Below are 72089 nucleotides of genomic sequence, written 5' to 3'. Positions count from 1 at the left end.
TGTCTTTAAGAGACCATCCAAAGGAATTGAATCGAGTGCAACTGGACTTGGTATGCACTCGATTGCACTCAATTCAATTCCTTTGGATAACCATGACCTGGATGAATGAGAACATTCACAGACATCTTTAAGAGACCGTGTTGTCTTTAACACATGATGTCTTTAAGACATCATGTAGTCTTTAAGAGACCATGCTGTCTTTAGGAGACCATATTGTCTTTAAGACATCACGTTGCCTTTAAGAGACTATGCTGTCTTTAAGAGACCATGTTGTCTTTAAGAGATATTTCTTCATGTTAAGGGAACCAACTAAAATCCCGAGGGTTGACTCACCTCAGCTTTCCTCTTTTTCCGGACCTTCTCAATCTTCTCATCCAGTGTGGTGGGGGCTCTCTGCAGGACAAAAGGCTTTAGTTTAGGTCAGTCTACTTTTCTCTAGATTGAGCTTCCAGAATCATGGATAGAAGAAAACCATCCACCTGAGCCCTTCTGTTCTGTACTGCAGTAAAATGTAGGTTCTGTAAATCAGTTTACCTTCTTCTTCAGCTGGGCCATCACGTCTGCCATGGGCCAGTCGCCGTCCTCAAGAGCATCTCTCTCTCCAAATTCAAAGCCTGCATTAAAGTCTCCTGATCCATGACCTAACTTCTTCTTCCTGTTCAAGACGATGGGTTCTTCCTTCAAAAAACACAAGGGTTTAAATACAACTAGACAAGCAACAAGCAAAGCACTGGTTCCCTCACCCCTAACCCTAATAACCGAACCCTAAGCAGGGTTGAATTTTAACTCATTCTGATTTGTCGGCTCAGTGCTTTAGTCTACTGGAACATATATGAATGTGCCGAATAATCCTTCTCAGCTCAGCTCCACTTTATTTGACCCATTGACTGGTCTTGGCCCTCTGTAAAACAGAAGAAACACCTGTCAATCCAAATCAACACAATGCTGAGCACGGGTCATCATCCTCCGGTTTAGCACTGTGTCCTAGGCCGGGGCAGTAGCCTTTACTCCAGGAAAAGTTGAAACATCAGGAAGAAGGTGAACCCATGACGCCTCCCTGGCCAAGGAGCCCTCACTCAGATTTTCTGACTTTTGGGCCAATTTGGAAATGGTTCTCCTTGAGATCTAAATGCAGACATTCCCCCGACTTCCCTCCCCATCACCATCAGCACTTCCTGTCATATGGCAGAACCTGGAACCAGCCAACCCACATCACACAGCCATCCTCTTTACCCACCGGGTAAGACCCAGGGTAAACCCCCTCTACACCAGACACACTGGTGGTGGCTGCTCACCTTCTGCACTCGAGTTCTTCTTGGTTTAACTATTTAAACTACGAAGCAATATCTAAATTCAATATCTCATAATTTCCTGCTTTCCTGAAGTATTTAATGTGCATAAATCAACACATTTTTGCTCTCATTGATAAATACCCAACCGTCCAGTGTGTTACTGTTCATACTGGCTGCAGTGATGACAAGATGAGGCAACACATAAAACTGTAGTGTGTTGTTGTTCATACTGGCTACAGTGATGACAAGATGAGGCAACACATAAAACTGTACAGTGTGTTGTTGTTCATACTGGCTACAGTGATGACAAGATGAGGCAACACATAAAACTGTCCAGTGTGTTGTTGTTCATACTGGCTACAGTGATGACAAGATGAGGCAACACATAAAACTGTCCAGTGTGTTGTTGTTCATACTGGCTACAGTGATGACAAGATGAGGCAACACATAAAACTGTAGTGTGTTGTTGTTCATACTGGCTGCAGTGATGACAAGATGAGGTGTGTTGTTGTTCATACTGGCTACAGAGATGACAAGATGAGGCAACACATAAAACTGTAGTGTGTTGTTGTTCATACTGGCTACAGTGATGACAAGATGAGGTAACACATAAAACTGTAGTGTGTTGTTGTTCACACTGGCTACAGTGATGACAAGATGAGGTGTGTTGTTGTTCATACTAGCTACAGAGATGACAAGATGAGGTGTGTTGTTGTTCACACTGGCTACAGTGATGACAAGATGAGGCAACACATAAAACTGTAGTGTGTTGTTGTTCATACTGGCTACAGAGATGACAAGATGAGGCAACACATAAAACTGTACTGTGTTGTTGTTCACACTGGCTACAGTGATGACAAGATGAGGTAACACATAAAACTGTAGTGTGTTGTTGTTCACACTGGCTACAGTGATGACAAGATGAGGCAACACATAAAACTGTAGTGTGTTGTTGTTCACACTGGCTACAGAGATGACAAGATGAGGCAACACATAAAACTGTAGTGTGTTGTTGTTCATACTGGCTGCAGTGATGACAAGATGAGGTGTGTTGTTGTTCATACTGGCTACAGTGATGACAAGATGAGGCAACACATAAAACTGTAGTGTGTTGTTGTTCATACTGGCTACAGTGATGACAAGATGAGGTAACACATAAAACTGTAGTGTGTTGTTGTTCACACTGGCTACAGTGATGACAAGATGAGGTGTGTTGTTGTTCATACTAGCTACAGAGATGACAAGATGAGGTGTGTTGTTGTTCACACTGGCTACAGTGATGACAAGATGAGGCAACACATAAAACTGTAGTGTGTTGTTGTTCATACTGGCTACAGAGATAAGATGAGGTGTGTTGTTGTTCATACTGGCTACAGAGATGATAAGATGAGGTGTGTTGTTGTTCATACTGGCTACAGTGATGACAAGATGAGGCAACACATAAAACTGTCCAGTGTGTTGTTGTTCATACTGGCTACAGTGATGACAAGATGAGGCAACACATAAAACTGTACAGTGTGTTGTTGTTCATACTGGCTACAGTGATGACAAGATGAGGCAACACATAAAACTGTAGTGTGTTGTTGTTCATACTGGCTACAGTGATGACAAGATGAGGTGTGTTGTTGTTCATACTGGCTACAGTGATGACAAGATGAGGTGTGTTGTTGTTCATACTGGCTACAGTGATGACAAGATGAGGCAACACATAAAACTGTCCAGTGTGTTGTTGTTCATACTGGGTACAGTGGTAACAAGATGAGGCAACGCATAAAACTGTAGTGTGTTGTTGTTCATACTGGCTACAGTGATGACAAGATGAGGTGTGTTGTTGTTCATACTGGCTACAGTGATGACAAGATGAGGTGTGTTGTTGTTCATACTGGCTACAGTGATGACAAGATGAGGTGTGTTGTTGTTCATACTGGCTACAGTGATGACAAGATGAGGTGTGTTGTTGTTCATACTGGCTACAGTGATGACAAGATGAGGTGTGTTGTTGTTCATACTGGCTACAGTGATGACAAGATGAGGCAACACATAAAACTGCAGTGTGTTGTTGTTCATACTGGCTACAGTGATGACAAGATGAGGCAACACATAAAACTGTACAGTGTGTTGTTGTTCATACTGGCTACAGTGATGACAAGATGAGGCAACACATAAAACTGTAGTGTGTTGTTGTTCATACTGGCTACAGTGATGACAAGATGAGGTGTGTTGTTGTTCATACTGGCTACAGTGGTGACAAGATGAGGCAACACATAAAACTGTACAGTGAACTACACCGTACAGGAACTACACAGCACCGAGAACTATACTATACAGTGAACTACACCGTACAGGAACTACACGGCCCCGAGAACTATACTATACAGTGAACTACACCGTACAGGAACTACACGGCCCCGAGAACTATACTATACAGTGAACTACACCGTACAGGAACTACACGGCACCGAGAACTATACTATACAGTGAACTACACCGTACAGGAACTACACAGCCCCGAGAACTATACTATACAGGGAACTACACCGTACAGGAACTACACAGCCCCGAGAACTATACTATACAGGGAACTACACCGTACAGGAACTACACAGCCCCGAGAACTATACTATACAGGGAACTACACCGTACAGGAACTACACAGCCCCGAGAACTATACTATACAGGGAACTACACCGTACAGGAACTACACAGCCCCGAGAACTATACTATACAGGGAACTACACCGTACAGGAACTACACAGCACCGAGAACTATACTATACAGGGAACTACACCGTACAGGAACTACACAGCACCGAGAACTATACTATACAGGGAACTACACCGTACAGGAACTACACAGCCCCGAGAACTATACTATACAGGGAACTACACCGTACAGGAACTACACAGCCCCGAGAACTATACTATACAGGGAACTACACCGTACAGGAACTACACAGCACTGAGAACTATACTATACAGGGAACTACACCGTACAGGAACTACACAGCCCCGAGAACTATACTATACAGGGAACTACACCGTACAGGAACTACACAGCACCGAGAACTATACTATACAGGGAACTACACCGTACAGGAACTACACAGCCCCGAGAACTATACTATACAGGGAACTACACCGTACAGGAACTACACAGCCCCGAGAACTATACTATACAGGGAACTACACCGTACAGGAACTACACAGCCCCGAGAACTATACTATACAGGGAACTACACCGTACAGGAACTACACAGCACCGAGAACTATACTATACAGGGAACTACACCGTACAGTGGGAAGTGAGTGTGTAATGTCTAGCAGCTGAATCAACTTAAGAGTAGGAGAGAAGGGGCAGGAGAAAACAAGTGTACACTTCCTGCTGCTGCTGGTGGTGCTGGTGGTGTTGCTGCTGGTGGTGTTGCAGCGTGTAACTAGTCGTGTGATGCAGATGAGACGTGTTGCCGAGTCTGCCGTGTGGGTTTGCTGATCACTTCGCGTTATGGTCATGGATTGTGTGTATGTGGTGTCCTGCCTACTCCCGTCCCACAGCATCATGGCCGGCCGGCTGGAGAGTGCCGGGGCAGCTTCGTCAGTGCTGTACCGGCGGTAGCTTTAACTCCGTCAGTACCCGCGGTACTTGTAGTACCCGCGGTACTTTTAACTCACGGACGGAACCGAGTCTTGATCAGCTGAACCATTCGTGTCTAAAAAGAACAAACGAGAACTTAACACGACAGATTTGATTTGCTTAACTTTCCCAACACTCACTTCTTCTTCCTCAGACTCGGACGCCTCCAGCGGAACGTCGTCTTCGTCCTGGATGGTCCCGATCAGGCCCAGTTGACTCAGCATGCTCACAGCGGTCCAGTCTGCTGATACTGGTTCGGTACTGGTTAAACTGGCTCGGTAGTAGGGAGGGTATGACACTGTCTGGTCGCTTCTCGTGCATCTAAACGGGACACGTGTGTTGACGGAAGTAGGAAGTCCAACCCGCGTGAGCGGCACTGCCATCTAGCGTCCGGAGGACAGACATACATGTAAAACCAACCAGTCTCACCAGATTGGTTAAAACTCTTTCGACCCAAACCGAAACACCGACTATAACCAAGACCAACCGTTTCCAACCTCTTCAAGACGTCTGTTAAATGATTTCATCTGTATTATCTGTATAGTTACACGAGAAGCGACGGTTTAAAATGTGTTGTCCCGCCCCCCTTTTTTTTCTCTCCCCATTGTATCCGGCCAATGACACCGGCCTTCCAGGCCGCCGTCCCTCTCCCATTGGCTGCTGCGCTGCTCGGGCGTCTTCCTGGCTTGGACACACGCCCAGCCAGCATAACCACACCAGTGGCGTAACCAGGAATATTTTTCTAGGTGGGCCTGAGTGAAAATGGGTGGGTGGGCCAAAATTTTCCAGCAATAATCCTTCAAACAAGACGCAAATTCAAACACATTACAGCAGTAAACACATAACGCAGGTTTTTAGTAAGTGACCAAGAAACAAACTGAAACTTTAATAAAAACCCACTTAAACAAATACCACCCCAGTCATTCTCGCCAGGCTCTGCACAACCATTTAAACATCACTGAGGAAAACAGTCTAAAAGGTCATGATACAACATGTAAGCTATAGGCCTATAGTACACGTTTTACAGCACAATGTGTAGACGCCGAGGGCGAGCGTTGAAGATCGAGATTATTTCATCATAGTCCAAAGAGTCAGTAAGTTCCCTTTCAAAGGACAACAGGGACAGATTGTTGAGGCGTGCAGGTAGCATGGAAGATCTTAGACATGTGTTGATACGGCCTGTAGTGGAGAAGAGTCTTTCAACAGTACATGAAGTCAGGGGAATGGTGATCATTGCCCTTAACAGTCTGTTAATGTTTGGGAAAACGTCAGAGTTGCAGCTGTCCAGCACTTCAATGAGGGATGGGTAACACTGACCCCTCTCCACTTTACGACGCAGTGCCTGAATGAAAACGGTCCATTCCGCGTCCTCAATAGATATCCGGTAATGATCACACGAATGCTGCAACGCTTCTTTCTGGGCAAACGTAACCGATCCTGGTAAACAAGCAGCGGCTGCTCGCATGGTGCCATACTGATCTTGCTGAAAGCGACTGTCCAGCTCAGTAATCTGCCTGTCCAGAATGTTAATCCATAGCTGCTTCAGGTCAGCGTTGTTCCTCACGTTTGTAGCTTTACCCAAACTAGTGGTAACCACCGACTCATTGAATCTGGCGGGCAGCTTTCTCTCCCGAGCGCCGGTGACATCCCAGCTGGAGACGTCATTCTTTTCCATCAGTTCCTCTGTTAGTTTTAACACTTGGTTGAAATCACCTTGTGAATTATCTCTAAACTGTGCAAAACTGTCTTTGAGGCCTTGAATTAGACCTGTGCAGTCAGTGACAGTCAATGAGCCACTCTGTAAACCCGTTGTTGCAAAACCGCTGCTCTCGAGTAATTTCCCGAATGTAAGCAGCAAAAACAAACGTTTCTTCGTCTGAATTTGTTGCAAAAGTGATTCGGCTTCAACTTTAGTGTGACCACTACTAGTTTCGGAAAACGGTGCTAGCGTTTCCAAGATAACGTCAAGTAACACCAAAACCTTGCTCACTGATCCTGACCCCGAGCGCCCCCTGGTGTCTGCTGAGCGCTCCAACTCCAGGCATCGCCTGTTAGGATGAAGCTCTTTCTGGATGTCGAGGAGTTCAGCGTGTCTGTGCGCACCTGTCAGGAAACTGTAGAGAGAGTTCAGTGGCTCGGAAACATGAAACTGTAGAGAGAGTTCAGTGGCTCGGAAACATGAAACTGTAGAGAGAGTTCAGTGGCTCGGAAACATGAAAATGTAGAGAGAATTCAGTGGCTCGGAAACATGAAACTGTATAGAGAGTTCAGTGGCTCGGAAACAGGAAACTGTAGAGAGAGTTCAGTGGCTCGGAAACATGAAACTGTAGAGAGAGTTCAGTGTCTCGGAAACATGAAACTGTAGAGAGTTCAGTGGCTCGGAAACATGAAACTGTAGAGAGAATTCAGTGGCTCGGAAACATGAAACTGTAGAGAGAGTTCAGTGGCTCGGAAACATGAAACTGTAGAGAGACTTCAGTGGCTCGGAAACATGAAACTGTAGAGAGAGTTCAGTGGCTCGGAAACATGAAACTGTACAGAGAGTTCAGTGTCTCGAAAACAGGAAACTGTAGAGAGAGTTCAGTGGCTCGGAAACATGAAACTGTAGAGAGAGTTCAGTGGCTCGGAAACATGAAACCGTAGAGAGAGTTCAGTGGCTCGGAAACAGGAAACCGTAGAGAGAGTTCAGTGGCTCGGAAACATGAAACTGTAGAGAGAATTCAGTGGCTCGGAAACATGAAACTGTATAGAGAGTTCAGTGGCTCGGAAACATGAAACTGTAGAGAGAGTTCAGTGGCTCGGAAACAGGAAACTGTAGAGAGAGTTCAGTGTCTCGGAAACATGAAACTGTAGAGAGTTCAGTGGCTTGGAAACATGAAACTATATAGAGAGTTCAGTGGCTCGGAAACATGAAACTGTAGAGAGAGTTCAGTGGCTCGGAAACATGAAACTGTAGAGAGAGTTCAGTGGCTCGGAAACATGAAACTGTAGAGAGAGTTCAGTGGCTCGGAAACATGAAACCGTATAGAGAGTTAAGTGGCTCGGAAACAGGAAACCGTAGAGAGAGTTCAGTGGCTCGGAAACATGAAACTGTAGAGAGAATTCAGTGGCTCGGAAACATGAAACTGTATAGAGAGTTCAGTGGCTCGGAAACATGAAACTGTAGAGAGAGTTCAGTGGCTCGGAAACAGGAAACTGTAGAGAGAGTTCAGTGTCTCGGAAACATGAAACTGTAGAGAGTTCAGTGGCTCGGAAACATGAAACTATATAGAGAGTTCAGTGGCTCGGAAACATGAAACTGTAGAGAGAGTTCAGTGGCTCGGAAACATGAAACTGTAGAGAGAGTTCAGTGGCTCGGAAACATGAAACTGTAGAGAGAGTTCAGTGGCTCGGAAACATGAAACTGTACAGAGAGTTCAGTGTCTCGAAAACAGGAAACTGTAGAGAGAGTTCAGTGGCTCGGAAACATGAAACTGTAGAGAGAGTTCAGTGGCTCGGAAACATGAAACTGTAGAGAGAGTTCAGTGGCTCGGAAACAGGAAACTGTAGAGAGAGTTCAGTGGCTCGGAAACATGAAACTGTAGAGAGAGTTCAGTGTCTCGGAAACATGAAACTGTAGAGAGTTCAGTGGCTCGGAAACATGAAACTGTAGAGAGTTCAGTGTCTCGGAAACATGAAACTGTAGAGAGAGTTCAGTGGCTCGGAAACATGAAACTGTAGAGAGAGTTCAGTGGCTCGGAAACATGAAACTGTAGAGAGAGTTCAGTGGCTCGGAAACATGAAACTGTAGAGAGAGTTCAGTGGCTCGGAAACATGAAACTGTAGAGAGAGTTCAGTGGCTCGGAAACATGAAACTGTAGAGAGAGTTCAGTGGCTCGGAAACATGAAACTGTAGAGAGAGTTCAGTGTCTCGGAAACAGGAAACTGTAGAGAGAGTTCAGTGGCTCGGAAACATGAAACTGTAGAGAGAGTTCAGTGGCTCGGAAACATGAAACTGTAGAGAGAGTCCAGTGGCTCGGAAACATGAAACTGTAGAGAGAGTTCAGTGGCTCGGAAACAGGAAACTGTAGAGAGAGTCCAGTGGCTCGGAAACATGAAACTATATAGAGAGTTCAGTGGCTCGGAAACATGAAACTGTAGAGAGAGTTCAGTGGCTCGGAAACATGAAACTGTAGAGAGAGTTCAGTGGCTCGGAAACATGAAACTGTAGAGAGTTCAGTGGCTCGGAAACATGAAACTGTAGAGAGAGTTCAGTGGCTCGGAAACAGTGCTGACTTTCCATGCGGTGCAAAGAACTAAATTAAGACGGTGGGAATTGCAGTGGACGTATACCGCGTCTGGAAAAGTGCGTTTTAAAATAACATGCACCCCCCTCCCCCCCCCCTCCCCCCTCTGTTCCCTGACATTACGGCAGCCCCGTCAAAGCTCCAACCCACGCACAGAGAGGAGCAAGCTCCGCTGGCTGCAGCACTTCTAACATCTTCTCAGATATCGCGTTTGCACTCATATCACCGGCGTCTATGTAAGGTAGTAATGTAAATCCGCCACAGGGTGGCACTGTTACGCTGTATGTTCCCCTGGGAATGCCGCAAATGGCGATGTTTGTCCCTCTTGCAACACCGTACCCCTAAGTCTTGTCCCGGGCAAAAGGCTACGTTGATCAATAAAGTGTCCAGGTCTCAGCCACGATCCCAAGCCTCCGCCTCCTTCCTTTTCCACGCAAACATCATACCACAACAAACCCAACGCAGAGTCCCAGGGCGTGTAGGGAGACGACGGCCGAACGCAAAGTGCGGGTTACAGACACAAACCCAACTGCTCTTTCTTGTATTGTCCCTGCATGCATGTACCTAATACACACCGCGACCAGCTGACGCATTGCCAGATCCTGATATTCCTCCGCTGATGTGGCGCAGTAGGTGGCGGGTGATTCACGCAGCTCCGCTTTTATCTTGCGCAACAGTAACGAGGCAGCAGATTCCAGCAATTCCTTCTGCATTGTTGCACTCATGAGCGTTGCATTTTTAGGCATTTGTTGAAGGCGACTTTGAATTTCTGGGTCGTATTTGGAAATGAATTTAAACAATTCTAAAAAGTGTCCCTTGTTTGGTGCTTCTGCTTCCTCGCTTTCTTTGTGTCCACGTGATGACAGTTCTTGTTTTGCACAGAACATAACAATGTCCAGAACTACCTTTACCTGATCACGATTTCTTTCCACAGATGAGCGGTCCATTGCCTGTGGGTTCAGTTGGTCTAGAACAGTCCCCCGACCTTGCAGGCTTGCTCTGTAACCCTCACATTTACCAAGTGCAATACAGTGGGGGGGGGGGGGTTGCTAGCCTGATGTTTCGAGCATGCCTGGCGGAGGTGCTCCCCATCTACAAACCCGCTTGGAAAACCCGTGTTTTCCATATGGGGCTCGGGGAAAAGCCGACACATCTTACAGAAAACAGCCTTCCTTGCTGAGCTGTATTCAAGCCACTTAAACTCTTCATACCACTTATGGGGAAAAGAAGGTCATTTTGCTGAAATGTTGGTTGCGGGGAACACTAATTTAGGCTGCGTGGGTGGCTCATCCACAGCAGACACATCCGACGGCGGTGGCATGGTCAAGGGAATCGTCTCGCCGTCGTCAGAGGGGGGAGGAGGAGAAGCTGCCTGCAGCGGAGAAGCTGTAGCCTCCTCTGTCCTTCTCTCCGGCGGTATCTCACTCTCATTGGGCGGCTCAGTCGGTGCTGGAGCAGGTGTGCTTTCCTCCTCCTCCATCTGTGGCTTTTTAAAAAAGCGGAAGATTGAACTTTGTTTCGCCATTCCATAAGTTATGGCTAACTGTTGGCTATTGGCTAACTAGCAGCGGTGGAGAATACAGAGCGTGATGGTGTGCGCGCTCAGATGTTGCACTTCTACCTACGTAAAAGGGGCCGGCCTACGTGCTTGTAAGCCAGCGTGATTGGGTGGGCCTGGGCTTGAAATGGGTGGGCCTGTGACAGGCCAGGCCCACCCGTGGTTACGCCCCTGATCCTGGCTCCTTCATATCTTTCTGAACCCCTTCACATCCACACGCCCTCCCGCACTCTCACATCCTCTTCTGCTCTCCAACTCACCACACCATCGGCCCGCTGGACTACCATGGGGACTAGAGCCTTCAGTCATTCTGCCCACCCCCGCCTTGACTACCATGGGGTCTAGAGCCTTCAGCCATTCTGCCCACCCCCGCCTTGACTACCATGGGGACTAGAGCCTTCAGCCCTTCTGCCCACCCCCGCCTTGACTACCATGGGGACTAGAGCCTTCAGCCATTCTGCCCACCCCCGCCTTGACTACCATGGGGTCTAGAGCCTTCAGCCATTCTGCCCCCGCCTTGACTACCATGGGGACTAGAGCCTTCAGTCATTCTGCCCACCCCCACCTTGACTACCATGGGGACTAGAGCCTTCAGTCATTCTGCCCCCCGCCTTGACTACCATGGGGACTAGAGCCTTCAGTCATTCTGCCCCCCGCCTTGACTACCATGGGGACTAGAGCCTTCAGCCATTCTGCCCCCGCCTTGACTACCATGGGGACTAGAGCCTTCAGCCATTCTGCCCACCTCCGCCTTGACTACCATGGGGTCTAGAGCCTTCAGCCATTCTGCCCCCGCCTTGACTACCATGGGGACTAGAGCCTTCAGCCATTCTGCCCCCGCCTTGACTACCATGGGGACTAGAGCCTTCAGCCATTCTGCCCCCGCCTTGACTACCATGGGGACTAGAGCCTTCAGCCATTCTGCCCCCGCCTTGACTACCATGGGGACTAGAGCCTTCAGTCATTCTGCCCCCGCCTTGACTAACATGGGGACTAGAGCCTTCAGCCATTCTGCCCACCCCCGCCTTGACTACCATGGGGTCTAGAGCCTTCAGTCATTCTGCCCACCCCCACCTTGACTACCATGGGGTCTAGAGCCTTCAGCCATTCTGCCCACCCCCGCCTTGACTACCATGGGGACTAGAGCCTTCAGCCATTCTGCCCACCCCCGCCTTGACTACCATGGGGTCTAGAGCCTTCAGCCATTCTGCCCCCGCCTTGACTACCATGGGGACTAGAGCCTTCAGTCATTCTGCCCACCCCCACCTTGACTACCATGGGGACTAGAGCCTTCAGTCATTCTGCCCCCCGCCTTGACTACCATGGGGACTAGAGCCTTCAGTCATTCTGCCCCCTGCCTTGACTACCATGGGGACTAGAGCCTTCAGCCATTCTGCCCACCCCCGCCTTGACTACCATGGGGTCTAGAGCCTTCAGCCATTCTGCCCACCTCCGCCTTGACTACCATGGGGTCTAGAGCCTTCAGCCATTCTGCCCCCGCCTTGACTACCATGGGGACTAGAGCCTTCAGCCATTCTGCCCCCGCCTTGACTACCATGGGGACTAGAGCCTTCAGCCATTCTGCCCCCGCCTTGACTACCATGGGGACTAGAGCCTTCAGCCATTCTGCCCCCGCCTTGACTACCATGGGGACTAGAGCCTTCAGTCATTCTGCCCCCGCCTTGACTACCATGGGGACTAGAGCCTTCAGCCATTCTGCCCCCGCCTTGACTACCATGGGGTCTAGAGCCTTCAGTCATTCTGCCCACCCCCACCTTGACTACCATGGGGTCTAGAGCCTTCAGCCATTCTGCCCACCCCCGCCTTGACTACCATGGGGACTAGAGCCTTCAGCCATTCTGCCCACCCCCGCCTTGACTACCATGGGGTCTAGAGCCTTCAGTCATTCTGCCCCCTGCCTATGGACCTCTCTCCCACAAGACCTTCACAACACTGACTCTCTTTCAGCCTTCACATCCCATCTCAAAACCCGCACCTTTTCAAACTGGCGTAGTCAGTCTGATCCACGCTCCACTGAGTTGTGTGCAGATGATGATTGTATACTTATCTGTTGTGTTAACTTTTTATTGTCTACCTGCTTTGTTTTGTTCTTTTTTTGGATACTTTTTATTTAATATTTTCAGATGACATACAAACAAACCTACAGCAAGTCTTCAAATTAATCATAAAAAATAAAAAAAACATGGGGGCTCCTCTGCTGACAGTATTATGATTTGTGTCCAATGAGTTGAAAAGTCTTGTTTAGTTGATAGCGGCCTCCATTCCTCTGATGTAGGCAGACCATGTCTCCCATGTCCTGGGAAAGATGGCTCCTCTGCACCTCAGACAGAAACTCATCTTTTCCATTGTGTAGATTTCTTTAACTCTGTCCATCCTCTGATTGAGACTCGGCTCTCAGGTTTGTACCAGTTCTTTGTCACTGTTTTTTTACAGGCCATTAGTAGTATTTTGCACAGATACCAGTCTGTCTTTTTCATCACATCGTCTTTCAAAGTACAGAAATACAACACTTTAACATCATTAGGAATCTTGTATCTCAACATCTTTCCCACAAGTAGGCAAATGTTTCCCCAGAAAGGTTGGGTTTTGGGGCATCAGCAGAGGATATGGGAGTGATCAGCGTTCCGGTTTCTGCACCGCCTGCAGCACTGTTCCTGGTCCTGTTCCTGTTCCTGGTCCTGTTGCTGTTCCTGTTCCTGTTCCTGTTCTTGTTCCTGTTCCTGTTCCTGTTCTTGTTCCTGTTCCTGTTCCTGTTGCTGTTGCTGTTGCTGTTCCTGTTGCTGTTCCTGTTCCTGTTCCTGTTCCTGTTCTTGTTCCTGTTCCTGTTCCTGTTGCTGTTGCTGTTGCTGTTGCTGTTCCTGTTCCTGTTCCTGTTTCTGAGCTGGAGAACATGTGCTCTCTATACGTGGGGGTGGCGTCATGAAGCAGCGGGTCAAAGTTTCCCAACCAGATATTCTCCACTTCTGTGGACTTGTGGATGAATGCTGCGCACTCCACATTGAACACCGGTCCTCCTGCGATATTTCCACGTTTAATTCTTTCTCCCACTTTAGTTTAATAATTAATATTTAATATTTAACTTTTAATATTTCTGAAGTCCCTGATATATTTTGCAAATAGTTTTTTTATTCTTTTTTTTATAGGCATCAGTCAGAATAGCTGTCACTGCATTGCCCTCTCTGGACAATGCTGGTTTTATTCTTTTATCATAGTGATCTCTTATTTGTAGGTATCTGGAAAAGTCTTTATTTTCACGTCCAAGTTCCTTTTGTAATCCCCCAACACGTTTAGAGGGTCCTCGGTGAGCTGGTGGCATACTGCTCTAATGCCCTCTGATGCCCCACCACTGTCTGAACCCGACATCACTGACGCCTGGGTTACATTTAGGGTCGAGAGCAGGCCAAATTCATAGTTTGATGTCTCCCTCCCTCCATTTTATACTCCTTCCCCATCCTGCTCCAAATATCCATTCTTTGTTTCATCATTCCATGATCGCTTTGTTGAGAGATGTCATTTCCTACGTCCCCTGATGTTGCTTGAATGGGGAAAGTGTCTAACGTCTTGGCCTCTGTGTCTGCCTTGTGTTGTCTTCTGCTGCTGTCTGATACACAGCTGCTGGTCTTCTACTGTCTTCTGAAAGGCGCCCACAAATAAAAGGTATTATCATTATTATCATTATTATTATCATTATTAATAGTTAACAGACTGCGACAGAACATACTGGCATATATCAGCAAGTACAAATAAAACTTTATAACTTCACTTTACAATGTTCCACCACCTCGATGGACCCCCAGCACATTTGATCATTTTCCAGGCGATGCCTATGACTGGAAAACTGGTCTATACTGGTCTGTTCTGTACCCCCAAACAACCTGTTCCAACTCCCCCCCCCTCTGGTAGGCGCTACAGAGCACTGTACCCCAAAACAACCAGATATAAAAACACTTTCTTTCCACGGGCTGTCATTCACATGAACACTTAACACTGACAAATAAGTACAACCGTGTTGTATATACTGTACTGTACATGCTGTATATACTGTACTGTATATACTGTACTGTATATACTGTACTGTATATACTGCACTGTATATAATGTACTGTACATGCTGTATATACTGTACTGTATATACTGTACTGTACATGCTGTACTGTACATGCTGTATGTACTGTACTGTATGTACTGTACTGTATATACTGTACTGTACATGCTGTATATACTGTACTGTATATACTGTACTGTATATACTGCACTGTATATACTGTACTGTACATGCTGTATATACTGTACTGTATATACTGTACTGTATATACTGTACTGTATATACTGCACTGTATATACTGTACTGTACATGCTGTATATACTGTACTGTATATACTGTACTGTATATACTGTACTGTACATGCTGTATATACTGTACTGTATATACTGTACTGTACATGCTGTACTGTACATGCTGTATGTACTGTACTGTATGTACTGTACTGTATATACTGTACTGTACATGCTGTATATACTGTACTGTATATACTGTACTGTATATACTGTACTGTACATGCTGTATATACTGTACTGTATGTACTGTACTGTATATACTGTACTGTACATGCTGTATATACTGTACTGTATATACTGTACTGTATATACTGTACTGTACATGCTGTATATACTGTACTCTATATACTGTACTGTATATACTGTACTATACATGCTGTATATACTGTACAGTATATACTGTACTGTATATACTGTACTGTACATGCTGTATATACTGTACTGTATATACTGTACTGTACATGTTGTATATACTGTGCTGTATATACTGTGCTGTACATACTGTACTGTACATACTGTACTGTATATACTGTTCTGTACATGTTGTATATACTGTACTGTATATACTGTACTGTATATACTGTACTGTATACACTGGTCCATCTACCTCAGGCATGTACTATGTCAGTAAGCTGCTAACATGTAGTATTTCAGCATCTCTGATATATTCTCTGCACCACTGCACCTCATCACCTCTTACTTCACCTGTATAAGTCAGTCCTTGTGTATATATGTGAAGGTTGTTGTGTTGTAGGGTTGTTATTCTAGGTTAAATACACTTTATCACCTCTTACTTCACCTGTATAAGTCAGCCCTTGTGTATATATGTGAAGGTTGTTGTGTTGTAGTGTTGTTATTCTAGGTTAAATACACTTTATCACCTCTTACTTCACCTGTATAAGTCAGTCCTTGTGTATATATGTGAAGGTTGTTGTGTTGTAGTGTTGTTATTCTAGGTTAAATACACTTTATCACCTCTTACTTCACCTGTATAAGTCAGTCCTTGTGTATATATGTGAAGGTTGTTGTGTTGTAGTGTTGTTATTCTATGTTAAATACACTTTATCACCTCTTACTTCACCTGTATAAGTCAGCCCTTGTGTATATATGTGAAGGTTGTTGTGTTGTAGTGTTGTTATTCTAGGTTAAATACACTTTATCACCTCTTACTTCACCTGTATAAGTCAGCCCTTGTGTATATATGTGAAGGTTGTTGTGTTGTAGTGTTGTTATTCTAGGTTAAATACACTTTATCACCTCTTACTTCACCTGTATAAGTCAGTCCTTGTGTATATATGTGAAGGTTGTTGTGTTGTTATTCTATGTTAAATACACTTTATCACCTCTTACTTCACCTGTATAAGTCAGTCCTTGTGTATATATGTGAAGGTTGTTGTGTTGTAGTGTTGTTATTCTATGTTAAATACACTTTATCACCTCTTACTTCACCTGTATAAGTCAGTCCTTGTGTATATATGTGAAGATTGTTGTGTTGTAGTGTTGTTATTCTAGGTTAAATACACTTTATCACCTCTTACTTCACCTGTATAAGTCAGCCCTTGTGTATATATGTGAAGGTTGTTGTGTTGTAGTGTTGTTATTCTAGGTTAAATACACTTTATCACCTCTTACTTCACCTGTATAAGTCAGTCCTTGTGTATATATGTGAAGGTTGTTGTGTTGTAGTGTTGTTATTCTATGTTAAATACACTTTATCACCTCTTATTTCACCTGTATAAGTCAGCCCTTGTGTATATATGTGAAGGTTGTTGTGTTGTAGTGTTGTTATTCTAGGTTAAATACACTTTATCACCTCTTACTTCACCTGTATAAGTCAGTCCTTGTGTATATATGTGAAGGTTGTTGTGTTGTAGTGTTGTTATTCTATGTTAAATACACTTTATCACCTCTTACTTCACCTGTATAAGTCAGTCCTTGTGTATATATGTGAAGGTTGTTGTGTTGTAGTGTTGTTATTCTAGGTTAAATACACTTTATCACCTCTTACTTCACCTGTATAAGTCAGTCCTTGTGTATATATGTGAAGGTTGTTGTGTTGTAGTGTTGTTATTCTATGTTAAATACACTTTATCACCTCTTACTTCACCTGTATAAGTCAGCCCTTGTGTATATATGTGAAGGTTGTTGTGTTGTAGTGTTGTTATTCTATGTTAAATACACTTTATCACCTCTTACTTCACCTGTATAAGTCAGCCCTTGTGTATATATGTGAAGGTTGTTGTGTTGTAGTGTTGTTATTCTAGGTTAAATACACTTTATCACCTCTTACTTCACCTGTATAAGTCAGTCCTTGTGTATATATGTGAAGGTTGTTGTGTTGTAGTGTTGTTATTCTATGTTACGTACACTGAGAGAGCCACCACACCAGAGTCACATTCCATGTTTGTGCAAACCTACATGGCCGATAAACACGGTTCTGATGGTTTTTTTTAGGTTTTTATTGAGTTTCTTTAAGGGACATAAAAACACTGAGAAAGTACAAAAGAACAACAAGAACAAAAAGAAAGAAACAAAAAAGAAGTAAAACAGCAATGACTTAACAGAAGTACAGCAGCATCTCTGCAGCACTTGTGACACTAACGGTTGTCGAGTGCGTCAGCACATCATGAGTCCTTCAAGGAGTCAGCAGGTGACACCCATCCTGCAGCTCAGACCTGGAGACCAGAGACGCCCCTGCATGACTCATCCTGGTACAAACAGCTACACATCCAGGATCACGCTGGTATTGTGGTGCTTTGCTGTGGGACCACAATGCCTCCACAGACTCCATGACACAGCTTCACCAGGCTGGTGTGACAGATGAGACAGATGTGAAGGTTCTGCACCAGGGTCATGTAGGAAGGCATTCTGGGAAGGTCTTGGCGCTATATGCTGGTGCTCTTTTACACCTATAATCTTTTTATCCACTGATGATATCCACTATGACTCTGGTTGTGGTGTGAATGTGTGCAGGTGTGGCAGGCCAGGTGAGAACGGTGGTACTAGGACAGCGACACGGCAACAGACAGAAGAGAGGAGGAGACATTTTAACCAGAGGTCCACCAGCACCGCAGCTTCCAGCACCAAAGACAACCATGATGTTCAGCACCGTGTCTTTACATCGTCACGAGTCCCACTGCAGCTCCTCTTCTGTCAGGAAACACACTGAGACAACGTTCATGTGCACACATTATTTACACCAACACCCCACAATATTACCTATATCACACACACAGTCTAGAGCCCCAGCAGGGCTCTGGCCTCTGTACTTTGGGCCAACAGCGTCTCACTGGCATATCTCTGCAACAACTCCATCTTCTTCCTTCTGACAAGAGCCTCTTCAACCTGCACACACACACACACACACACACACACACACACACACACACACACACACACACACACACACACAGAAGGACAGATGAAGACATATGGACAGTGAACAATCACAACATTTGAGTTGACATCTAGTACTTCATTCCAGTCACAGAAACAGGGTGTGTGGACAGCTCAGCACGCGGTCTGCCGTCACAAATAACAGTCAAGGAAGCAGAATGGTCTACATGGTCTGGGCTACATGGTCTGATCGACATGGTCTGGGCTACACGGTCTGGTCTACATGCTCTTGGCTACTTGGTCTGGTCTACATGGTCTGGGCTACATAGTCTGGGCTACATGGTCTGGGCTACATGGTCTGGTCTACATGGTCTGATCGACATGTTCTGGGCTACATGGTCTGGTCTACATGGTCTGATCGACATGATCTGGGCTACACGGTCTGGTCTACATGCTCTTGGCTATATGGTCTGGTCTACATGGTCTGGGCTACATGGTCTGGGCTACATGGTCTGGTCTACATGGTCTGATCGACATGGTCTGGTTTACCCTGGCAGGACAGTACACAACCTTCAGCATGAGATGCCATAGTAAGAACCAGATGACTAATCAATGTATGACCAGTAAATATCATAGTATGACCAGTAAATATCATAGTATGACCAGTAAATATCATAGTATGACCAGTAAATATCATTGAATGACCAGTAAATATCATAGTATGACTAGTAAATATCATAGTATGACTAGTAAATATCATAGTATGACTAGTAAATATCATATTATGACCAGTAAATATCATTGAATGGCCAGTAAATATCATAGTATGACTAATAAATATCATAGTATGACTAGTAAATATCATAGTATGACCACTAAATATCATAGTATGACTAGTAAATATCATTGAATGACCGGTAAATATCATAGTATGACTGGTAAATATCATAGTATGACCAGTAAATATCATAGTATGATCAGTAAATATCATTGAATGGCCAGTAAATATCATAGTATGACCAGTAAATATCCTAATATGACTAGTAAATATCATAGTATGACCAGTAAATATCATAGTATGACTAGTAAATATCATAGTATGACCAGTAAATATCATAGTATGACCAGTAAATATCCTAGTATGACCAGTAAATATCATAGTATGACCAGTAAATATCATAGTATGACTAGTAAATATCATAGTATGACTAGTAAATATCCTAGTATGACCAGTAAATATCATAGTATGACTAGTAAATATCATTGAATGACCAGTAAATATCCTAGTATGACTAGTAAATATCATAGTATGACCAGTAAATATCATAGTATGACCAGTAAATATCATAGTATGACCAGTAAATATCCTAGTATGACTAGTAAATATCCTAGTATGACTAGTAAATATCATAGTATGACTAGTAAATATCATAGTATGACCAGTAAATATCATAGTATGACTAGTAAATATCATTGAATGACCAGTAAATATCATAGTATGACTAGTAAATATCATAGTATGACTAGTAAATATCATAGTATGACTAGTAAATATCATAGTATGACCAGTAAATATCATAGACTGACCAGTAAATATCATAGTATGACCAGTAAATATCATAGCATGACCAGTAAATATCATAGCATGACTAGTAAATATCATAGTATGACCAGTAAATATCATAGTATGGCCAGTAAATATCATAGTATGGCTAGTAAATATCATAGTATGACTAGTAAATATCATAGTATGACCAGTAAATATCATAGTATGACCAGTAAATATCATTGAATGACCAGTAAATATCATAGTATGACTAGTAAATATCATAGTATGGCTAGTAAATATTATAGTATGGCTAGTAAATATCATAGTATGACCAGTAAATATCCTAGTATGACTAGTAAATATCCTAGTATGGCTAGTAAATATCATAGTATTACCAGTAAATATCATAGTATGGCTAGTAAATATCATAGTATGACCATTAAATATCATAGTATGACTAGTAAATATCATAGTATGACCAGTAAATATCATAGTATGACTAGTAAATATCATAGTATGACCAGTAAATATCATAGTATGACCAGTAAATATCATAGTATGACTAGTAAATATCATTGAATGACCAGTAAATATCATAGTATGACCAGTAAATATCCTAGTATGACTAGTAAATATCATAGTATGACTACGAAATATCATAGTATGACCAGTAAATATCATAATATGACTAGTAAATATCATAGTATGACCAGTAAATATCATAGTATGACTAGTAAATATCATTGAATGACCAGTAAATATCCTAGTGTGACTAGTAAATATCATAGTATGACCAGTAAATATCATAGTATGACCAGTAAATATCATAGTATGACCAGTAAATATCATAGTATGACTAGTAAATATCATAGTATGACCAGTAAATATCATAGACTGACCAGTAAATATCATAGTATGACCAGTAAATATCATAGCATGACTAGTAAATATCATAGTATGACCAGTAAATATCATAGTATGACCAGTAAATATCATAGTATGGCTAGTAAATATCATAGTATGACTAGTACATATCATAGTATGACCAGTAAATATCATAGTATGACGAGTAAATATCATAGCATGGCTAGTAAATATCATAGTATGACCAGTAAATATCATAGTATGACCAGTAAATATCATAGTATGACCAGTAAATACCATAGTATGGCCAGTAAATATCATAGTATGACTAGTAAATATCATAGTATGGCTAGTAAATATTATAGTATGGCTAGTAAATATCATAGTATGACCAGTAAATATCCTAGTATGACTAGTAAATATCCTAGTATGACCAGTAAATATCATAGTATGGCTAGTAAATATCATAGTATGACCATTAAATATCATAGTATGACTAGTAAATATCATAGTATGACCAGCAAATATCATAGTATGACCAGTAAATATCATAGTATGACCAGTAAATATCATTGAATGACTAGTAAATATCATAGTATGACCAGTAAATATCATAGTATGACCAGTAAATATCATAGTATGACTAGTAAATATCATAGTATGACCAGTAAATATCATAGTATGACTAGTAAATATCACTGTATGACCAGTAAATATCATAGTATGACCAGTAAATATCATAGTATGACTACGAAATATCATACTATGACCAGTAAATATCATAATATGACTAGTAAATATCATAGTATGACCAGTAAATATCATAGTATGACTAGTAAATATCATAGTATGACCAGTAAATATCCTAGTGTGACTAGTAAATATCATAGTATGACCAGTAAATATCATAGCATGACCAGTAAATATCATAGTATGACCAGTAAATATCATAGTATGGCCAGTAAATATCATAGTATGACTAGTAAATATCATAGTATGGCTAGTAAATATCATAGTATGACCAGTAAATATCATAGTATGACTAGTAAATATCATAGTATGACCAGTAAATATCATAGCATGACCAGTAAATATCATAGTATGACTAGTAAATATCATAGTATGGCTAGTAAATATCATAGTATGACCAGTAAATATCATAGTATGACCAGTAAATATCATAGTATGACTAGTAAATATCATAGTATGGCTAGTAAATATCATAGTATGACCAGTAAATATCCTAGTATGACTAGTAAATATCCTAGTATGGCTAGTAAATATCATAGTATGACCAGTAAATATCATAGTATGGCTAGTAAATATCATAGTATGACCATTAAATATCATAGTATGACTAGTAAATATCATAGTATGACCAGTAAATATCATAGTATGACTAGTAAATATCATAGTATGACCAGTAAATATCATAGTATGACCAGTAAATATCATAGTATGACCAGTAAATATCATTGAATGACTAGTAAATATCATAGTATGACCAGTAAATATCATAGTATGACCAGTAAATATCATAGTATGACTAGTAAATATCATAGTATGACCAGTAAATATCATAGTATGACTAGTAAATATCATTGAATGACCAGTAAATATCATAGTATGACCAGTAAATATCCTAGTATGACTAGTAAATATCATAGTATGACTACGAAATATCATAGTATGACCAGTAAATATCATAGCATGACTAGTAAATATCATAGTATGGCTAGTAAATATCATAGTATGACCAGTAAATATCATAGTATGACTAGTAAATATCATAGTATGACCAGTAAATATCATAGCATGACTAGTAAATATCATAGTATGGCTAGTAAATATCATAGTATGACCAGTAAATATCATAGTATGACTAGTAAATATCATAGTATGACCAGTAAATATCATAGCATGACTAGTAAATATCATAGTATGACTAGTAAATGTCGCAGCCGTTAATTTGGTTTTTGGTAAATGCTTTTGCACTTGTGTTTATTCCTTCATATTTATTCAAATGAAGGGTCATATATGAATGTGTTTACTACTGTGTGTTGTATATTATGGTTTTGTTATGGATTACATTTTCTGGTGTGATAGAAGCTGGGCGTGCACCTTTGCACACGCCCCCTGTTGGTCATGGGAGGGGGTGTTACGGCCCTAGTGCCGTGTGTATGTGTGTAAATATCCCTCTCCAAGTAATGCCCCTCCTCCTGTGGAGCTGCTGGTTAAACCCAGGTGATTCCAATCCCTTGTCAGCTGGGTATATAACCTGGAGAGAGACGCCCAGCAGGGGCGCCATGGTTGGTAGCCAGCGGGTTGGGACACTAAATGTCGGGTGACAGAAGCGGCGGTTGCAAAAAGTCTTGCGATCGCTATCGCTATTTAAGATCGTTTCATGCCATAAGTGGTCTTCTCGTCTCTTTATCATGTCTGTGAATGTTCTCATTCATCCAGGTCATGGCTCTGTTAGCGACGGGCGGTGGTAAACATCGGAACACAAAGAGCCACTCATATCAATAGCTCTGACAACGACTCCTAGAGGATCAATTCTGAGTCTCATCAGCAGCCAGTCAGACTAGCTTGGTCTAGTCAGACTAGCTTGGTCTAGTCAGAAAGGCCCGAACTGAGGAAGCCTCTTGGATGAGAGGCCAAACGTCTTCACGGATATATACCAAGTCCAGTTGCACTCGATTCAACTCCTTTGGATTCTTTATTATGTTAACTTAGAAACCAGTTTGGAACTTTTTTTGAGTTTGTGAATAAACGTAATTATTTTTTGAAGTGGTGAGTGGCAAAGTTTTTTTTTAGAAGTGAGTCAAAGCTGACCCCGTCTTCAGAGCCCGCGGCTTTTATCGTGGAAAAGCCCACACATTTAAAGTCAAAAGACTTTCTGGATTGAAGAAAAAGTGGATTTCCTTCAAAAGGAGCCCAGTATGGGCGGAGCTATGAGGAAGATGGTTTTCACTCATAACATAGGTTGAAGTGGAGCCGCTGAGCTCGCGGTAAGTTGCAGTAAGGAGGCGGTGCTTCCTATGAGCTCAGTAAAAGGTGTGGCTGTTTCTGCTCGCTTTGGGCCACGAGTTCTCATTCCTAAGTGAATAAAACATATCGCAGTATGATGTGTGTCACTGGGGATGCGGATGAGGCACAACTGGTCAAAACAGTTGCCTCGCGCAGGGGGAGGCTTGGCGTTCTAACGCGGAAATGCAGTGAGATCAATGCCTTACTGGAAGCTGGGCAAAATAAAGGCGCCATAGGTAAACATGTCGAGGCTTTCAGTACGTATTTGGCGGAGTTCATGGATTTGCAGGTGGCTGTACAAGGCTTACTTTCAAGCCAAGAGGAAAAAGAGGTGGATCATATGGATTGGTATGAGCCTAAATTAACCCTTTTCAGAGACTTCTTAAATGGCGTTAAAAAATGGATGGCTGGGGATGAGGAGCAAGAGGAAGAAAAGGTGACTGAGTCAATGGATGGGAGTGTGGGGCCGGAAGATAGTGTCCCAAAAGGCCTCAAGCAAGGCTCATAGCAAATCCTCCAGCAGCAAGGTCTCCAGCGCATCTTCTGCTTGTTTAAAGGCTAAAGCAGAACGTGCTGCTCTGATGTCTAAAGCTCAAGCATTGGAAATGAAGCATGCTCTGGACATGGAGGAAACGCAGCTTAAGGCGAGGAAAGAGAAGCTCGCCATGGAGGCTGATTTGGCTTCTGCAGAAGCCAAAATAAATGTTTTCATGGAGTCTGGATCCTCGCATGCTGGGCCTGCACAACTACTACCACCATCATCACCAAGGATGCTAAAATCAGAAATTAAAACACCAGAAGACCAGTTGGAAAGTTCTGAAATCTCTACAGCGTACATAGCTCCAGCAACAACTCAAAAACCTCAAACCTCTCAGGCAGCAAGCATTTCCCACCAAGTAAACACTTGAATCATGACCAAGGAGTTGGAGACTCAAATGAAAGTGAAGAAAGGGGTCTCACTGATGTCATGAGGAGATAAAACGAAATAACTGCAATGCTGGTTGAGCTACAACAATCATCTCTTCTTCCTGCCAGAGAAATTCCTGTATTTGATGGGGATGCTCTGCAGTACCGATCATTTATCAAGGCTTTCGAACAAGGAACAGAACACAAAACGGACAACGTCCAAGATAAATTGTTCTATTTGGAACAATACACAAAGGGAGCACCCAGAGAATTAGTTCGTAGCTTCCTGCATATGGACCCAGAAAGGGGGTTCAGAGAAGCAAAGGCGCAACTTGAATTGCACTTCGGCAATGAAATGAAGCTAACAACAGCACATATGGATAAAATCCTGAGCTGGCCTTCAATTAAAGCAGAGGATGGACCAGCGTTAAGATCTTATGCGCTGTTTCTGCAGAGCTGCTTTAATACAATGGAAGAAGTCCATTTCATGGAAGAGCTGGAAACGCCATCTCACTGGAGGACAATCGTATCCAAGTTGCCTTTTAAGCTTCGAGACAAGTGCAGAACCGTTGTCGGTGACATTCAACAAAACAGCAGAAGGCGAGCAAAGTTCAAAGACCTTGTTGAGTTTGTGGAAAGACAATCACGAGTTGTTTTGGATCCCATTTTTGGTGACATACAAGGCCTGACTGATAAAGGAATGTTAAAAGCAAAAAGAACAACACAAAGACCCCCCTTAAGACCAGCCAGCAGGAGTAGTTTTGCTACTGCTGTTGCGGCAGTGTCGGAGCATACTGAACGTGAACCAAAACTCAACCAAAAGGAGAAACGCCAAGAAACTTCAAGTGCTCTTGAGAAGCCCTGCTTATATTGCAGCAAAGACCACACTTTGGAGTTTTGTGGATCCCTTAAGCACAGACCCAACAAAGAGAAAGTGGAGCTCATGAGAAATAAAGGCCTGTGCTTCGGATGTTTGGGGAAAGGGCATATGGGTAAAAATTGTAAAACCCGATGACTTGTCATATTTGCCATCAAAACCACCCAAGCATTCTGCAAATTGACACAAAAGGTAGGATGGAATCTCAGATTACTAAAATGGAATCTGGAGAATCAGCTATGTCAAGTCTTGTCTCCCTGGATGATGGTAGCAATACTGGGGTCGGTAATAATGAATGCAAGCTGTCTATTGTGCCTGTTCAAGTGAAATCGTGCAAAGGAACCAAAGTTCTGCAGACGTATGCTTTCCTTGACCCAGGAAGCACTGCAACCTTTTGTACAGATCAATTAATGGCAGAGCTAAACACCAGTGGAAATAAAATGAAAGTTCTTCTCAAAACTGTGGGTCAGGAGAAGCCTGTGCCCAGTTACAGGATTTCTGGAATGGAAGTGGCTGCACTGAAAGGCAGCACATTCCTTAAGTTGCCAGATGTATTCTCGCAAGCGTCTATCCCTGTAACCAAAGACAACATTCCTACAGAAGAGGACATCAGAAAATGGCCTTACCTGAAGGATGCTGAATTGGCACCAATCGACACAAGCATTGGGCTACTGATTGGCGCAACTGCTCCAGAAGTCTTGCAGCCATGGAGAATAATAAACAGTGAAGGTAATGGACCGTTTGCTGTAAAAATTCTCCTAGGATGGGTAATTAATGGCCCACTCGGTCGCAGGGAGGACAGTGACATGAGCGATTGTCATCCTGTACAAGTTAACAGGATAGTCATTGCCAACTTAGAAGAGCTCCTAACCCAGCAGTACAATCAGGATTTTGCTGAGCAGCATTACGAAAAGACAGACATGTCTGAGGAAGACAAACAATTTATGAGCATCGTCTCAGAATCAGCAGTGTTAAAGGATGGGCATTACTACTTAAAGCTGCCGTTTTGTGAGCCAGATGTAATCATGCCCAACAACAAGCATACAGCCCTGCAAAGAGCACAACAGCTGCTGAAAAGGTTTAAAAGAGACCAAGCATTCCTGGATGAGTACAAGGCCTTCTTGCATGACATTGTTGTAAAGGGATGTGCGGAGGTCGTACCCCAGGACCAGTTGGAGACAGAAAGTGGCAAAGTGTGGTATGTACTGCATCATGGGGTCTACCACCCACGCAAAAAGAAGCTACGTGTGGTGTTTGACTGTGCATTGTCGTTTCATTGGACCTCTCTAAATAGAGAATTGCTGCAAGGTCCAGACTTGACCAATAAGCTGATTGGCGTGATGTTAAGAGTTTGCCTGGGTCCTATTGCTCTGATGATTGACATCGAAGGCATGTTTCACCAGGTGAGAGTGGCAAGAGAAGAGAAGATGTTGATTTCTTGTGCTTTCTCTGGTGGCCAGATGGAGACATCACTAAAGAGCTTGTGGAGCATAGGATGACAGTCCACATTTTCAGAGCTGTATCGTCACCCAGCTGTGCTACATTCGCCTTGCTAAAGACAGCAGAAGACAACCAGAATGAATACCCAGCTAAGGTAGTGGACACTGTAAGACAGAATTCTTATGTGGACGACTGTCTTAAGTCAGTGAACTCCGTGGAGCAAGCAGCATGGCTGTACAGGAACCTCAAAGAGATGTGCAGCAAAGGAGGATTTCATCTCAATAAATGGATCTGTAACCATCACTCTGTCCTTACCATAATCCCTGAGGAAGAAAGAGCCAAAGAAGTCAAGATTTTGAATCTTGATAGGGATAAGCTTCCCATGGAAAGGGCCCTCAGAACTCAGTGGGATGTTGAGGATGATGCTTTCACCTTTAGTTTTGAAACCTCAGCCAAAAACAAGACGTGGCAACCTGTCTGTTGTGAGTTTGGTCTATGACCCCCTAGGATTTTTAGCACCGGTTGTGCTATCTGCCAAGCAGATTCTTCAGGAGTTATGCAAGGCCAAGCTTGGGTGGGACAAGAAGATTCCACAAGAGAATGCTGATAGAGGGCAAAGATGGTTGAGTCAACTGGTGCTGTTGGATGCATTCTCCGTAAGCAGATGTATCACGAAGGACTTTGGTGAAATCTCATCCGCACAACTGCATCACTTTTGTGACGCAAGCGAGGTTGGTCTGGGAACGGTGTCTTACCTCAGGCTAACTAACAGCAGGGATGAAGTGCATGTTGTTTTCATCATGGGGAAAGCAAAAGTAGCTCCCCTCAAACAGACCACCATTCCCAGATTGGAGCTTGTGGCCGCAGTCTTGGCTGTGCGTATAGACCAAATGCTGAAAGCAGAGCTGCAGATTCCGTTGGACGAGTCAGTGTACTGGACAGACAGCATGTCCGTCTTAAAGTACATTGCAAGTACCACAGCAAGGTTCAAAACCTTTGTGGCGAACAGACTTTCCATCATTCGGACATTGTCCAATGTCACACAATGGAATTACATCAGCTCCAAGCTCAACCCCGCAGATGCAGCATCACGTGGCATGCGGGCAGATGACTTTCTTCAGTCCAAAACTTGGACCCATGCCCCTGAGTTTCTAAGCAAACCTCAGTCTGAAAGGCCAGGGCATGGTGAAGACCCAGGCACCATCTCTATTGATGACCCAGAGGTGAGGAATGTGGTCTCAGTCTGTGCTGTAGTATTACAAGCCGATGAAACTCCCACCACTATACTCTTAAGGCACTTCTCCAGGTGGATCGACCTAAAAAGAGCAATGGGGTGGATTCTCAAGTGTGAAGAGCTGCTTAAACAACTGCACCAGGAAAGAATCAAGGCAAAAACCATACTTTCCATACACCAAGGCTCCAGCAAGCAAGATGACACAGTTACAAAGCACATGCAGCAGTTTAAAGCAAGAGCAAGCTTAAAAAGGCAAAGGCTTGCCGTTAAAGACATGGCTCATGCAGAAAAGGCCATCATGTGCTTTGTGCAAAGACAAAGCTTCTCAGACGAAATAGCTTCATTGAACAAAGGCACAGTGAAGAAAATAGGTCCCTTACTCAAGCTTGACCCAAAGATGGTGGATGGTGTCTTGAGAGTTGGCGGGAGGTTAAGCCGAGCAGCCCTTCCAGAGGAAACCAGCGAGCACCCAGCAATACTGCCCAAAACCAACCATATCTCAAAGCTTATTCTTTGCCATATTCATGAAAAGTTTGGCCACAGTGGGCGGAATCACATGCTTTCTACCCTTCATCGTCAATACTGGATACTCCACGCCAATGCAGCAGCCAGAACGGTCATTAGGGAATGCGTAACCTGCAAGCTTTAAAAGTTCAGGCAAACAAAAAATGTCAGATCTGCCCATTGACCGTGTCTCTACGGATCTCCCTCCATTCACCTACGTGGTAATAGACTACTTCGGGCCTATTGGTGTGAAGCAGGAAAGGAGTACAATTAAAAGATACAGAGTCATATTTACTTGTCTGGCATGTCACACAGTTCAGCTGGAGGTGGCGCACACTCAACACAGATTCATATATCAATGCACTCAGGAGATTTATATGCCGAAGAGGACAAGCAAAGGAAGTATGATCCGATGATGGAGCTAACTTTGTGAGTTCAAACCGGGAACTAAAAGAGGCCCTTCAGGAACTCAACCAGGACAAGATCCAGAAATCACTTCTGCAAGAATCAATAAAGTGGACCTTTAACCCTCCCCGTGGAGCGCATCATGGCGGTGTTTGGGAGCGCCTCATACAACAGGTCAAAAGAGTGCTCTGTTCAGTGATGAAGTAGCAAGCTCTGGACGATGAGACCCTGCATACAGCTCTATGTGAGGCAGAGGCTATCTTGAACGACCGTCCCATCACACCATCCAGTGATGACCCAAATGATCTCGAAGCATTAACGCCCAACCATCTCCTCCAGCTTAAAGGAAAACCTATACTAGCACACGATCTATTTAGAAAGGAGGACTTGTGTTGTGGTTACACCGCCCCGAGCTGCCTCCCCAGCACATTCAAGCCACTCCCCCAGCTCGGACATGCCGGAGACATCCGAGCGCTCGGCTCACGCTCTGAGGAGATGAGCGCTGCACTGCACCAGGTGTTTGCCATCATCTATCAGGCACACCTGCGGTAATCAGGCAGCCCTCTACAAGAAGCCTCCCAGAAGGTCTCTCCGTGCTTCGATGTAGTGATCCCTGCGACTCTCCCTCCACGACTTCCACGGCTCCCCGCGTCTCCCTCGCTCCTCGTCCCCAGCAACCTTCACGTTTTGCCCGGACCTCTCCAGTGATCTCCCTCCATGTGTCTCTCCCTGGACCCCTCTTTTTGGACTTGACTCCCTTGATCTCTGACCCGCACTTCCTCAGACCACCCCTCGCTCTACGGATTTGGACTTTGGTAGCCAGGCGCACGCACATCGTCTTAACCACCCCCACCTGAGATTCCCCTGTTACCATCCCTGTGGCAGTGTCGTTTGCTTTCCTGCATTAAAATCGCCCTTCGGGTTATCCCGGTGCTCTCTGTCTGTCTGTCCTTTGGGTTTCGCTATACTGGCCTCTGGTCCTCATTCGAGATACGTAACAACTTGTACATCTGTAGAAGATGGAGGCAAGTGCAATACATCGCAAACCTGTTTTGGAAGAGGTGGGTCAAGGAGTACCTCACTACGATGCAGGAATACCAAAAATGACATAAACCACGGAGAAGTTTCACCGTCGGGGACCTTGTTCTTGTGGTGGATGATGCTTCACCCAGGAACTCATGGCTCATGGGACGCATGATAGAAACAATGGCAGACTCCAAAGGACATATTCACCGTGTTTGTCTCAAGACAAAGACATGTTTTGGAGCGACCCGTCACGAAGCTGTGTCTCTTGTTGGAGAAAGAATGAAGCCTTCACAATGGTTTCGTGTTCCTGAACCAGCCCCAACTCTACACTTATACTGACGTGACCTCACACACATACACACACCCCTCTTCCCAAAGACAATGCGACGCTGCCACACATGGTAGCCATGATGAACTTGAACATTTTTCAATTTTCTCGCTTTTTAGAATGGACTAATCGCATTAGTAGGCTTTAGGCTTGCTATATTTTTTTATTTTATTTTTTTAGCCTTATGGACTGTTGACATTATTAAGGATGGACTTCGAATACCAAAGCAATGTTTTCTGAGATGGAAAATGGAAAATGTTTGTTCATTACTATGTAATAATGGCTTCTGGTAATTGTTAGGTAATTGGTAATTGATTATTACAATTATGGGCCGGAATGTCGCAGCCGTTAATTTGGTTTTTGGTAAATGCTTTTGCACTTGTGTTTATTCCTTCAAATTTATTCAAATGAAGTGTCATATGTGAATGTGTTTACTACTGTATACTGTATATTATTATGTGTTATGGATTACGTTTTCTGGTGTGATAGAAGCTGGGCATGCAGCTTTGCACACGCCCCCTGCTGGTTATGGGAGGGGGTATTACGTCTCTAGTGCCATGCGTATGTGTGTAAATTTGTAATGCCCCTCCTCCTGTGGAGCTGCTGGTTAAACCCAGGTGATTCCAATACCTCGTCAGCTGGATATATAACTTGGAGAGACGCCCAGCAGGGGGCGCCATGGTTGGTAGCCAGCGGGTTGGGGCACTAAATGTCGGGTGACCGCTATCGCTATTTAAGTTCGTTTCATGCCATAAGTGGTCTTCTCATTTCTTTATTATGTTAACTTAGAAACAAGTTTGGAACTTTTTTGAGTGGCAAAGTTTTCTGGTGTTTTTTTTTGGAAGGGAGTCAAAGCCGACCCCGTCTTCGGAGCCAGCGACTTTTATCGTGGAAAAGCCAACAAAGTAAATATCATAGTATGACCAGTAAACATGACTAGTCAATATAACTAGTAAATATGAAAATATAGCTGCAAGCAGCCATAATGGGGCAAAGATTTACAGCGTTGCCATGGCAATGTGATCTGATCATGTTAAACGCCTGGCTCTAAGCAATGATAGCAAAGTTGTTTTTGCTTATTGCAGCACACCCAGTGACCGTACAATAACTGTACAGTGACCGTACAATAACCGTAAAGTGACCATACAATAACAGTACCATATCATACAATAACCGTACAGCGACCGTACAATGACCATACAATGACCGTAGAGTGACCGTACAGTGACCATACAATAACTATACAGTGACCATACAATAACAGTACAATAACCTTACAATGACTGTACAGTGACTGTACAATAACCGTACAGTGACCGTACAATAACCATACTGTGACGATACAATAACCGTACAGTGACGGTAAAATAACCGTACAGTGACCATACAATAACCATACAGTGACCGTACAATAACAGTACAATAACCTTACAATGACTGTACAATGACCGAACAATAACCGTACAATGACCATACAATAACCGTACAATGACCGTACAGTGACCGTACAGTGACCGTACAATGACCGTACAATAACTGTACAGTGACCATACAATAACTGTACAGTGACCATACAAAAACTATACAGTGACCGTACAATAATTGTACAATGACCATACAGTGACCGTACAGTAACCATACAACAACCATACAGTGACTGTACAGTGGCAGATGTTTGTACAGTTGTTTGTCAACTCTGTTACTGGAACATTTTTCACTGTGCTCTCCATTTCTTTGGCTCTGGAGAATATGCAGTCCTGGGGGGAGTCAGCGCAGGTGGTCAGGATCGAAATAAAAACAAAGATCTTTTAGCTTCTGCCGGAGGAATGGGTGTCTACTGAGGTGTCTGCTGCATGCACAGTGTCTCCTCACTGTCCATGGAGGCTGCATGGCTTCTGTTTACACCAGGCTCAACATGGCTGAGATTCCTTCACAGTATGAGCCAGAACATTCCAGACAAATATCCATCACATTCCGATCACGATGTCTGCTGTGTGTGTTCACACCTGGCACTAGGAAGTGATCTTCCTGATCCAGACCACAAACATATAATGAAACAAGGGAACAGTCTACATGAGTGTGTCTTACCTCCTTCTGTGAAGGGACAGGGACATGTGCAATGAAGGTGTGTTTTCCATCCTCCTCTTCCTGCTCCTCTCCGAGCTCCTCATCCGACTGGAGAAGAAACATCATCACTCTGTAACTGAACATTACTCTATAACGAACATCATCATATGACAGGTAGCATGTTTTCAGGAGGCTGCTGGTTATTTCTAGACCAGGATTCTTCCTCGTTTCTGTACTCCTGTTCGCATGAATTAACTATTCACGTGTCTTGAGAATTACATTACACACCAGAAAATACATGTTCACTCACCAATTCATCAAAACTGGGAGATATGGGACACATTTGCAGGGTGGAATTGAACAAATATATACACACAACTGATGCTCATTCCAGCAGTCAGCAGCCCACCACACCCCGCTACACAGTACGGACTTCTGTACTTGAGAAACCCCTCTACACAGTACGGACTTCAGCACGCGAGAAACCCCTCTACACAGTACGGACTTCTGCACATGAGAAACCCCTCTACACAGTACGGACTTCTGCACATGAGAAACCCCTCTACACAGTACGGACTTCTGCACATGAGAAACCCCTCTACACAGTACGGACTTCAGCACGCGAGAAACCCGTCTACACAGTACGGACTTCTGCACATGAGAAACCCCTCTACACAGTACGGACTTCAGCACGCGAGAAACCCGTCTACACAGTACAGACTTCAGCACGCGAGAAACCCGTCTACACAGTACAGACTTCTGCACATGAGAAACCCCTCTACACAGTACGGACTTCAGCACATGAGAAACCCCTCTACACAGTACGGACTTCTGCACATGAGAAACCCCTCTACACAGTACGGACTTCTGCACATGAGAAACCCCTCTACACAGTACGGACTTCAGCACATGAGAAACCCCTCTACACAGTACGGACTTCTGCACATGAGAAACCCCTCTACACAGTACGGACTTCAGCACGCGAGAAACCCGTCTACACAGTACGGACTTCTGCACATGAGAAACCCCTCTACACAGTACGGACTTCTGCACATGAGAAACCCCTCTACACAGTACGGACTTCTGCACATGAGAAACCCCTCTACACAGTACGGACTTCTGCACATGAGAAACCCCTCTACACAGTAGGGACTTCTGCACATGAGAAACCCCTCTACACAGTACGGACTTCTGCACATGAGAAACCTCCCTACACAGTACGGACTTCTGCACATGAGAAACCTCCCTACACAGTACGGACTTCTGCACATGAGAAACCTCCCTACACAGTACGGACTTCTGTACATGAGAAACCTCTCTACACAGTACGGACTTCAGCACGCGAGAAACCCGTCTACACAGTACGGACTTCTGCACATGAGAAACCCCTCTACACAGTACGGACTTCTGCACATGAGAAACCCCTCTACACAGTACGGACTTCTGCACATGAGAAACCCCTCTACACAGTACGGACTTCTGCACATGAGAAACCCCTCTACACAGTAGGGACTTCTGCACATGAGAAACCCCTCTACACAGTACGGACTTCTGCACATGAGAAACCTCCCTACACAGTACGGACTTCTGCACATGAGAAACCCCTCTACACAGTACGGACTTCAGCACGCGAGAAACCCGTCTACACAGTACGGACTTCTGCACATGAGAAACCCCTCTACACAGTACGGACTTCTGCACATGAGAAACCTCTCTACACAGTACGGACTTCTGTACATGAGAAACCCCTCTACACAGTACGGACCTCTGCACATGAGAAACCCCTCTACACAGTACGGACTTCTGCACATGAGAAACCCCTCTACACAGTACGGACTTCTGCACATGAGAAACCTCTCTACACAGTACGGACTTCTGCACATGAGAAACCCCTCTACACAGTACGGACTTCTGTACATGAGAAACCCCTCTACACAGTACGGACCTCTGCACATGAGAAACCCCTCTACACAGTACGGACTTCTGTACATGAGAAACCCCTCTACACAGTATGGACTTCAGCAAGCGAGAAACCCGTCTACACAGTACAGACTTCAGCACGCGAGAAACCCGTCTACACAGTACGGACTTCTGCACATGAGAAACCCCTCTACACAGTACGGACTTCTGCACATGAGAAACCCCTCTACACAGTACGGACTTCTGCACGCGAGAAACCCCTCTACACAGTACGGACCTCTGCACATGAGAAACCCCTCTACACAGTACGGACTTCTGCACATGAGAAACCCCTCTACACAGTACGGACTTCTGCACACGAGAAACCCGTCTACACAGTATGGACTTCTGTACATGAGAAACCTCTCTACACAGTACGGACTTCTGCACATGAGAAACCCCTCTACACAGTACGGACTTCTGCACATGAGAAACCCCTCTACACAGTACGGACTTCTGCACATGAGAAACCCCTCTACACAGTACAGACTTCTGCACGAGAAGCCTCTCTACACAGTACGGACTTCTATACATGAGAAACCCCTCTACACAGTACAGACTTCTGCACATGAGAAACCTCTCTACACAGTATGGACTTCTGTACATGAGAAACCCCTCTACACAGTATGGACTTCTGTACATGAGAAACCCCTCTACACAGTACGGACTTCTACACATGAGAAACCCCTCTACACAGCACAGATTTCTGCACATGAGAAACCCCTCTACACAGTACGGACTTCTGCACACGAGAAACCTCTCTACATAGTATGGACTTCTGCACATGAGAACCCCCTCTACACAGTATGGACTTCTGTACATGAGAAACCTCTCTACACAGTACGGACTTCTGCACACGAGAACCCCCTCTACACAGTATGGACTTCTGTACATGAGAAACCTCTCTACACAGTATGGACTTCTGCACATGAGAAACCCCTCTACACAGTACGGACTTCTGTACATGAGAAACCCCTCTACACAGTACGGACTTCTGCACACGAGAAACCCCTCTACACAGTACGGACTTCTGCACATGAGAAACCTCTCTACACAGTACGGACTTCTGCACATGAGAAACCCCTCTACACAGTATGGACTTCTGCACATGAGAACCCCTCTACACAGTACGGACTTCTGCACATGAGAAACCTCCCTACAGAGTACGGACTTCTGTACATGAGAAACCTCCCTCCACAGCACGGACTTCTGCACATGAGAAACCTCTCTACACATTACGGACTTCTGCACATGAGAAACCTCCCTACAGAGTACGGACTTCTGCACATGAGAAACCTCCCTACACAGTACGGACTTCTGCACATGAGAAACCTCCCTACACAGTACGGACTTCTGCACATGAGAAACCTCCCTACACAGTACGGACTTCTGCACATGAGAAACCTCTCTACACAGTACGGACTTCTGCACATGAGAAACCTCCCTACACAGTACGGACTTCTGCACATGAGAAACCTCCCTACACAGTACGGACTTCTGCACATGAGAAACCTCCCTACACAGTACGGACTTCTGTACATGAGAAACCTCCCTCCACAGTACGGACTTCTGCACTAGAGAAACCTCCCTACACAGTACGGACTTCTGCACATGAGAAACCCCTCTACACAGTACGGACTTCTGCACATGAGAAACCTCCCTACACAGTACGGACTTCTGCACATGAGAAACCTCTCTACACAGTATGGACTTCTGCACATGAGAAACCCCTCTACATAGTATGGACTTCTGCACATGAGAAACCCCTCTACACAGTACGGACTTCTGCACGCGAGAAACCCCTCTACACAGTACGGACTTCTGCACATGAGAAACCCCTCTACACAGTACGGACCTCTGCACATGAGAAACCCCTCTACACAGTACGGACTTCTGCACATGAGAAACCCCTCTACACAGTACGGACCTCTGCACATGAGAAACCCCTCTACACAGTACGGACCTCTGCACATGAGAAACCCCTCTACACAGTACGGACTTCTGCACACGAGAAACCCCTCTACACAGTACGGACTTCTGCACGAGAAGCCTCTCTATACAGTACGGACTTCTACACATGAGAAACCTCTCTACACAGTATGGACTTTTGTACATGAGAAACCCCTCTACACAGTATGGACTTCTGTACATGAGAAACCCCTCTACACAGTATGGACTTCTGCACATGAGAAACCTCTCTACACAGTACGGACTTCTGCACATGAGAAACCCCTCTACACAGTACGGACTTCTGCACACGAGAAACCTCTCTACACAGTATGGACTTCTGCACATGAGAAACCTCTCTACACAGTATGGACTTCTGCACATGAGAAATCCCTCTACACAGTATGGACTTCTGCACATGAGAAACCCCTCTACACAGTACGGACTTCTGCACGCGAGAAACCCCTCTACACAGTACGGACTTCTGCACATGAGAAACCCCTCTACACAGTACGGACCTCTGCACATGAGAAACCCCTCTACACAGTACGGACTTCTGCACATGAGAAACCCCTCTACACAGTACGGACCTCTGCACATGAGAAACCCCTCTACACAGTACGGACCTCTGCACATGAGAAACCCCTCTACACAGTACGGACTTCTGCACACGAGAAACCCCTCTACACAGTACGGACTTCTGCACGAGAAGCCTCTCTATACAGTACGGACTTCTACACATGAGAAACCTCTCTACACAGTATGGACTTTTGTACATGAGAAACCCCTCTACACAGTATGGACTTCTGTACATGAGAAACCCCTCTACACAGTATGGACTTCTGCACATGAGAAACCTCTCTACACAGTACGGACTTCTGCACATGAGAAACCCCTCTACACAGTACGGACTTCTGCACACGAGAAACCTCTCTACACAGTATGGACTTCTGCACATGAGAACCCCCTCTACACAGTATGGACTTCTGTACATGAGAAACCTCTCTGAACAGTACGGACTTCTGCACACGAGAACCCCCTCTACACAGTATGGACTTCTATACATGAGAAGCCTCTCTACACAGTATGGACTTCTGTACATGAGAAACCTCTCTACACAGTATGGACTTCTGCACATGAGAAACCCCTCTACACAGTATGGACTTCTGTACATGAGAAACCCCTCTACACAGTACGGACTTCTGCACACGAGAAACCCCTCTACACAGTACGGACTTCTGCACATGAGAAACCTCTCTACACATTACGGACTTCTGCACATGAGAAACCTCTCTACACATTACGGACTTCTGCACATGAGAAACCTCCCTACAGAGTACGGACTTCTGCACATGAGAAACCTCCCTACACAGTACGGACTTCTGCACATGAGAAACCTCCCTACACAGTACGGACTTCTGCACATGAGAAACCTCCCTACACAGTACGGACTTCTGCACATGAGAAGCCTCCCTACACAGTACGGACTTCTACACATGAGAAACCCCTCTACACAGTACAGATTTCCGCACATGAGAAACCTCTCTACACAGTATGGACTTCTGTACATGAGAAACCCCTCTACACAGTATGGACTTCTGTACATGAGAAACCCCTCTACACAGTATGGACTTCTGCACATGAGAAACCCCTCTACACAGTACGGACTTCTGCACGCGAGAAACCCCTCTACACAGTACGGACTTCTGCACATGAGAAACCCCTCTACACAGTACGGACCTCTGCACATGAGAAACCCCTCTACACAGTACGGACCTCTGCACATGAGAAACCCCTCTACACAGTACGGACCTCTGCACATGAGAAACCCCTCTACACAGTATGGACTTCTGCACATGAGAAACCTCTCTACACAGTACGGACTTCTGCACATGAGAAACCCCTCTACACAGTACGGACTTCTGCACACGAGAAACCTCTCTACACAGTATGGACTTCTGCACATGAGAACCCCCTCTACACAGTATGGACTTCTGTACATGAGAAACCTCTCTGAACAGTACGGACTTCTGCACACGAGAACCCCCTCTACACAGTATGGACTTCTGTACATGAGAAACCTCTCTACACAGTACGGACTTCTGCACATGAGAAACCCCTCTACACAGTATGGACTTCTGCACATGAGAACCCCTCTACACAGTACGGACTTCTGCACATGAGAAACCTCCCTACAGAGTACGGACTTCTGTACATGAGAAACCTCCCTCCACAGCACGGACTTCTGCACATGAGAAACCTCTCTACACATTACGGACTTCTGCACATGAGAAACCTCCCTACAGAGTACGGACTTCTGCACATGAGAAACCTCCCTACACAGTACGGACTTCTGCACATGAGAAACCTCCCTACACAGTACGGACTTCTGCACATGAGAAACCTCCCTACACAGTACGGACTTCTGCACATGAGAAACCTCCCTACACAGTACGGACTTCTGTACATGAGAAACCTCCCTCCACAGTACGGACTTCTGCACATGAGAAACCTCCCTACACAGTACGGACTTCTGCACATGAGAAACCTCCCTACACAGTACGGACTTCTGCACATGAGAAACCTCCCTACACAGTAGGGACTTCTGCATATGAGAAACCTCCCTACACAGTACGGACTTCTGCACATGAGAAGCCTCTCCACACAGTACGGACTTCTACACATGAGAAACCCCTCTACACAGTACAGATTTCTGCACATGAGAAACCTCTCTACACAGTATGGACTTCTGTACATGAGAAACCCCTCTACACAGTATGGACTTCTGTACATGAGAAACCCCTCTACACAGTATGGACTTCTGCACATGAGAAACCTCTCTACACAGTACGGACTTCTGCACATGAGAAACCCCTCTACACAGTACGGACTTCTGCACACGAGAAACCTCTCTACACAGTATGGACTTCTGCACATGAGAACCCCCTCTACACAGTATGGACTTCTGTACATGAGAAACCTCTCTGAACAGTACGGACTTCTGCACACGAGAACCCCCTCTACACAGTATGGACTTCTGTACATGAGAAACCTCTCTACACAGTATGGACTTCTGCACATGAGAAACCCCTCTACACAGTATGGACTTCTGTACATGAGAAACCCCTCTACACAGTACGGACTTCTGCACATGAGAAACCCCTCTACACAGTACGGACTTCTGCACGCGAGAAACCTCTCTACACAGTACGGACTTCTGCACATGAGAAACCCCTCTACACAGTATGGACTTCTGCACATGAGAACCCCTCTACACAGTATGGACTTCTGCACATGAGAAACCTCCCTACAGAGTACGGACTTCTGTACATGAGAAACCTCCCTCCACAGCACGGACTTCTGCACATGAGAAACCTCTCTACACATTACGGACTTCTGCACATGAGAAACCTCCCTACAGAGTACGGACTTCTGCACATGAGAAACCTCCCTACACAGTACGGACTTCTGCACATGAGAAACCTCCCTACACAGTACGGACTTCTGCACATGAGAAACCTCCCTACACAGTACGGACTTCTGCACATGAGAAACCTCCCTACACAGTACGGACTTCTGCACATGAGAAACCTCCCTACACAGTACGGACTTCTGTACATGAGAAACCTCCCTACACAGTACAGACTTCTGTACATGAGAAACCTCTCTATACAGTACGGACTTCTGCACATGAGAAACCTCTACACAGTACGGACTTCTGCACATGAGAAACTAGGGCTGGGCGATATCTCGATATCTTAATATATATCGATATATTTCTAAACGAGATATAACACGGGACAATATTGCTTGTATCGATATAGTTAATTTTGCGTTAAAATGACAAGACATGGGCTGCAAGCTCGCACCTATTTCTCCTCCTCCTCCTCCTCTCCCCCCTGTGTCCCTACAGTACACACACAACTTTTCTGCAGCTCCGCCTCCGTCACTCGGTGAGTACAAGCCCGAAGCCCCTCCCCCTCCCCCTCCACTCTCACACTCAGCGAGAACGTGGAGACGTGTGCCGCAGAAGAGGAGGAGTTGGTCAGTAAACGAAAGAACAATGGATGGATAATTTGGAGATGGTTTGGTTTTAAAGTGTCAGATGACCAGCAGCAAAATGTTTTCTGTAAAGAATGTAAAAAACCTGTTGCAACTAAAGGTTCGAGCACAACAAATCTCTTCCACAACTTACAACAGTGCCATAAAGTGCAGTACGAGGAGTGTGTCAAAATGCGTGCTGCGACTCAGGCCACAAAGCCTCCCCAGCCTTCTGCCCTGAAACAAACCCTGCTGCAAGCTTCATTCACCCATGGTGTGCCTTACAAAAGAACAAGTGACAAGTGGCATGATATTACCAAAGCTGTGGGTTTCCATATCGCTAAAGACATGGCCCCCGTATCGACAGTGGAGCCGACCGGCTTTGTACAGCTGCTAAAAACACTGAATCCGAGATACAAATTGCCCAGTCGCAATTACTTCGCAAGAGAGGCACTCCCCAAAATGTACACAGATGTCAGAGCCAGTCTTACTGCCCGGCTTGCAAGTGTCTCACTACGCGCTGACCAACCGACTGTGGTACACAGTACGGACTTCTGCACATGAGAAACCTCCCTACACAGTACGGACTTCTGCACATGAGAACCCCCTCTACACAGTACGGACTTCTGTACATGAGAAACCCCTCTACACAGTACGGACTTCTGCACGCGAGAAACCTCCCTACACAGTACGGACTTCTGCACATGAGAAACCTCCCTACACAGTACGGACTTCTGCACATGAGAAACCCCTCTACACAGTACGGACTTCTGTACATGAGAAACCCCTCTACACAGTACGGACTTCTGCACGCGAGAAACCCCTCTACACAGTACGGACTTCTGCACATGAGAAACCCCTCTACACAGTACGGACTTCTGCACATGAGAAACCTCCCTACACAGTACGGACTTCTGTACATGAGAACCCCTCTACACAGTACGGACTTCTGCACATGAGAAACCCCTCTACACAGTACGGACTTCTGTACATGAGAGCCCCCTCTACACAGTACGGACTTCTGTACATGAGAAACCCCTCTACACAGTACGGACTTCTGTACATGAGAAACCCCTCTACACAGTACGGACTTCTGCACATGAGAAACCCCTCTACACAGTACGGACTTCTGTACATGAGAAACCTCCCTACACAGTACGGACTTCTGCACGCGAGAAACCTCTCTACACAGTATGGACTTCTGTACATGAGAAACCCCTCTACACAGTACGGACTTCTGCACATGAGAAACCTCCCTACACAGTACGGACTTCTGCACATGAGAAACCTCTCTACACAGTACGGACTTCTGCACATGAGAAACCTCTCTACACAGTACGGACTTCTGTACATGAGAAACCCCTCTACACAGTACGGACTTCTGTACATGAGAACCCCCTCTACACAGTACGGACTTCTGTACATGAGAAACCCCTCTACACAGTACGGACTTCTGCACATGAGAAACCCCTCTACACAGTACGGACTTCTGCACATGAGAACCCCCTCTACACAGTACGGACTTCTGCACATGAGAAACCCCTCTACACAGTACGGACTTCTGTACATGAGAACCCCCTCTACACAGTACGGACTTCTGTACATGAGAAACCCCTCTACACAGTACGGACTTCTGCACATGAGAAACCTCCCTACACAGTACGGACTTCTGCGCATGAGAACCCCCTCTACACAGTACGGACTTCTGTGCATGAGAAACCTCTCTATACAGTACGGACTTCTGCACATAAGAAACCTCCCTACACAGTACGGACTTCTGTACATGAGAAACCTCTCTATACAGTACGAACTTCTGTGCATGAGAAACTCAGGTCTCATGTTTTCATAAAAATCATGTTGTTGCATTATAAATGTGTTGAACTGATGTGTTGGTAAACAGGAAGAGAAAATTAATGTTGTCTCTCTCCTGAGAGGTCAGAGGTCATACCTCCTCTTTCCCCACTGCGTAGATATTCTCTTCTTCCTCCTCTTTCTCTCCTCCTCCTGCAAGACGGCGTTCCTCCTTCTCTCTTTTCCACTTCTCTACCGCCTCTGCTATGGCTGAACACACACACACACACACACACACACGCACAGACACACTGATGAGCCAAAACATTATGAACATTAACAGGTTGAGCCAAATGATGTTGCTCATCTCCAGACAAGGCTCAGGTGCAGGTGTGGGTGGAGTAGATGGCAAGTGAACGATCAGTTCTGGTAATCAACATGTTGGATGCAGGAGAAATGGGCAGCAGTAAAGACCTGAGTGACTTTGACAAGGGCCAGATTGTTGTGGCCAGACGACTATGTCAGAGCATCTGAAACAGCAAGGCTTGTGGGGTGCTCCCAGTCAGCAGTGGTGACTATGTACCGATTGTGGTCCAAGGAGGGTCAAACCAGCATGAAGTTGACGTACTGAAGAAGAACAACTCCAAGTTCTCAAATGACAAGGAGATGCTTGAGAAGAACATGAAACTTGTCTGCGACAGCCTCAAGATCCTTGACAGAAACACAGACTACCTAGAAAACCAGTCTAGACGGACAACCTGGTTTTTCATGGCATCAAGGAGTCTGTGCGGGAAACCTCGGATGACTCTGCAGAAAAGGCACGCAACCTGTTCTCCACCAAACTGAAGCTGCACAGCGGAGCCATGACCATCGAAAGAGTGCATCGCACGGGCAAGCCTGACACCACCACCAGAAGACATCGGCCCATTGTAGTTACATTTTTTAACTACAAGGACAGAGCCTCCATACTGAAAAACGCCAAAGAACTCAAAAACACCGGTATATTTATAAATGAGGACATCTCTGCTCAGGTTCGTGAAAGAAAGAAGGCTCTTCTGCCTCAGATGTGGGCAGCTCGGCATAGTGGTCTCATTGCATTACATTACATTACATTACAGTCATTTAGCCGATGCTTTTATCCAAAGCAACTTACAATAAGTGCATTTAACGTAGGAAATCAGGAGAACTACCAGTCATCAGAGGTCATAAGTGCATCTTCTCTCTAAACAAGCATCTAAGAGCAAAACCAGTGCTAAAATAAAAGCACAAGAAAGAGATTTTTTTTTAATGAGTGAATACAATAAGTGCTAAGAACAAGTAACAGGGTAGCAGTTCTAGAAGAGGTGAGTTTTCAACCTGCGCCGAAAGATGGGCAGCGACTCCGCTGTCCTGACATCAGTGGGGAGTTCATTCCGCCATTGCGGAGCCAGGACAGAACAGAGCTGTGACCGGGTCAATCAGCAGCAGGGGCCTCTGAGTGACGGGGCAACCAGGCGTCCCGAGGCAGCAGAGCGAAGTGGTCGGGTGGGGGTGTAGGGCTTGACCATGGCCTGGAGATAGGAAGGAGCTGTTCGTTTCACTGCCCTGTAGGCTAGCACCAGAGTCTTAAACTGGATGCGAGCAGCTACTGGGAGCCAGTGTAGGGACATGAGAAGGGGAGTTGTGTGGGAGAACTTAGGGTGGTTGAACACCAGACGAGCTGCAGCTTTCTGAACAAGCTCCAGAGGTCTGATGGCCGACGCCGGGGCGCCAGCAAGGAAGGAGTTGCCGTAGTCTAGCCGGGAGATGACCAGAGCCTGGATGAGCACCTATGCCATCTCATCAGTGAGGAATGGGCGAATCCTCCTGATGTTATAGAGGAGAAATCTGCAGGAGCGAGCAACTGATGCAACGTTTGCAACAAACGACAGTTGGTTGTCCAGGATCACACCCAGATTCCTCGCAGTCCGAGTTGGCATCACCACGATGTTGTCAATGGTGATAGTCAGGTCTCAGTGCGGGCAACCTTTCCCAGGGAGAAACATCAGCTCTGTCTTGTCCAGATTGAGCTTCAGGTGGTGTGTCGCCATCCACTCCAAGATGTCAGTCAAGCACGCAGCAATGCGTGTCTCTACTTGTGTGTCAGAGGGAGGAAAGGACAAGATCAGCTGGGTGTCATCGGCATAACAATGGCAAGAGAAGTCATGCGAGCGAATAACACAACCCAGGGATGTCGTGTACAGGGAGAAATGGAGAGGAACCAGAATTGAACCTTGTGGAACGCCTGTAGTCAGTCTGCGAGGCTCCAACACAGATCCCCTCCATGTCACCTGGTAGGAGCGACCCGTCAGGGAGGATGCAAACATTGAGAGTGCAGAGCCTGTGACACCCTGCCCCTCGACGGTAGAGAGGAGGATCTGGTGGTTCACTGTGTCGAACGCAGCTGACAGGTCCAGGAGTATCAGGACAGAGGAGACAAGAGTTTGCTCTCGCAGAGTGCAGCGAATCTGTCACTGCAAAGAGGGCCGTCTCTGTTGAGTGACCCACCCTGAACCCACACTGGTTGGGGTCCAGAAGGTTGTTCTGGTGGAGGTACAAAGAAAGTTGGTTAAAGACAGCACGTTCGAAAGTTTTGGATAGAAAGGGTAGAAGGGAAACTGGTCTGTCGTTTTTGACGTCAGAGGGGTTAAGTGATGGTTTCTTGAGAAGCGAGGTGACTCTAGCAGTCTTGAAGGCAGATGGAAAGCATCCTGCCTACAGGGAGGTGTGGATGAGCTGGGTTAAAAAGGGAAGGAGTTCAGGTGCTATAGACTGAAGAAGAGGGGAGGGGACCGGGTCAAGGGAGCATTTGGTGTCCGCGGTGGTGGAGTGGTCTAAGCATCGGCTTTGTGTCGATGTAGTTGCCCACTGGGGACCGGGGTTAGCGCCCCGGTCTCGTCAGATCCGACTATGGCCGGACTCGCTGAAGCAGCAATAATTGGCAACACTGTCTTCAGGAGGGGGCGTAGTCGGCTTGTGTTCGTCACATGAATGTGTCTCTGTGTGTGTCGGAAAAAGCAGTGTTTTGGCCTGGATTCGCCTTGTCACGAAAGTGGCGAGGCGTCTCCTTCGAGACTGCCGGCCAGAGAGATGCAGTTGGCGAACGCATGCAGTACGAGGGTGGGCGTTTGAACTAAAAATAGGGATCGATTGGCCACTAAATTGGGGGAAAAAGGGAAAAATCAGAAATAATTTTTTAAAAAAGGGAGCATGTGGTGAGGCGACTGGATGTGATAAGGTAGCCTACTTGAAGTACGATCAGCTGATCACCCACCCCCCACACAGAAGGAAAAGACAATCCAGCCCCAGCCCTGACAGATCCGAGGTGCCCCCCTCTGCCGTTACTTCAACCCCGAACTAACATAACTACTTAGACACACCAATTTGGACCCATAGATGGTAAGATCACCTGTTTTCATCTTTCTTTAATCATGTCAGCAGCTCTGAAGGTAAATAATATCTGTCCTAAATGCCAAAGAAATGTGAAATCCCAAACCATCACCTGTGGCCTAGTTTTTGATTTATATCAATGATCTTGCTGCCGTATCAAGTTCAATTTTCTCCATTTTATCTGCAGATGACACAAATCTACTACTTTCCCACAAACATTTTAAAACCCTCATTGATGACGCTAACCTTGGTCTCCTCGCCTTTTCCGAATGGTTCCAAAAGAAGTCAGCTGGTGGCAGGGCCTTTTCCTATCGGGCTCCATTTTCGTGGAATAACCTGCCTGCTGCCATCAGACAATCGGAGTCTGTTGAGTCCTTTAAATCCAAACTTAAAACTCATCTTTTTGCCTTAGTTTACAATTAGTTGCCTTTTAGTTGAGTGCTTCACAACCTGTACTGGATGGTGGGTTGGTTTTCTGTCTCAATGAATTTACCAACCACTGTTCTGCCGACGAGATTATCGAGTATAGATTACAGAGTATAGATTATAGATTACAGAGTATAGATTATGATGAATTGATGACTTAATTGATTATGGCTAATGACCGTTGCAAACTGTTCTCTTCTCTAACATGTCTTTTCTGTCTCTCTGAATGACGTCTTCTCCTTTCTCTTTTTCTGTGTTTGAATGGTATTATGTGAGTCTCTCTTGTGTTCATGTGCAGTCGGTTCTCCTCCCAGGTCTCCGTGGTGATGGTGGTCATCATTTGGATGCTGCCTGCCCTTCCTCTCCTCACATAAGTTGTTCTTTTATTACATGATGATGCTGGTCACGTGGCTTGGGTCCTGGACTGCTCCGTTGGCATGTTGACACTGCTTGGCATCCTGTGCATCATGTTCTTCATAAATGTTATGTCCATTATAATTCTGTTATCCTCTTTCAATGTTGTGCTGTGTAAATTGCGTGAACACAACATCCATTGCACGCTGTCCGTCTTGGGAGAGAGATCCCTCCTCTGTTGCTCTCCCTGAGGTTTCTTCCTGTTGTTTCTCCCTGTTAAAGGGTTTTTAGGGAGTTGTTCCTTATCCGATGAGAGGGTCTAAGGACAGGATGTTGTGTTGCTGTTAAGCCCACTGAGGCATATTTGTAATTTGTGATATTGGGCTATACAAATAAAATTGATTTGATTTGATTTCCAGCAGAACAAACTATCACTAAATATTAAAAAAAATAATTTTATAATATTCTCAGGAGAAAAAAAACAAAACAAAGATGAAACCAACCTCTTTACCGAGGGCAACAAAACCTTCCGCTCGCTTCTTGGGCATGATAGTTGATGAAAAATGTTGCATTGTAACTAAGCGTCTGCTTTTTTCGTCCTCTTTTACTTTATCTTAATTTTTACTTTTATTTTGTTTGTGTGTTTGTTTTTCCTATTTTTTATTTATTTATTCTGTGTGGGGTTTTTTTGATTAAAATTTACTAATATGGTGAGGCTTCATTATAAGCCCTCCTCGGGTTTCTTAACTCGTATTTTAAACTGATTTACGTGATGTAAATAGTATTTTAAACAGTTTTAAGTGATGTCAATAGTATTTTAAACAGTTTTAAGTGATGTCAATAGTATTTTTAACTGTTTTAAGTGATGTCAATAGTATTTTAAACAGTTTTAAGTGATTAACTCGTATTTTAAACTGTTTTACGTGATGTGAATAGTATTTTAAACAATTTTAAGTGATTAAATCATATGTTAAACTGTGTTAAGAGATGTAAATAGTATTTTAAACAGTTTAAATGATTAAATCGTATTTTAAACTCTTAAGTGATGTAAATAGTATCTTAAACTGTTTTAAGCGATGTAAATAGCATTTTAAAGTTTTAAGTGATGTAAAAAGCATTTTAAACTGTTTTAAGCGATGTAAGTGGTATTTTAAACAGTTTTAAGTGATGGAAATAGTATTTGAAACAGTTTTAAATTATGGTAGTATTCTAAACAGTACTTTGTTTCTCGTAGTCTTGCTCTAAAGGAAGCAGAACTCCATCGTCTTCGTCCCGGTAGCCATAATACTCTGCATCCACATCCTTCATCAGCTCTGCACGAGTCTTCCTCACTGGAGGGGCGGCTGGAGACAGAGACAGAGAGAGAGAGAGAAATCAACAGAGGAACAACCGAGGGAAAAACAGAAAAGGAGAAAGATCGAAAGAAAGAGATAAGATAGCTATGTAGACAATGCTGCAGATGAAATGAAGACTGAAGGCTTACTGTCCAACACACACACACACTATGATGTGTAAAGTCAGCATTATGTGAGGTGATGTGTCCAGCTGTGAAGATGCTCCTCCTGTAATTTTGTTGTTTCCTGTGGGAAGGGGACTGGTCTTGTTTTATAGAGCCTACAGGACCATAAGCACTTCCCCCTTTCTAAAAATGAAAATATTTTTAACTTTCACTGATGCACCCAGCTCATCCATGTCAGTTCTATTTCCACCAACCAGTGAGAATGCAGGACGGGACCAGAGAGAACATTTAAACTAGACTGACTTTTTGACAGCAGAGATACCAAAATATTAGAAATAAATCAATTAACTCGGTACTTTGGTTAACCTGCTGTGGCGCCGCACAGAAGTACAGGAGTTCTGGTTAATTACCCATAACTACACTCAACAAATGTTGGTCAAGAAGTCCCTTTCTCTCCAGGCTTTACGTTTTGGGAGACCCCAGTATTAGAAGATTTAACTCCCTCTAATGCAGACTGGGTCCAAACTGCCCTCATGCTGGGCTGGAAACTCACTGTTATGAGTTGGAAAACCTCCTCTACACCCGCAGCAGCTCTGTGGCAGTGTTGTAGTACTTGAGTCCAGGACTCGGACTTGAGTCCGACTCAAGTCCTGATTTTCAGGACTCATGACTCGACTTGGACTTGAGCACTGATGACTCAGACTTGGACTCAAGCATTGACTGCATTCGGACTTGAAAGTTGGAGATGAGGACTCGGACTTGTTAATTGATAAAGACTGTTTTTTTTTGTTAATTTTTTTTTGTTTGGCTATTGTGTCACAAAGTAAATAAACTCCCTTTGAAGGGGTGACAGCTGTGTCATTTTTGTTTAATGTAGACTTTTTTATTTGTATGTCAGCTTTTTTACGGTACCAGAGTGGAGCACCGGAGCCCATCTTGGAACTTGACTCAGACTCAACCTTGATGACTCGGACTCGGACTCAGGTAATGGGGACTTGACTCGGACTCTTCTTTGGGGACTCGAACACTGGGGACTGGAGACTCGACAAGGACTCGAGGTTTAGTGACTCGACTACAACACTGCTCTGTGGTACACCCAGTTGGTAAACTAACTGCAAAAGAAGCTCTATCATTCAGGTTACTCACTAACTCTACCTCCAGCAGTGGGAGCCATAGCACCTTATTTGGATAGGGGCTAACAGGGTTGGATCATCATAAGGCCAACGCAACTTAATGGAAATGACTTTGTGGAATAGTGTGTAATGTGGCTAACTATGTGTCTTCCCTACATGCCACGTTATACCCAACATGACATTTGTAACCTTTTTAATCCATCCATCCATTATCCAAACCACTTATCCTGCTCTCAGGGATGCTGGAGCCTATCCCAGCAGTCATTGGGCGACAGGCAGAGAGACACCCTGGACCGGCCACCAGTCCATCACAGGGCCCACACACACACACACACACACACACTCACATGTAGGGACAGCATAGTACGGCCGATTCACCTGACCTACATGTCTTTGGACTGTGGGAGGAAACCGGAGCCCCCGGAGGAAACCCACACAGACACGGGGAGAACATGCAAACTTCACACAGAGGATGACCCGGGGGACCCCCAAGGTTTGACTACCCCGAGGCTCGAACCCAGGACCTTCTTGCTGTGAGGTGACCGTGCTAACCACTGCACCACCGTGCCGCCCTTTTTAATTAGTAACAATGTAAGTATATGTTTTTATTGAGTAACGCTGTAAGTGTATATATATATATATATATATATATATATATATATACACTACCGTTCAAAAGTTTGGGATCACCCAAACAATTTTGTGTTTTCCATGAAAAGTCACACTTATTCACCACCATATGTTGTGAAATGAATAGAAAATAGAGTCAAGACATTGACAAGGTTAGAAATAATGATTTGTATTTGAAATAAGATTTTTTTTACATCAAACTTTGCTTTCGTCAAAGAATCCTCCATTTGCAGCAATTACAGCATTGCAGACCTTTGGCATTCTAGCTGTTAATTTGTTGAGGTAATCTGGAGAAATTGCACCCCACGCTTCCAGAAGCAGCTCCCACAAGTTGGATTGGTTGGATGGGCACTTCTTGCGTACCATACGGTCAAGCTGCTCCCACAACAGCTCAATGGGGTTCAGATCTGGTGACTGCGCTGGCCACTCCATTACCGATAGAATACCAGCTGCCTGCTTCTGCTCTAAATAGTTCTTGCACAATTTGGAGGTGTGTTTAGGGTCATTGTCCTGTTGTAGGATGAAATTGGCTCCAATCAAGCGCTGTCCACTGGGTATGGCATGGCGTTGCAAAATGGAGTGATAGCCTTCCTTATTCAGAATCCCTTTTACCCTGTACAAATCTCCCACCTTACCAGCACCAAAGCAACCCCAGACCATCACATTACCTCCACCATGCTTAACAGATGGCGTCAGGCATTCTTCCAGCATCTTTTCATTTGTTCTGCGTCTCACAAACGTTCTTCTTTGTGATCCAAACACCTCAAACTTGGATTCATCCGTCCACAACACTTTTTTCCAGTCTTCCTCTGTCCAATGTCTGTGTTCTTTTGCCCATCTTAATCTTTTTCTTTTATTGGTCAGTCTCAGATATGGCTTTTTCTTTGCCACTCTGCCCTGAAGCCCAGAATCCCGCAGCCGCCTCTTCACTGTAGATGTTGACACTGGTGTTTTGCGGGTACTATTTAATGAAGATGCCAGTTGGGGACCTGTGAGGCGTCTGTTTCTCAAACTAGAGACTCTAATGTACTTATCTTCTTGCTCAGTTGTGCAACGCGGCCTCCCACTTCTTTTTCTACTCTGGTTAGAGCCTGTTTGTGCTGTCCTCTGAAGGGAGTAGTACACACCGGTGTAGGAAATCTTCAATTTCTTAGCAATTTCTCGCATGGAATAGCCTTCATTTCTAAGAACAAGAATAGACTGTCGAGTTTCAGATGAAAGTTCTCTTTTTCTGGCCATTTTGAGCGTTTAATTGACCCCACAAATGTGATGCTCCAGAAACTCAATCTGCTCAAAGGAAGGTCAGTTTTGTAGCTTCTGTAACGAGCTAAACTGTTTTCAGATGTGTGAACATGATTGCACAAGGGTTTTCTAATCATCAATTAGCCTTCTGAGCCAATGAGCAAACACATTGTACCATTAGAACACTGGAGTGATAGTAGCTTGAAATGGGCCTCTATACACCTATGTAGATATTGCACCAAAAACCAGACATTTGCAGCTAGAATAGTCATTTACCACATTAGCAATGTATAGAGTGTATTTCTTTAAAGTTAAGACTAGTTTAAAGTTATCTTCATTGAAAAGTACAGTGCTTTTCCTTCAAAAATATGGACATTTCAATGTGATCCCAAACTTTTGAACAGTAGTGTATATATATATATATATATATATATATATATTAATTATTTATTTCTGATTTTTCCCTTTTTCTCCCAATTTAGTGGCCAATCGATCCCTATTTTTAGTTCAAATACCCACCCTCGTACTGCATGTGTCCGCCAACTGCATCTCTCCAGCCGGCAGTCTCCAAGGAGACGCCTCGCCACTTTCGTGACAAGGCGAATCCAGACCGAACCACCGCTTTTCCCCCCACACACACAGAGACACATTCATGTGACGAACACAAGCCGACCCTGCCCCCTCCTGAAGAGTCCGACCATAGTCGGGTCTGATGAGACCGGGGAGCGAACCCTGGTCCCCAGTGGGCAACTGCGTCGACACAAAGCCAATGCTTAGACCGATACACCACCGCGGACCCTAGTACATATAAGTCTATATTTTTAATGAGTAACGATGTAAATATATTTCTTTTAATTAGTAACAATGTAAGTATATATTCTTATTGAGTAACAATGTAAGTATATATTTTTAATGAGTAATGATGTAAATATATATATTTTAATTAGTAATGATGTAAGTATATTTTTATTAGTAATGATGTAAGTATTATTTTTTTAATTAGTAACGATGTCAGTATATATTTTAAATTAGCAACTGTAAGTATACATTTTTTAATAAGTAATGATGTAAGTATATATTTCTAATTAGCAACTATGTAGGTATATGTTTTTAATGAGTAACTATGTAAGTGTATGTGTGTGTATATATATATATATATATATATATATATATATATATATATATATATATATGTTTTTTTTTAAATTTATTTCTGATTTTTCCCTTTTTCTCCCAATTTAGTGGCCAATCGATCCCTATTTTTAGTTCAAATACCCACCCTCGTACTGCATGTGTCCGCCACCTGCATCTCTCCAGCCGGCAGTCTCCAAGGAGACGCCTCGCCACTTTCGTGACAAGGCGAATCCAGGCCGAACCACCGCTTTTCCCCCACACACACAGAGACACATTCATGTGACGAACACAAGCCAACTCTGCCCCCTCCTGAAGAGTCCGACCATAGTCGGGTCTGACGAGACCGGGGAGCGAACCCTGGTCCTCAGTGGGCAACTGCGTCGACATAAAGCCAATGCTTAGACCGCTACACCACCGCGGACCCTAGTATATATAAGTATATATTTTTAATGAGTAACGATGTAAAAAAAAATTTAATTAGTAACGATGTAAGTATATATTTTTAATGAGTAATGATGTAAGTATATATATTTTTAATGAGTAACGATTTAAGTATATATTTTTTAATTAGTAACGATGTAAGTATATATTTTAAATTAGCAGCTGTTCTGCCTGCACCGTTTATTTTGATGTAATACCACTTTTAACCACTGGGTGGCTGCATGCTATTGTTTTGATGTGATTTAGCGCCACCAGCACAAGAAGAAGAATGAAACAGGAAGTGTAGTTACAGTAAAGAAAGTAGAAAAAGTTGTTGCATGTCTCAATCTTCGCTCATCATTCTGTTTAATGCTATCAGAAAGCAATGACTGTACGTCTAAATAATAGTGTACATCTTTGGTGACGTTTGTAGGTGTATATTGTGTAGTTTGAATATTTGATAGGGTAGTTTTGTTAGCTTAGGAAAAACGGGATCTATAAGCTAAGCTGTATTGTGTGCTAGCTATTCATTTGGATGTGTTAGCTACATTATTGAGTTGCATGGTGTTAGCAATACTGGATATTACTATGATAGTTTTGCGTTAGCTACAGACATTAGGTAAATAGCTATATGTTAGCTACAGAAATAGATGTTTTAGCTAGTTAGCCATAGAGATTTTATACAGTCTTACTGTAATTCAGGTTACTTTTGATAGATAACGGTATATCTATATGCAAATATTTTACACCTATGCATATTTTTATATTTTGCGTAGGTGATCAAAATTGTATTTTATTTTCTTCTCTACAGTTTCACTCGTCGTCGTCGTCGTTTCACTATAGTTAATGGCAAGACGTCATTAAATTCCCCTGACTTCGAGTTTGGCTTGCTGTTCATCTTTGTTCCAACACTTCTGGGAAGTTTACAACATTGAGGGAGCAGTACAAACTGTAAGTATACATTTTTTAGTAAGTAACGATGTAAGTATATATTTCTAATTAGCAACTATGTAGGTATATCTTTTTAATTAGTAACTATGTAAGTATATATTTTTAATTAGTAACGATGTCAGTGTATATTTGGGGCATATTCAGACTTTGTCTTCAGTATAGGATGAAGTATGTGAGCATGTGTGACAGGAAATAGGGTTATGTGATGTATGATTGGAAATGTCCACTGGAGACACGCTGTACTAGTAACTTGTAGCTGATACATTACCATTCATGGTGCGGCAGTGATTTATTTTGTATTATTTTTATATTTCATGTCCTTTCTAACACAGCTATATATATATATATATATATATATATATATATACGCACATACAGATCAAACACAGTTGCAGCGGTTCATCTCTGCACCATGTCCACTGAGAGAATCAACTTGTCTCACCTCATGATGGTTAACTCAGCCACCTGTAACATCTCTACCCTTCTGGCATCCACTCCTTTATTTTGTGTGGATTTTTCCCCTTTTCTCCCAATTGTATCCGGCCAGTTGCCCTCCCCTGATCAGGGGAGGGCTGCAGACTACCACATGCCTCCTCCCATACATGTGGAGTCGCCAGCCGCTTCTTTTCACCTGACAGTGAGGAGTTTCACCAGGGGGACGTGGCGCGTGGGAGGATCACGATATTCCCCCCAGTTCGCCCTCCCCCCTGAACAGGCGCCCCAATCGTCCAGAGGAGGTGCTACTGCAGCGACCAGGACACATACCGACATCCGGCTTCCCACCCGCAGACATGGCCAATTGTGTCTGTAGGGACACCCGACCAAGCCGGAGGTAACCTGCACCTGCAGTCACTGTATTGTTTAGAAGGGTGGGACACCCGCAGACACTGTATTGTTTAGAAGCGTGGGGACACCTGCAGACACTGTATTGTTTATAAAGGTGGGACACCTGCAGTCAGGTGAGACTGAAGAGGACACCTAGATGATGATGAAAGGTTTCTGTGTCCAGATGAACTGATTCAAGCTTCTGTGATTCTCCAAATAGAGCTTCATACTGTCTGTTACTACATCATGTAACTGTGCAGCTATGCGTAAGCAATATTTATTCCATCTATGGGAAGATTGATTAAGTGGTGTATAGTCATATACTGGTACAGTTTATACCTGTACTACACGTGTGTGTAGCAATATACTGGTATTACATGGGTAGTATACTGGTACAGTTTATACCTGTACTACACTTGTGTGTGTAGCAATATACTGGTATTATATGGGTAGTATACTGGTACAGTTTATACCTGTACTACACTTGTGTGTGTGTGTGTACGTATATACACACATATATGTATGTATATACTGGTATTACATAGGTGGTATACTGGTACAGTTTATATCTGTACTACACTTATGTGTGTATAGTGGTATTACATGGGTAGTATACTGGTACAGTTTGTATATAGTATATACGTATATACTGGTATTACATGGGTAGTATACTGGTATACGTGACAGGTACATACGTTCTTTCTCAAACAGCTCTCGGACCCCCGGCAGATCTCTGGCAGCTCCAAAGTATTTATACCCTCTGTTACCTGGAACCTCCTTTCCCTCATGGTCCAACATTTTAGGACCTATACGCTGAAATATTCACCAACATGATATTCATCAGTACTCTGTTTACTAATATTCACCAACATGATATTCATCAGTACTCGGGTTTACTAATATTCACCAACATGATATTCATAAGTACTTTGTTTACTAATATTCACCAACATGATATTCATCAGTACTCTGTTTACTAATATCCACCAACATGATATTCATCAGTACTCTGTTTAATAATAATCACTCTCACTAACACCAAACATCAGGAGGCTGCGATGAATAAACACTTTAATGAAGCAACATTAACCAACACAATGAGCATACAATTAATAAACAACATAACGACAGTATATGAACACACACGGCAGAAATAACCAACGTCTTACCTGTAGTCAGAAATGTTGTCTTACCTGTAGTCAGAAATAATGTCTTACCTGTAGTCAGAAATGTTGTCTTACCTGTAGTCAGAAATAATGTCTTACATGTAGTCAGAAATACTGTCTTACCTGTAGTCAGAAATGTTGTCTTACATGTAGTCAGAAATGTTGTCTTACCTGTAGTCAGAAATGTTGTCTTACCTGTAGTCAGAAATAATGTCTTACATGTAGTCAGAAATACTGTCTTACCCTGTAGTCAGAAATAATGTCCTACCTTGTAGTCAGAAATACTCTTACCTGTAGTCAGAAATGTTGTCTTACCTGTAGTCAGAAATACTGTCTTACCTGTAGTCAGAAATACTGTCTTACCAGGTAGTCAGAAATAATGTCTTACCTTTGGTCAGAAATAGTCTTGCCTGTAGTCAGAAATAATGTCTTACCTGTAGTCAGAAATAATGTCATACCTGTAGTCAGAAATAATGTCCTACCTTCTAGTCAGAAATAATGTCTTATGTGTAGTCGGAAATACTGTCTTACCTGTAGTCAGAAATAATGTCTTACATGTAGTCAGAAATACTGTCTTACCTGTAGTCAGAAATAATGTCTTACCTGTAGTCAGAAATACTGTCTTACCCTGTAGTCAGAAATAATGTCCTACCTTGTAGTCAGAAATACTCTTACCTGTAGTCAGAAATGTTGTCTTACCTGTAGTCAGAAATACTGTCTTACCTGTAGTCAGAAATACTGTCTTACCAGGTAGTCAGAAATAATGTCTTACCTTTGGTCAGAAATAGTCTTGCCTGTAGTCAGAAATACTGTCTTACCAGGTAGTCAGAAATAATGTCTTACCTTTGGTCAGAAATAGTCTTGCCTGTAGTCAGAAATACTGTCTTACCAGGTAGTCAGAAATAATGTCTTACCTTTGGTCAGGAATAGTCTTGCCTGTAGTCAGAAATAATGTCTTACCCTGTAATAAGAAATACTGTCTTACCTGTAGTCAGAAATAATGTCTTACCTGTGGTCAGAAATAATGTCTTACCCGGTAGTCAGAAATAATGTCTTACCCGGAAGGCAGAAATAATTTCTTACCCTGTAGTCAGAAATAGTCTTACCTGTAGTCAGAAATACTGTCTTACCTGTAGTCAGAAATACTGTCTTACCCTGTAGTCAGAAATAATGTCATACCTGTAGCCAGAAATAATGTCCTACCTTGTAGTCAGAAATAATGTCTTACCCTGTAGTCAGAAATAATGTCTTACCTGTAGTCAGAAATAATGTCTTACCCTGTAGTAAGAAATACTGTCTTACCTGTAGTCAGAAATAATGTCTTACATGTAGTCAGAAATAATGTCTTACCCGGAAGGCAGAAATAATTTCTTACCCTGTAGTCAGAAATAGTCTAACCTGTAGTCAGAAATACTGTCTTACCTGTAGTCAGAAATACTGTCTTACCCTGTAGTCAGAAATAATGTCATACCTGTAGCCAGAAATAATGTCCTACCTTGTAGTCAGAAATAATGTCTTACCCTGTAGTCAGAAATAATGTCTTACCTGTAGTCAGAAATAATGTCTTACCCTGTAGTAAGAAATACTGTCTTACCTGTAGTCAGAAATAATGTCTTACATGTAGTCAGAAATAATGTCTTACCCGGTGGTCAGAAATAATGTCTTACCCGGAAGGCAGAAATAATGTCTTACCCTGTAGTCAGAAATAATGTCTTACCTGTAGTCAGAAATAATGTCTTACCTCTGGTCAGAAATAGTCTTGCCTGTAGTCAGAAATACTGTCTTACCCTGTAGTCAGAAATAATGTCTTACCTGTAGCCAGAAATAATGTCCTACCTTGTAGTCAGAAATAATGTCTTACCCTGTAGTCAGAAATAATGTCTTACCCTGTAGTCAGAAATAATGTCTTACCCTGTAATCAGAAATACTGTCTTACCCTGTAGTCAGAAATACTGTCTTACCCTGTAGTCAGAAATAATGTCTTACCTGTAGTCAGAAATAATGTCTTACCTGTAGTCAGAAATAATGTCTTACCCTGTAATAAGAAATACTGTCTTACCTGTAATCAGAAATAATGTCTTACCTGTTGTCAGAAATAATGTCTTACCTTTGGTCAGAAATAGTCTTGACTGTAGTCAGAAATACTGTCTTACCCTGTAGTCAGAAATAATGTCATACCTGTAGCCAGAAATAATGTCCTACCTTGTAGTCAGAAATAATGTCTTACACTGTAGTCAGAAATAATGTCTTACCTGTAGTCAGAAATAATGTCTTACCCTGTAGTCAGAAATAATGTCTTACCTGTAGTCAGAAATAATGTCTTACCTGTAGTCAGAAATAATGTCTTACCCTGTAATAAGAAATACTGTCTCACCTGTAGTCAGAAATAATGTCTTACCTGTTGTCAGAAATAATGTCTTACCCTGTAGTCAGAAATAATGTCTTACCTGTAGTCAGAAATAATGTCTTACCTGTTGTCAGAAATAATGTCTTACCCTGTAGTCAGAAATAATGTCTTACCCTGTAGTCAGAAATAATGTCTTACCTGTTGTCAGAAATAATGTCTTACCCTGTAGTCAGAAATAATGTCTTACCCTGTAGTCAGAAATAATGTCTTACCCTGTAATAAGAAATACTGTCTTACCTGTAGTCAGAAATAATGTCTTACCTGTTGTCAGAAATAATGTCTTACCCTGTAGTCAGAAATAGTCTTACTCTGTAGTCAGAAATAATGTCTTACCTGTAGTCAGAAATAATGTCTTACCCTGTAATAAGAAATACTGTCTTACCTGTAGTCAGAAATAATGTCTTACCTGTTGTCAGAAATAATGTCTTACCCTGTAGTCAGAAATAGTCTTACTCTGTAGTCAGAAATAATGTCTTACCTGTAGTCAGAAATAATGTCTTACTCTGTAGTCAGAAATAATGTCTTACTCTGTAGTCAGAAATAATGTCTTACCCTGTAGTCAGAAATAATGTCTTACTCTGTAGTCAGAAATGTCTTACCCTGTAGTCAGAAATACTGTCTTACCCTGTTGTCAGAAATACTGTCTTACCCCGTAGTCAGAAATACTGTCTTACCCTGTAGTCAGAAATAATGTCTTAGCCTGTAGTCAGAAATACTGTCTTACCTGTGGTCAGAAATACTGTCTTACCTGTAGTCAGAAATACTGTCTTACCCCGTAGTCAGAAATAATGTCTTACCTGTAGTCAGAAATAATGTCTTACCTGTGGTCAGAAATACTGTCTTACCTGTAGTCAGAAATAATGTCTTACCCCGTAGTCAGGTCCACCCAGCTCTTTGATCCGGACTTCCCAGTGCCCTTTCTCTCGCAGTAACTTGTTGATTTCATCATTCAGATCACGAATCCTGAACTCCCCCAAACCCGCTGGACACACACACACACACACACACACACACACACACACACACACACACACACACACACACACAGAAGTGAAACACGTTTCAGGAGAGAAATACACCAACAGGCAGATTGAAAGAGCGACGAGTCAACATGAAAGTAATGTGTGTCCACTGAAATGACGTTCAGCCCACACCAGTTCTTGTTCTGATATGATTAATAGTCTGGGTTATGATATGATTAACAGTCTGGGTTATGATGTGATTTACAGTCTGGGTAACGATGTGATTATTAGCCTGGGTTCTGATGTGATAATAGTCTTGGTTCTGATGTGATTAATAGTCTTGTTATGATGCAATTAATAGTCTGGGTTATGATGTGATTAACAGTCTGGGTTCTGATGTGATTAATCGTCTTGTTACGATGTGATTAATAGTTTTGTTATGATGTGATTAATAGTCTGGGTTTTGATGTGATTAATAGTTTTGTTATGATGTGATTAATAGTCTGGGTTATGATGTGATTAATAGTCTGGGTTATGATATGATTAATAGCCTGGGTTTTGATGTGATTAATAGTTTTGTTATGATGTGATTAATAGTCTGGGTTCTGATGTGAGTAATAGTCTGGGTTCTGATGTTATTAATAGTCTGGGTTATGATGTGATTAATAGTTTGGGCTATGATGTGATTAATAGTCTGGGGTTATGATGTGATTAATATTCTGGGTTATGATGTGATTAATAGTCTGGGCTATGATGTGGTTAATAGTCTGGGTTTTGATGTGATTAATAGTTTTGTTATGATGTGATTAATAGTCTGGGTTATGATGTGATTAATAGGTTTGTTATGATGTGATGAATAGTCATGTTATGATGTGATAAATAGTCTGGGTTCTGCTGCGATTAATAGTCTTGTTATGACGTGATTAATATTCTGGGTTCTGATGTGATTAACGGTCTGGGTTATGATGTGATTAATAGTCTGGGTTACGATGTGATTAATATTCTTGTTTATGATATGATTAATAGTCTGGGTTCTGATGTGAGTAATAGTCTGGGTTATGATGTTATTGATAGTCTGGGTTCTGATGTGATTAATAGTCTGGGTTGTGATGTGATTAATAGTTTTGTTATGATGTGATTAATAGTCGCGTTATGATGTGATAAATAGTCTGGGTTCTGCTGCGATTAATAGTCTTGTTATGACGTGATTAATATTCTGGGTTCTGATGTGATTAACAGTCTGGGTTCTGATGTGATTAATAGTCTTGTTATGATGTGATTAATAGTCTGGGTTATCATGTGATTAATGGTCTGGGTTCTGATGTGATTAATAGTCTGTGTTCTGATGTGATTAATATTCTGGGTTCTGATGTGATTAATAGTCTGAGTTATGATGTGATTAATAATCTGGGTTATGATGTGAGTAATAGTCTGGGTTCTGATGTGATTAATAGTCTGGGTTATGATGTGATTAATATTCTGGGTTCTGATGTGATTAATAGTCTTGTTATGTTGTGATTAATCATCTGGGTTATGATGTGATTAATAGTCATGTTATGATGTGATTAATAGTCTGGGCTATGGTGTGATTAACAGTCTGGGTTATGATGTGATTAATAGTCTGGGTTCTGCTGCAATTAATCATCTTGTTATGACGTGATTAATATTCTGGGTTCTGATGTGATTAACAGTCTGGGTTATGATGTGATTAATAGTCATGTTATGATGTGATTAATAGTCTGGGTTACGATGTGATTAATAGTCATGTTATGATGTGATTAATAGTCTGGGTTATGATGTGATTAATCATCTGGGTTATGGTGTGATTATTCGTCTTGTTATGTGATTAATAGTCTGGGCTATGATGTGATTAACAGTCAGGGTTATGATGTGATTAATAGTCATGTTATGATGTGATTAATAGTCTGGGTTACGATGTGATTAATAGTCATGTTATGATGTGATTAATAGTCTGGGTTATGATGTGATTAATCATCTGGGTTATGGTGTGATTATTCGTCTTGTTATGTGATTAATAGTCTGGGCTATGATGTGATTAACAGTCAGGGTTATGATGTGATTAATAGTCATGTTATGATGTGATTAATAGTCTGGGTTACGATGTGATTAATAGTCGTGTTATGATTTGATTAATAGTCTGGGTTATGATGTGATTAATAGTCATGTTATGATGTGATTAATAGTCTGGGCTATGATGTGATTAATAGTCATGTTATGATGTGATTAATAGTCTGGGCTTTGATGTGATTAACAGTCAGGGTTATGATGTGATTAATAGTCATGTTATGATGTGATTAATAGTCTGGGTTATGATGTGATTAATAGTCATGTTATGATGTGATTAACAGTCTGGGTTACGATGTGATTAATAGTCATGTTATGATGTGATTAATAGTCTGGGTTACGATGTGATTAATAGTCATGTTATGATTTGATTAATCGTCTGGGTTATGATGTGATTAATAGTCATGTTATGATGTGATTAATAGTCATGTTATGATGTGATTAACAGTCAGGGTTATGATGTGATTAATAGTCATGTTATGATGTGATTAATAGTCTGGGTTATGATGTGATTAATAGTCATGTTATGATGTGATTAACAGTCTGGGTTACGATGTGATTAATAGTCATGTTATGATGTGATTAATAGTCTGGGTTACGATGTGATTAATAGTCTGGGTTATGATGTGATTAACAGTCTGGGTTACGATGTGATTAATAGTCATGTTATGATTTGATTAATCGTCTGGGTTATGATGTGATTAATAGTCTGGGTTATGATGTGATTAATAGTCATGTTATGATGTGATTAACAGTCAGGGTTATGATGTGATTAATAGTCATGTTATGATGTGATTAATAGTCTGGGTTATGATGTGATTAATAGTCATGTTATGATGTGATTAACAGTCTGGGTTACGATGTGATTAATAGTCATGTTATGATGTGATTAATAGTCTGGTTTACGATGTGATTAATAGTCTGGGTTATGATGTGATTAACAGTCTGGGTTACGATGTGATTAATAGTCATGTTATGATTTGATTAATAGTCTGGGTTATGATGTGATTAATAGTCAGTGCTGTCAGATGTGTCTCACATGCAGGTTGTGACATCACTACTGTTAGGGTTAGGGTTACATCACACTGACATCACTGGGGGGATATTAAGTCTGTTCAGGAATAATGAAGGAATAAGGGGCTCAGTAGGCTGTCCAGCTCGGAGGCCTGAGCTGTGATGTGCCTCTATAGTAGAAACAAAGAGCGGACATGAAGAAACCAAAGTAACAATTGAGGAACAACTAATGTGGAAGATCTCCAAATTTACTGAGCTTTAGGACAAAAGAAGATTTTCGTACGATTTCTTTCAGCAGGACTCAAGACATGATAGAAGGATGAAATATTAATGTTCTCTTTGATTGTAATCTCCTGTGTTCAGCTCGCATTTTTTTCAGGGTTGAAAACAAAAAAAAGCACAAGATCTTCTACAACTTTACGTGTTCTGCTTGAATCCAGCATCCCTGCATGATGGATGTGTGGTGTCAGCCAATCTTCACACAGATTTAGAGAAAAGCTCTGAGGACGGAGGGTATCAGGAAGGGGTGCTGGAGAGAGACCACTGTTGCTATGCCAACAGGTATTCTGAAAACAGTTCTGCTAAGATAGCTTTTCTGCACTAAACAAGCTTCATCTGCACACAGCTACTGACACATCAGCTGTGAGCAGGTGCAGAGGTCAGGATGCTCACCATTTTGGATTTGGGCCACTTTCTTAGAGATCTCACTGATGATCTAATAAATAAAAACAAAGAAACAAACAAAAGTACATGTTAAAACAAACTGGTTTAGTTATTCAGTCTAAAAGTTTTTAACTGCGACTACAGCAACAACTATTACAGCTACTGCTAGTACTTCTGCTGCTGTTACTGTTAATACTACCACAGCTACTACTGTCATTAACACAAATACTGCTACCATTCCTACCATTTCCACTGTCACTATGACCCCTACTACATCCGCACTATTTGTGATGGTCATGGTCATTTTCAATTCAGGCTGATAAGCCAAGTTCTTGATGTAGCAGGAAGTGACCAGACTGTCCATCACACCAAGTATCACTGACTGAACCTTTAAGTCAGTGGACATCCAGGGGACATCCACTTTCTCCTGCTTTTCTCATATAACTTACTTACAATGTCACAAAAATATCAAAAAGTCCATGTATGGTGGTGTATGTATGAAACTGCCAGTAAGTCTTTCCCCAACTGCTCCACTGCAGCAGATCAACACACTGACTGACTGACTGACTGACTGACTGACTGACTGACTGACAGCACACTGACTGACAGCAAACCCAGAGACTGACTGACAGCACACTTACTGACTTTTACAAAACTGAAAGTAAAGTGAAAATTAAAACCTGTCTCCGCCATTTCTCCGCTTTAGGAAGATCACAGCACTCTGACGCCAGGAAAGGCCTCCGTTCCTACAGACACACAGTTTGTATTTTTAAGTTAAATTTACCTATTCGTATTTCTACATTTGACTACAATGTGACATTCGGTTTAGACATCTCTTCATTCTTGCAGATCTCTACTTATAGTGTGTACATTTTTCCTTTTATATCACACTTGCTTTGGCAGTGTAAACATGTGTTGCTTTGGCAATGTAAACATGTGTTGCTTTGGCAATGTAAACATGTGTTGCTTTGGCAGTGTAAACATGTGTTGCTTTGGCAATGTAAACATGTGTTGCTTTGGCAATGTAAACATGTGTTGCTTTGGCAATGTAAACATGTGTTGCTTTGGCAGTGTAAACATGTGTTGCTTTGGCAGGGTAAACATGTGTTGCTTTGGCAGTGTAAACATGTGTTGCTTTGGCAGTGTAAACATGTGTTGCTTTGGCAGTGTAAACGTGTTGCTTTGGCAGTGTAAACACGTGTTGCTTTGGCAGTGTAAACATGTGTTGCTTTGGCAATGTAAACATGTGTTGCTTTGGCAGTGTAAACGTGTTGCTTTGGCAATGTAAACATGTGTTGCTTTGGCAATGTAAACATGTGTTGCTTTGGCAATGTAAACATGTGTTGCTTTGGCAGTGTAAACATGTGTTGCTTTGGCAGTGTAAACATGTGTTGCTTTGGCAGTGTAAACATGTGTTGCTTTGGCAGTGTAAACATGTGTTGCTTTGGCAGGGTAAACATGTGTTGCTTTGGCAGTGTAAACATGTGTTGCTTTGGCAGTGTAAACATGTGTTGCTTTGGCAGGGTAAACACGTGTTGCTTTGGCAGTGTAAACACGTGTTGCTTTGGCAGTGTAAACATGTGTTGCTTTGACAGGGTAAACATGTGTTGCTTTGGCAGTGTAAACACGTGTTGCTTTGGCAGGGTAAACATGTGTTGCTTTGGCAGTGTAAACATGTGTTGCTTTGGCAGGGTAAACATGTGTTGCTTTGGCAGTGTAAACATGTGTTGCTTTGGCAGTGTAAACACGTGTTGCTTTGGCAGTGTAAACACGTGTTTCTCTGCCAGGAAATCCCTTCTGAGATGCAGTGGAACAGAGACAGAGGGTGTTTCACACCCGGACCAAAACCTAAAACGGACCCAACAGCTCAGGTGTGAGCACCCGGAGAGAGAAAAGAGAGACAGAAAGAGCTGGAAAAAAAAAAGAAAAAAAGGGGGGGGGCGTAGTGAGAAAGTTCGAGAGATGGACGGGGGGGGGCAGACAGACTGAATATCAGATGAGGAGGAAAAACAATGAAATAAACCAAATAACACAATTACTACTTATTATATTTGCAACTGTTTCAGAGCTGTGAGGACTAGAAGAGAATCAAGTGAGTGGCTGTCAGTTTACCTTGACTTTGCCCTCCTCCAGCTGGGCCTGTCTGAACCGGGCCAGAGCCGTCCTGCAGAACACAGCAGAGTCAGTCAAAACCCAAACTGACCTGGTTCTGTCACATAAAGGCTTTACCAATGATAACTAGTAGAAAGCCAAAGTTATGATATTACTGTGCAGACTTTCATAGTGGTAACCACTAATGAAGCACATAAATAATAAAGCACGTAAAATAATGAAGCACGTAAATAATAAAGCACATAAAATAATGAAGCACATAAATAATAAAGCACGTAAAATAATGAAGCACGTAAATAATAAAGCACATAAAATAATGAAGCACATAAATAATAAAGCACGTAAAATAATGAAGCACGTAAATAATAAAGCACATAAAATAATGAAGCAAGTAAATAATAAAGCACGTAAAATAATGAAGCACGTAAATAATAAAGCACATAAAATAATGAAGCAAGTAAATAAAGCACGTAAAATAATGAAGCACGTAAATAATAAAGCACGTAAAATAATGAAGCACGTAAATAATAAAGCAGATCAAATAATGAAACACGTAAATAATAAAGCACGTAAAATAATGAAGCACGTAAATAATAAAGCACATCAAATAATGAAACACGTAAATAATAAAGCATGTAAAATAATGAAGCACGTAAATAATAAAGCACATCAAATAATGAAGCACACAAATAATAAAGCACATAAAACTGGATGAAATTTGACATGTAGTAAATATTACAACTGTACACCCAACAACCATCATTAATATTACCATTAACAACATTACTGAGACTCTCTCTCTCTCTCACACACACACACACACACATTTGGCAGTACTCACATTGCCTTCTCAGCGTTGCGGGCCTGGATGGGACAAACAGACATTTATACAAGTGTTCAAAAGACGACATGACCCACCAGCTGAGTTAACTAGTTAGTTGGGTGGTTAGTTAACTAGTTAGTGAGCTGGTTAGTTAACTATTTAGTGGGATGGTTCGTTAACTAGTTAACGAGGCTGTTATTTAAATAGTTAATGAGATGGTTAGTTAACTAGTTCATGAGATGGTTAGTTAGCTGGTCAGTGAGTTTGTTAGTTATTAGTTAGTGGGATGGTTAGTTTGATAGTTAGTGGGGTGGTCAGTTAGCTAGTTAGTGAGATGGTTAGTTAATTAGTGGGATGGTTAGTTACCTAGTTACTGGGATGTCAGTTAGCTAGTTAGTGAGATGGTTAGTTTGATAGTTAGTGGGGTGGTCAGTTAGCTAGTTAGTGAGATGGTTAGTTAATTAGTGGGATGGTTAGTTACCTAGTTACTGGGATGTCAGTTAGCTAGTTAGCGGGATGTTAGTTAACTATACTTGGCACACAAACTAAGGAAATGTGTGTTTGGTAGAGTATGTCTTTGTTGTAACAATGCTTCTTGGCAGTAAATCTTATACTGTTGGAAAGCCTGTTTATCTGCCTTTTAAATGGCGCCACATGTGTAAGGAACCTGCATCTGTGGGGTGAGCAGCAGAGCTGAGTATGTGGGTTGCGCCCATGAAACATTTGCCAGATCTGCTCTGCCAACGCCAAACAGCTTATTTTGCTGCTGCTGTTGACTCTTGTGTTGAGCTTCTGGTACCCCAGGTGCTGACCATCAGCTGCCTGGTAGAAGATTTACTGCCAAGAAGCATCGTTACACCAAAGACATCATCTACCAAACACACATTTCCTTACTTTTTGTGCTAAGTTTAGTTAGTGGGATGTTAGTTAATTAGTTAGTGGGATGGTTAGTTAACAAACTACTGAGGTGTGAATTAATATCGTCTTGTGTTTCAAACTCTGCTGTGAAGAGTAAACAGGGTTTACCCATGGACCCAGAAGGATCAGAAAAAAGTCCAGCTGTAAGCAGCAGACCAGCCAACACATTTTACACCCAGAAGGTCCAAACTCTGGCATGGACACAATCAACCTCACCCAGAGTCTCTCTGAACCTGCCCACTTCGGTCTCTCTAGTCCACGCATTTTGATTCCCTTCAACATGAAGGAAGAGGAACGAGGATGATCCAGGGGAGACCAGTAAAGTCTGAACGAGGATCAGGGGAGACCAGTAAAGTCTGAACGAGGATCAGGGGAGACCAGTAAAGTCTGAACGAGGATGATCCAGGGGAGACCAGTAAAGTCTGAACGAGGATGATCCAGGGGAGACCAGTAAAGTCTGAACGAGGATGATCCAGAGAAGACCAGTAAAGTCTGAACGAGGATGATCCAGGGGAGACCAGTAAAGTCTGAACGAGGATGATCCAGGGGAGACCAGTAAAGTCTGAACGAGGATGATCCAGGGGAGACCAGTAAAGTCTGAACGAGGATGATCCAGGGGAGAGCAGTAAAGTCTGAACGAGGATGATCCAGGGGAGACCAGTAAAGTCTGAACGAGGATGATCCAGGGGAGACCAGTAAAGTCTGAACGAGGATGATCCAGGGGAGAGCAGTAAAGTCTGAACGAGGATGATCCAGGGGAGACCAGTAAAGTCTGAACGAGGATGATCCAGAGAAGACCAGTAAAGTCTGAACGAGGATGATCCAGGGGAGACCAGTAAAGTCTGAACGAGGATGATCCAGGGGAGACCAGTAAAGTCTGAACGAGGATGATCCAGGGGAGAGCAGTAAAGTCTGAACGAGGATGATCCAGGGGAGACCAGTAAAGTCTGGGGGGGGGGGGGTTCAGCTCTGGAGGACCCGTTGGTGTAGTGTGACAGCTCGTGCTGTTAGCAGGCTAACGGGACGTGTCACCTAAAGTCTGTGTAGTTAGTGTGACTGCCCAGCATTCACACTATTGCTTTGCAGTTCTTTATTTATTTATTTCTCTTCCCCCCATTGTTTGACACTTTGTAGCTCCTTCATACTTTTAGCTACTGAAGCCATTCAACTATCAAAATGTTCAACTCATTAAGGACATCAGTGCTCCCCTTTCAGATTTTTCATATCTTTTGAACTTTTTGAAATATTCAACTTTTTTCAGCCATTTTTTGAATGGGAGTAATGGGGCACTTTTGCAACCTTTCCACCTCTTTTACTCCTTCGTACTTTTAGCCACTGAAACCATTAAGGTTTCAAAATGTTCATCTCTTTAAGCCCATTAAGGCTCACATTTCTGTTTTTTGAAATCTTTTATACTTTTAGACATATTAAGCTTTTTCTACTTTTTCAAAACAATGGAAGTCTATGGGGAAAGGTTGAAACCCTCATCACTTTGAACTGTATCTCCTCCTTCATGTTTTGAGCTAGAAACCCCATTTAAAGCTTAAACGGTTCAGGACATTCAGCTCTTTCAGAATCCTATTCAGATTTTTAAAATATTTTATAGTTTTTGAACAACTCAGCTCTAAAGTTTAGCAATTCTGCCATACACTTTGCCTGTTAGAATGTTCAGTCCTATTGTGACGTCACATATCAATTTGAAACTCAACTGCCAGGCCTAATTACTGTCAACTCTCAACACCTGGTAGATCTGATCAGCTTCTGCCACCTCTTAACTGCTCTTCCTCCCTCTTCAACCTCCCTACCTTCCTTCCTTCCTACCTACCTTCCTTCCTTCCTTCCTACAACCTTCCTACCTACCTTCCTTCCTTCCTACCTACCTTCCTACCGTCTTTCCTACCTTCCTACAACCTACCTTCCTACCTTGCTTCCTACCGTCTTTCCTACCTTCCTTCCTACAACCTTCCTACCTTCCTACAACCTACCTTCCTTCCTTCCTACAACCTTCTTACCTTCCTCCCTCTTCAACCTTCCTACCTTCCTTTCTTCCTACAACCTTCCTACCGTCTTTCCTACCTTCCTACAACCTTCCTACCTTCCTTCCTTCCTACCATCCTTTCTACAACCTTCTTACCTTCCTGCCTTCCTTCCTACAACCTACCTTCCTTCCTTCCTACAACCTCCCTGCTATCCTACCTTCCTACAACCTTCTTACCCTCCTTCCTACCCGTCCTCTTCATCACTACTCTTCATCTTCATCACCACCCTTCTTCATCACTCTTCCTCTTCATCACTACCCTCCTCCTCTCATTCTACCCCTCCTCTCATAACAAATAAAGACCATTTCTTCAGATGTACTGTAGCTCTTTTTTCTTCTTTTAGAAGAACAATGTTCAGGTCAGGTTTTGCAGTCCAAAGACCTATAGGTCTACTTGGGGGGGGGGGACTCTTTTACCAGCAGAGGGGGGGGAGCGTCACATATTTCAGACTATTCAAGCCTTTTCCATACATAGTAAACCATTGCTGCAAATGCTTGCACGTTGTGTTACAGCCTTGTGTGTGTGTTTGTAATGGGACTGGGAGCACTTCGAAATCTTTGCACCACTTCCACTTTTTCATACTTTAAACTACAGAAACCATTCAACAATCAAACTATTAATGTATTTAGCCCATTATGGCACATTTTTCAGTTTTTTATACCTTTAAAACTTTTAAAGTATTCAGCCATTTCACATTTCAGTTTCCAGGTATTTCAGGTAGGCTAGTGACTTTCTGGCTTTTGCTATTCATCCATTTCCAGCAACGCTTTCACCATTTCTTTCGGCAGCTCAGCATTCACACGCTTTTTCTGTGGAGAAGCGTGTTTCTAGTTCCTGTTGTGTTTCCATGACTTTGAAATAAAACAGGCATTAACCGTAAACCCGTGGAACAACAATGGACACGTTGTAACACTAAAAATGACAATAGAGCTAATTACTGTCTCATGAACTCGTTAACACGTATTCCCCTCCTGGCCTGCAGTGTCACTACTGTGATGGTGCTGGCGGTGCTGGCATGCCCAAAGACACCGCTAACACGCAGTCTGGTTTTAAGGATGTAATACAACAAGCCGCTGTGCCGGCGTGTTTCTGACCGCTCTCCGGGCTCCGGGCTCCGGGCTCCGGGCTCCGGGCTCCGGGCTCCGGGCTCCGGGCTCCGGGCTCCGGGCTCCGGGCTCGGCAGCAGCAGCAGAGAGCGGTGTGTGTCTGCTCTCTGCCGAGGAGCGGTGTGTGTCTGCGGGGGTGTGTAGCAGACACACACCGCTGGCTGCTGCTGCTGGGGCTCGGCAGACGCCCGACTCAGTCCGTCATCACTACAAATCCAACTTGTAGACTCACCATCTTTCTTCCTGCGACGATCCTTTATTAGAAAGACGTAACGTCACGAATCGGCTCCAACCAACGAAACGCGCGCGACGACACACACCGGAAGTGTTTCCTCAGTTGAGGCCAAAGGTGAAAGGGTACACTCCTTTTTTTTATATACTTTTTTTATTGACACGTTTAAATTCTCACACAACACATAAAACAAAAGAAGGGGGATAAAAGTACAGAAAATGAAATGCATGAAGGAAGGGGAGGGGATTTTTTTAAACGAATCTTTATTAATACAACAGATTTGGCACACAGAGGACATAACGAACGTACATAAGGGCGCCGGGCTACGTTCCACCCCATCACATAAAGACATACATAAGTTAGACGTTTTCACAGCCTTTTTGTTCGTAGGGGAAGAAATAAGTTTACATATTTGTTTTAGTAATTAGAATGACTCACAAGAACAGCGCACAGCATTATGGGTATCAGATAACGTAACCGACCACTAGGTGTCGCTAAGGGCTCAATATCAACATCCATAACGTCTTCCTTCCTTTAGATTAATGTTCTGTAAATACTTTGAACTCTTAACTTCTCAATAACTGTTGCATAATAACACAACTTATCAATAACTTCTTGTATCACATTGCAGCATGCGTGACATTAACTGTCCTTCCACAACTTCTCTCTTTTTTCCTCTTTTTCTAACAATACTAATAATAACGGAATAGACCAACACTCTTTTGTGACGTTTCTTCATGTCAGTGCTGCCAATGTGTGTGTGTGTGTGTGTGTGTGTGTGTGTGTGGGCATTAGTAAGGGCAGCGGTCCGCCTACACCCTAGTCGAACCCATGTTCTCATGTATGTGTGCTTCAGTTGAACCCAAGTTCTCACAAAGTCACAAGTTCAGTCTTTGCGGTGGCCGTGAGAGGCGGCCACTGCGTGAGTAGACTGCATGGCCCGGTGTGCTGCTGTGATACCCCGGTGTCCGGCGCCGTCCAGGCACCGGTGTACTCGGGGTGCGAGGAGCCGGACTGCTTGGTGTGTGAGGGGCTTCCATCCCTTCTGGTTCACCCTGGCCTGACCCATGCCCGGTCTCGGCTGACTTCCCAGTCATGTGTCCCTGTTCAGGACTGCGCTGCTCAGGCATACTGACCTGTTGTGCCCTGTGTTGCTGGGTTTGAAGTATACCGGGATGCGGTGTTTGTTAAAAATTCTCCTGAGTTTCTCGGAGACCCCAGAAACATACGGGATGACTGTGTTATTCCTTCTGTTCCTTTTCTCCTCGTCGCTCACCTGGTTGGTCATTCTGGAACGTGTTGCAGTTTTCACAAAGGTCCAACTGGGGTAGCCACAGGTTTTTAAAGCTCCCCTCAGGTGTTTGTGTTCTTCCTGTTGGGCCTGAGTGCTGCTGGGCACATTGTCAGCTCTGTGTTGCAGAGTTCTGATGATGCCCAGTTTGTGTTCCAGAGGGTGGTGTGAGTCGAAAAGTAGATATTGGTCTGTGTGTGTAGGTTTCCAGTAAACCCCAATGTGGAGGCTCCCGTCTTCCCCAATGTGGACGTCACGGTCCAAGAAGGACAAACTGTTGTTCTTTACGTCTTTCCTTGTGAACTTAATGTTCTTGTCCACTGAGTTGATGTGGTTGGTAAACGCTTGCACCTCTTGTGTTTGGATTTTGACCCATGTGTCATCCACATATCTGAACCAGTGGCTCGGAGGTGTTCCTCTGAAGGAGTTCAGGGCCCTGTGTTCTACCTCTTCCATATATAAGTTGGCCACAATGGACGATACTGGTGAGCCCATTGCACAGCCGTGTTTCTGTCTGTAAAACTGGCCCCTGAACTGGAAATATGTAGTGTTCAGGCAAAGGTCCAGTAGTTGGCAAATCTGGTCTGGGCTGAGGTTGGTCCTATTGTGGAATAGGACCAACCTCAATAGGTGAAATATTAATGACAGCAACTAATTTTATAGTGCAACTTAATGCTGTTTCTTGCATTTTTGGTTGAATATCTGATTCTGATCTCATTTCATCGCCTACTGACACTGTAGTAGTACAAGACTTCTAACATTATAGTTACTGTAAAATTGTACCTAAAATGTAGCCTCAAAGTGTGCTATATTTCTCATTATTGTATTCCAGGTAAAAAGTCTGACCTGTACAAGAAGGA

At 43.3% G+C, this 72089-nt stretch overlaps 2 protein-coding genes across 3 annotated transcripts in view; both read right to left on the bottom strand.

Moving 5' to 3' along the window:
- ddx27 (DEAD (Asp-Glu-Ala-Asp) box polypeptide 27) overlaps positions 1–5260 on the bottom strand; it is a 122977-nt gene extending 117717 nt beyond the window's left edge. For both annotated transcript variants that reach the window (XM_056273733.1, XM_056273734.1), the window contains exons 1-3: positions 5063–5260; positions 535–678; positions 334–393 (exon numbers count right to left, since the gene is read on the bottom strand). In XM_056273733.1, coding sequence (XP_056129708.1) covers positions 334–393; positions 535–678; positions 5063–5146 — 288 coding nt within the window. In that variant the 5' untranslated portion in view covers positions 5147–5260. The remainder of the gene's footprint in view (positions 1–333; positions 394–534; positions 679–5062) is intronic.
- A 12279-nt stretch (positions 5261–17539) lies between these two features.
- On the bottom strand, positions 17540–70029 carry isy1 (ISY1 splicing factor homolog). The gene is made up of 11 exons (XM_056274321.1): positions 69939–70029; positions 65662–65684; positions 64821–64872; positions 63389–63454; positions 62718–62760; positions 58854–58966; positions 55107–55224; positions 47838–47960; positions 42587–42699; positions 32713–32799; positions 17540–18470 (listed from the first exon to the last, which is right to left on the bottom strand). Exons 1-11 carry the CDS (start codon positions 69939–69941, stop codon positions 18363–18365), a joined length of 849 nt encoding a protein of 282 aa, XP_056130296.1. The 5' UTR covers positions 69942–70029; the 3' UTR covers positions 17540–18362.
- Between the last annotated feature and the right edge of the window lie 2060 nt (positions 70030–72089).

Source organism: Lampris incognitus, chromosome 2 (genome assembly GCF_029633865.1).
Source record: "Lampris incognitus isolate fLamInc1 chromosome 2, fLamInc1.hap2, whole genome shotgun sequence".
Taxonomy (NCBI): domain Eukaryota; kingdom Metazoa; phylum Chordata; class Actinopteri; order Lampriformes; family Lampridae; genus Lampris; species Lampris incognitus.
This window is presented reverse-complemented; position numbering and strand designations above follow the sequence as displayed.

Coding starts and splice junctions, on each gene's coding strand:
- isy1 (XM_056274321.1), bottom strand. Junction 55,225..58,853: donor TGGGTGGACCTGACTACGGG/GTAAGACATTAT, acceptor TGAATATTTCAG/CGTATAGGTCCTAAAATGTT. Junction 18,471..32,712: donor CTGTCCCTTCACAGAAGGAG/GTAAGACACACT, acceptor GTGTGTGTGCAG/GTTGAAGAGGCTCTTGTCAG.